At 31.2% G+C, this 72,089-nt stretch overlaps 1 protein-coding gene across 1 annotated transcript; it reads left to right on the top strand.

Annotated features, from left to right (window-relative positions):
* Nucleotides 1–36,341: 36,341 nt before the first annotated feature.
* Nucleotides 36,342–37,490, top strand: LOC129607705 (uncharacterized). The gene has a single exon (XM_055518871.1). It carries the CDS (start codon nt 36,342–36,344, stop codon nt 37,488–37,490), a length of 1,149 nt encoding a protein of 382 aa, XP_055374846.1.
* The last annotated feature ends 34,599 nt before the right edge of the window (nt 37,491–72,089 follow it).

The following is a 72,089-nucleotide window of genomic DNA, read 5'->3' as shown; positions in this document are numbered from 1 at the left end:
TACATGTACATGTAAATGTTATTATTTTATAGTAAATAATATACATATAGCGTACCGGGTACAATTATTAACACTCTTAAGCAGTATTTCTCATTGAACTTTTCTATACAGAATTATGAAAATTTGAGTATCGGTAAAATATAAATATTTCTCTTTCATTATCATAAGCTAAAATTTATTAAATATTAAAATAAAATATTAAAAATTAAATTTGTTTGCGTGAATACTAAAAAGTACAATTATTGACACCTTGGTACAACTATTGACATAGCTCGGTACAATTATTGACAACCATATACAGCTATTGACATGGTCTTAATATACAATTATTAACAAACTTATATGAGAAAATAAAAAATAACCAAATTTGAAAACTGATTCGTACGTTTTTATTAGTTTTATTTGTTACATTTTGTGTGACCCTTTTACAAGTGCCAAGTTTAACCAGACTTCACAAGTCTGAATCTAGAAAAAAAATGTATTTTAAGCGTTCTGAATCAAATTTTTCCCTTGTTTTATTTTTTTAATTTTTTCTATCTAAATAATTTCGTAATAGAGAAATTTCTTATAGAATTTTGCCCAGCTGCTTAAGCTTTAATTTAAGGCCTCAAACATAAAAATTTTATGGTACAGAAGATATAGCACTAAAACCATTTCTAAGTGAAGATTTTAAAGGCCTTATTTTTCACTATTTTTCACTTTTACAGATTTTAAGTGCCGTACTTATCAACTATCATTAATTTTCGATGACAAGAGTCACTCGAAAAAAAAAAAGTTAGCATTTTTAAGAACCATTATTTTGATAAAAAATCCGAATTTTAATATTTTTATTGAAATGTAACAAATAAGAACAAAATTGAAACGAAATCTTGTACAAATTTTTAGTTTGAAAAACAAAAATTGATTTTAAAAAATTTGAAATTTTTGAAAAGAAAATATAGAATTTTATATTTGGAAAAATAAAAAAAAAATCTAGAAATCAAAAAATTTTTTTCGAAACATTTCTTGGTAAAGAAAACTGGTAGGTTTTTAATTTTTGCCAGTTTTTATAAGAAATGGTACCTATATGGTTTGAAATTTTTAAATGCTTTTTTCTCACATTGGATACAATTTTAGAATTTGAAAAAAATATTTTCGAAATCTAGACATCATTTGGCATCTGAAGTTATTAAAATTATCCAGCTGAAACGAATTTTTAAAGGCATGCTATATAAATTTTGACATTTATTCTAATAGAAAAGAATTCTTTTTAATAGGAAAATTTAATTTTTTTCACAAAATGGAGTTTGTAAATGATATGGTATTAAAATTATTAAAATAATAAATAATTAACAAATAATTTAAGGGAATTAATAAATTTTCAAAGAATTTTTCAAAAACTAAAGTTGGTATACGGTTAATGCAAAAAGGGGAATTCCAATAAAGCAATTAATTTGAAATACGCGCTTGAATAAAGAAAAACATAAATTTTTTCCGAATTAGGTGTATTTCATAGGAAAATTTGGTGTTTGTTTCGAGAAATTTGTAAAGTTTTTAATTAAGGAATTCTTATTTTTCCAAATTTTTTGATAAAGGAATATTAAATTGAATTAATTTTTAGTTTTAGAAACATCTGGTTTGATTTTAATTAAATTTTTGGCAATTGTGAGCCAAAAATTTGAGTGAGTTTGATTTGTGGTTTTTGTGCTATATCTTCTGTACCATAAAAATTTTTTTAAATTCTATAAAAAAAAATTTAAGGATTTAAAACATTTCTTACGAAATTATCTAGTTAGAAAAAACAGAAAAAATAAAACAAGGGATAAATTTGATTTTGCCTAACGTTCGAATGCTTTGTATTCCGAAGATACATAAAATACAGAATCAAGCAACATGTTTATTTAAAGCCCTTTACTAGGCCTTTCAGAAACTGTTTGTTTGAAGTCCCCATCTTTTTCAGAACGGAAGTTATAATCAAAAATTATAACTTGGATAATTAAAAATACAAACTTGGATAATTAAAAATTTCGTGAAAATTCGTTAAAATCCCTGGAACTCGGAAGCCCTTGAGATTGCGCACCCAGTCCGGAACAAATGTTTTACCCATTTTCGATCCTCTAATCAATGGAATATGTTGTTGTATTCCTTTCAGAATCAACCTGTATAAACTCTGTCGTCTTGCTAAGTAGTTGTCAAACCTTTGTTTAGGAAATCGATTTCCATAAAATAAAATTCTTCTAAAATTCGAATTAACCTTTTTCTTCATAAGTATATAAATGTAATAAATAAAACAACGGTGGCCAAATTAAGCTCATCGCAATCATATTCCCTCCCAAAAAAACAAAAAAATATTTTTACAAATTTGTAAAACACAAGGCTAAACATTTTTTAGTATCTAATTTTCAAATTAAATCAATTTATAATCTTAAGGCAGGTAATAAAGTACGAGTTTCATGCAATTTACAAAATTGAATCCAAATTTAAAACAAAATGCTGCGAAATTTATACAGGATGTTTGAGATGAGATGTTGAAAAAAAAATACCAGACTTTTCCTGTACATAAATAAATGCTTATATCTTCGGATTACACACAAATATTTACTAAAAACAAATATCAAAATGGATTAACATTACTAAAAATAAGAATTTGTATAATCAATTGCGAAACACAAAATCTAAAATTATATTTGATATGAGAATTGAAACTATTTCTCAACTTGCTTGTATAAATTATCTTAGCGATCAACTTTGAGAAATCACCCTCCTCGATTTTACATCTTTTACTACATCTAAGCAACCAATTGCGGGAATTTCTTAAAATCCAATATTTCAGTTCTGTTTGCCACCGAAACTAACTATCGAACGAAACTAACTTTTCAGGGAATTCTAATGGCATAAAGTGAACCTAAAGGTCAAATTCACTCCTAAGAAAAATGTAAATTTGACTCCTAAGAGAAAGAGTTATACGGTTTTTGGATGCAAATTTCAGTTAAATTTTCGAGAAAATGCAGATTACCAACTTTATTTGGACAGCAACTGGGCATAAAATTATAAAAAAATTTTTTGTTGAAATTTGTTTAAAATAAAATTATTGTTCGAAAATTTTTCTGACAACATTAATTGACTGATTCATATTTACATACATAATAAAGTTTAAGAAACAATAAAAATAGTTGACGGTGTCAACTCTGTGATTCTCGTATGAATTTGATATCCTATGTGCGAATAAAAATGCCATAGCTGACTATGGAACAGACTATGACTTTAAGTTGCCATATTACCATATTAATTTATGCAAAATTTCAGTACTGTGTTTTCCAAACTACTATGTGTGCCAAACTACTATTGATGGCAGCTACAAGAAAAAGCAAAACAATTGCAACGAATTTTATTAAACACATTGGCCCTACTAATATATTCGCTTGTGTGAAATTTCAACATCACAGTTTTTATAGTTTCTGAGATATAGCCAAATAAATGTGGAAGTTGTATGGCAGGTACCCGAACCAGTACCACTATCGTAACCAATTTAAATAAGGTTCTGGCATTTACTATAACAAATTATTTGTGAAAATTTAGTGAACTTAGCTCAATTAGTTTTTGAGTTAACGTACGATCGGACAAACGATCGATTCGCTAAATCAGCTCAGAATTCGACGCTGATCAAAAACATATACTTGAGTCTATATCTCAACGTTGAAATTGCTTTGAACGTTGAACTTATGTCTTCGAACATACGTTAGTACGGGTACGGTATAATGAGGGATTGGTTCAGATGACCATGAAAAATTATGGTAAAATGCTGAATGTTGCGAGATTGGGGAAGAAAGATTCTTTCAAATTCTCAAAACAAAATCTATAAAAAATGGTTCGAAATGATGCACTTATTAAATGAAGTACTAATGCTATATTTTATTTCTCATTTACCATAGAGAAAGTGTTCCAATTCGTAAAAATATCATTTAACATATGGTAGCAAATCAACTGGTTTCTGCAACTTTCTATTCAATGCGTCTTGCCAATTTTTGTACCACGTAAAACGATCAATCGCCAACTTGTTATTTCCGAAACTCGGTTTTTAATTATGTAGCTTTATTTTTTATAATATTTACAAATATATTGAATATATTATTAGCAAGTAGCCATTGCTACATCATTTTTTCTTTCTCATTTCAACTATTTACGAATGACCAGATTAATTTAACGATTAACAAATTAATTGCATTTATCTCTTTGATTATTTTTAATGGTGAATTTGAAATTGTAAAATATTTGGAACTAATACTATTATATGTGTTACGTATATAAATATAATATATAAAAACAAAAAAAAATGAGACAAAATGAATAAATTAAAAATACGGTGTTCTTTTTACGTATTTTAACAAAGAATAATAAATAAGCTATAAAATGGGGGGATGAGTTCTGAAGTTAATTTCATAACAAAATTTTTGGTTTTTGCGAATGAATAAAATTTTATGTTTATAATTTTAACATAAAAATTAAATTTTCTAATTAAATTACGAGTTACTTCAGCCTCTAGCCTCTGCTACCCAACGCCAAAACTCACCTTCACGAGGTCCTCCCTGTTAAGCTGAGCAACCCTTACGAAAGAACTGGTACCCAACCCAGTTGGTGTAGTATGGGTCAGTGAACAAACGAGTGCGGCGATTTAAATCCAGAAGCGTCTGACCCAGAATGGGCGGCTCCCTGGTCTGCGTCTGATCCCAGAGGGACGGCAGTTAATGTACCTGGTAGTAGGTATAAAATACTGGACATAGGGTTGACAACTCTATTCCATATTTCTTTAGTCATGGAACCTCAAACCTGGCCTCGGATACACGATCGATCAACTAGGAAACGACCACGGCAATGTATTAAGGACTCTGATTTGAATATCGGCTCATGGAATATTAGAACGATGCTACTCCCGGGAAAAATGGCAGAAGTAGTTGATGAAATTATGAATTATAACTTTGAAATTGTAGCGCTTCAGGAGTTAAGATGGAAAGGACAAGGTGAATTACGCAAAAGAGATTATTCTATTTTTTACAGTGGCAATACCAAACCTGGCTTGAACGGAACCGGTTTCTACGTAAGCAAGAAAATACGTAACAGTGTGTTATATTTTGAACCCATAAATGATAGAGTCTGTGTCTTGAAGTTAAGGGGGAAGTTTCAAAACATTACGCTATTATCAGTGTATTCTCCTACAGAAACTACCGAAGACGAACTAAAAGAAGCTTTTTATGATGATATATTTAGAGTATGTAATAAAATATCCAGACACGATCTAATAATAATAATGGGAGATTTCAACGCCAAAATAGGCAAAGAAAATTTTATTAAAAATGTAGCGGGACTACAATCACTCCATTCTAAAACTAGTGAAAATGGAACACGTCTGGTTAACTTCGCCTCAGAGAATAACTTGTGGATAAGTAGCGTTTCATTTCAACATAAGAGAATACATAAGCAAACGTGGAAGATACCAGGTGAAAGAGGCGCAAATCAAATTGATCACGTTCTGGTAGACAAAAGACATGCAAAATCGATTTTAGACGTCAAAACATGCAGAGGAGCTAATTGTGATTCAGATCACTATATGATTAAAATAAAAATTAGACAACGTTTATCTACAATAAACTCTAATAAAAACAAATTTAAAAGAATAAAATGGGACACAGAAAAGATAGTTGCCAATGAAGATTTAAAATTAGTTTATCAACAAAATCTATCGCACAGAATTGACAACGTTTATATAAACAATAATCCATCACAAAACTGGGCTAACATTTGTGAAGCTATCAAAGACGCTGCTAAAGAGGTTATTGGCTCTGAACCTCGAAACAACAATAACTGGTATGACTCTGAATGTAAACGAATCAACGAAGTAAAAAATGAAGCATGGAAGAAACAGTTATCATGTAACACAAGAAGTAATCGGTTAGATTACGAAAATAAAAGAAGGGAAGCGAAAAATATAATGAAGAGAAAGAAAAAGGAACATCTAAGAAATAAAATTTTAGCTTTAGAAGAAAATTCCAAGCGACATGCTAGAAGATTTTATCAGGGAGTAAAATATCAAACTACCGCTTTTCAACCAAGACTGAATATCTGTAAAAATAAAGAAGGAGAAATATTAAAGGAAGAAGACAAAATATTAGAAAGATGGTATGAACATTTCCAGGAAACTTTGAATAAACCTGATACGGGAATACACAGTATGCCACTTTTGCAAACGGTAGAAAACACCATAAACCAACCAACAATGGAAGAAACTCAAATTGCAATTGAAAAGCTAAAAAATGGAAAGGCTAGCGGTGAAGATTCCATTATAGCGGAATTAATTAAATACGGAGGCAATAACTTACATTACAAGATTCATGATTTAATTATTAGCATATGGAATACTGAGATTATTCCTGAATCTTGGCTAAATAGTATAATTTTCCCGGTGCATAAAAAAGGAGACAAGAAAATTTGTAGCAACTATAGAGGCATATCCTTACTTAATGTATCCTACAAAATATTTACCAATATATTATATGACAGGATAAACGAAATAGCGGAAAAGGTTATAGGTGAATATCAATGTGGATTCAGAAGAGGTAAATCTACAATAGACCAATGTTTTGCATTAAGTCAAATCTTTGAAAAATCACAAGAGTATTCAAGAGATATTCACTGCCTATTCATAGACTTTGAACAGGCGTTTGACCGAATCAATAGGAAAAAAGTATTTGGAGTAATGCAAAGGCTAGGAGTACCAGAAAAACTTATAAGACTCGCATGCGCTACGTTACGAAATACAAAAGCGAAAGTACTTGTACAAGGAAAACTTACCAACTCGTTCAACATTGATTCTGGTGTAAAACAGGGAGATGCATTAATCATCAATTCAAATATTTGGGAGTAGTTTTCTCGAATTCAGAGGATTCATCAATCGCAATTAAAGAGCGAATTAGTGCTGCTAATAAGAGTTACTTCGCCCATGCAAAACTTTTGAAGTCCAAACTTTTAACGAGGTCTACGAAATTCAAAATATATAAAACACTTATAAGACCTATTCTTACTTACGGATGCGAAGTATGGAACCTAAAGGTTGCAGACTGCAAAATGCTATCAATTTTTGAAAGGAAAATACTAAGAAGATTATACGGACCAGTGAGAATGAATGGCAATATTTATAGAGCAAGATATAATCATGAACTTGAAGCATTAATACGAAATCGAACCATTATTCGATTTATAAAATCCAAACGAATAAGTTGGCTGGGCCACATGGTTCGTATGTCAGGCGAAACAACACTAAAAAGAATTTTCATGCATCGCGAGCAGGGGACGAGAGCGAGAGGAAGACCCAAAAGTAGATGGCTGGACATGGTTGAAGTGGATCTAAGTACCATGAATATTAGAAATTATAGCACGTTGGCTCAAGATCGAAGTGAATGGAAGAGAATAGCTGAGGAAGCTTTGGCTCACAGAGGGCTGTAATGCTAAGAAAGAAGAAGAATTAAATTATGTAGGTACAGGTTGTTTAAAATTTATCAAAAAGATTAAAAGATCAAATTTAAAGATTGTAACTTTTTTAAAATTTTTTCAATTTTAATAATTTGTTATAAATAAATTTCAAGTTATTGTGAAAACATAACACAAATACAATCATAAAATTAAACATTTCCAAATATGTATTAAACTAGGTTTGATGTATTGAAACTATCCCTGATATTGAAAAATATTGTTAAAATTTCTGACAAAATCATTTTTATTATTATCATACTAAGTTATTAATTAAACTTCTTTTAAAGTTAGATGAAAAAATTCAAGCCAAAGTAGCAACATTTTTTTTATAAACACCATAATTATATTGAAAATAATCAACTAAAGCCAGTTATCCCACTCGGTTAGCACATAAAAAATTCGCAACTAATATTTTATTATTGTTGTTATTTTTATTATCATTATTATAAACTGATAAAGAAACATTGTACAAATAACTAAGATTTTATCCACGTATGTACATTTATTATGTATACTTATCGATCTTTGCATAGAATTTAGACTTTTTTTTAAATTGAATTCAGTGTGCTTCGATTTATTTTAAAATTAAAGAAACAAAGAAAAATGGTAATATTTCATATTGTCTAAAATAAAAGTCTTTTAAACCGTATTTAAATGCAACAAAACTTGTCAAACAAAAGCAAAGTTGCTTTTTAATTTCGGAATACAAATTTCTAAGTTTCCATCTTTTAACATTTTTTTTAAAACCCTTACCCTGGAACTAATTATGAAAGGGTCCTATTTTGCAAAAATGTTTTTCATAATAAATGAATTCTATAATTGGCATATAAGGTGGTATATACCAATTATAGAACGAAAATAATTCTAAAAACTTATCAGCCAAAACTTTTTAAAAGTCTGTCTTTGGATTTCGACACTCATTGTTATATAAATTAATATGTATAGCTATATATGTACATATTCTTACTTCTTATTTTTATTACAATAAAACTACTTATAAGTAAAAATTTTTCGTAGAAAGAAAAACACATATGTAATTAAATTTATTAGGTATTCAAAACAATGGTTGATAATTTTTCCGAAATATAAGTTTTTTTTATTGGTATGAAAAGAAAACTCCCTTTTATTCGGAATAAAATATTTTGTTATTTTTGCTAATATATTTTGTGCGCTACATACGCACTTTGTCAAAGCTGATTTTCTTCGCCTTATTTGATATCATTAGCATATGCAATTATTTGATAGGACTTTGTAAAAATATTTCCACCTTTATCTATTTCTCCTATGCTATTTAATATTATCATATTAAATAGCATAGCTGATAATGCATCACCCTATCGTACTCCTGATTGAATTTCAAAATTATCTGACACTAAATTCTGAATCATTACCTTCGCTTTTGACCCAACCATAGTTGCCATAGCAAGATTTACTAATTTTTTGGGTATGTAAAGTCCTAATAGTGATTGTATAATTTTGTTTATTTTATACTGTCAAAAGCTTGTAAAATATAAATCAATAAATAGTATGCGTAGATCTTGATCAAATTCAGGTTTAGTAATTTGGTTATGTACCTTATTCTGTATCGGCAACCTTAACTTACGAGCTAGGAGCCAATACATTTATTTATATTTTTTTTCTATTCTTTCTTTATATTTTATTTATATATAATTCTTTATATATAAAAAGTTTTATATTTATAGTTTTTTTCTTCTTAATTTGTTCCTTCTATTTCAGCTTGATATTCAGTGTCATTCCTAGATATTTCGCCGCATTTTTCTAACACGTTAGCATTTAAATTAACACGTGGGAGGTTTACAAGAACCTTATTTGTAAAATTTACTTGTGCAGACTTAGTTTCATTTACTTTTATTTTCCATTTCTTGGTCCAAGCATCAAAACTATTGCTTGCCGGCTGCAACTTTCGTCGTCAATATTTGATGCTACTGCCATAATTGCAGTGTCGTCAGCATATGTAGCCACAATTGTGTTTTCTATTTGAGGCACATCTCTTGTAAAGAGTAGATATAATATTGGACCCAAAAAACTGCCCTGAGGCACACCTGCTCTTATTTCTCCGAGTGTGGAATAGTCCCCCTCATGTCTGACTCTAAATAATCTATCGGTTAAATAAGAAGAAAGAATATCTACATATTGCTTTGGTAATATTTTTTCTAATTTGTATATTAATCCTTTGTGCCAAATCTTGTCAAAAGCCTGTGCCACGTCTGCCAAAATTGTTGCACCAATTTGCTTTTCCTCTAGGGCTTGCTCAATAACATTTGTAATTCTATTTATTTGATCAGTAGTTGAATGTTCAGCTCTAAACCCAAATTGATGGTTCGGAATTAATGACCTCTTCTCAATTATAGAAACAAAAGTTTCGGCGAAATTGGTAGCAGGTTTCCCAGGTTTTAGTATCATTATAACTTCTGCCACCTTCCAAGCATTAGGCACATATTTTAACTTTAATGCAGAATTCATTAAAAAAGTCGACATCGTTAATCCTTTTTTGGTAATTGCTTCAGTATCTCAGAGGTAATTAAATCAAAATCCGGTGCTTTCCTTGACTTTAAACTTTTTATTTCTTCCACTATTTCTCTTTGTAAAAATAGAGCGATAACGTTTTTTGCTCTCACATTTTTTGCAACCCTCCATAAGGAATAATTATTTTCTTGTTCGGCTGCCAAATTTTTAATGCAATTATCAATTGAATCTTCTTTGATTTTTCTTATTTTTCGTTTTAGATTCTGAGTGAGTCGATTGAGTGCTGTTTTATCTGCCGGATCTCGTGAAATTGGCCATCTGCCTCTAGCTCTTCTCTTTTCGCTTATCATATTCAGAATTTCTCTCGGGTAAGTCATACTCACGAATTTATACTCACATTGTTCTGTATTATTCCAGGCAACACTTTGTATGATTTTATTAAAATTCTCTACTTCATAATCTAAATCATCTTGGGATCGTATTTTAATTCTTAAGTTTGTTTTATTCTCTATCCCTTCTTCAAAACTAGTCCAGTCAGTGAATTTATTAATCAACATGACTTATTTTGTTTCTTGGCAACTGTTTCAGTTAAAATCATAGTTATCTTCTAAACTAATGAAATTTGGCGAGATTTTCTTGACAATAAAGAAGTCTATCAGAACCGGTACTTTATTTCTATCACTTGGCTAATATGTTGGTCTACCAGTGGATTGGTAGTGACAACCAGTCTTTTTAATAGCTTTTTTAGCTCTCTTCCTCTTGTTGAGGTCAATCTAGAATAAACCTTTCTTTCAGGAGATTCCAACATCGAAATTTTGTTTATAAGACTCTATTCGTACATAAACAAATTGGCTATCGTCTCTTTCTACATTACTTATTTCATCATGTTTCATATTATTCCTTATCAAAAGTGCGCAACCATCTTTTGATTCATTATTAGGATGCGCCGCTTTATATTCTATGTACCCATTTATTTTTATATCTGTTTCCTGTTTTAAATGTGTCTCCGTTACTAAACATATATCAATTTTTGGGTAGGAATATTTCTAATATACGCATTTTATTCAGAACGCCATTTGCTTTCCACGTCGCAATTCTTCTAGCTCACTTTTTCTTATATTTAAGTGGCACTTATCAGTTTTCTGGTCTTTTATTTCATTAACTGCACTCATATTGCTATTTTTCTGTTTGTCGCTTTTGGACATATTTTCTTTGCTTTTACCACATGATCGCGTCCGCATGACTCGAGATGTTCTTTTAAAAGTGTCAGTAGTAGTAGTTTGATGCAATAAGTGGTCTCCCCCAGAATCCGTGAGACCAGCCTCCAAAGAGTGTGGATTTTTCAGATTTACTGGATTACCACCTGAGGTATAAAATCCTTTTGTTTTATTTTTGAATAAATAAGTACCTCTCGTGCAAGGCAGCACGCCCAATTTCTGCCGCCCCTAGTGATCAGTCGCAGACCAAACAGCCGTCCATTCTGGATCAGACGCTTCTGGAGTTGTACAGGATTTTAGGGGACTCTTACCAGTAATGAGAGAATTCAATATTCCTGCAAAGCTTATACGTTTGGTAAAGTGCACCATGGCCAAAGTAGGGAATAGAATCAAGATACAAAAGGACATATCTCAAGAATTTGAAACAATAAATGGCTTAAGGCAAGGAGATGGTCTATCCTGCATGCTCTTTAAGCTTGCCTTGGAAAAAGTTATACGAGATTCAAAAATAAATGTGAAAGGGACAATTCTTTACAAATCGACATAGGTCCTAGCATACGCTGAAGATTTTAACATAGGAACAAAATCTATTGCACAGTTAAAAAGCATCTTCATTAACATCGAGAGGGCGGCTAAAGATATGAGTATAATTATTAATGAAAGCAAAACGAAAATTTCGATATCAACATGCAGAGAAAGTGGATTTCGGGGTCTAGATCAGAATCTTACCATTGGGGAATGTAATTTCGAAATTGTCACTAGTGAAAATAATTGTCATTGAAATAGTGAAAATATCATTAGCATCGAAATCATGTAAAGGATTCTGGCAGCAAATAAGTATTATTATGGTGTACGGAAACTCTTGAAAAGCAATGTTATCGATCGAAGAACAAAAATACAGATTTATCAAACACTTATAATACCAATGCTGACGTACGCCAGTGAGACATTGACAGAGTAAAGCGAATGAAATCAAACTTGGAGTTTTTGAAAGAAAGATTCTCAGAAAAATGTTTGGAGCGCTAAAGAGAACGGTATATGGAAAATACGCTACAATAAAGAACTGTACGATATGTATAACCATAGCGATATAATCCAATAATAAAAATCGATAGATTACGATGAGCGGGCCACATAGAACGAGCTACCAATGAGTACCCACAAAAACAAATAGTATACGGGAAATGCGATTTAAAGAAAAAAGGGGGCCATGCCAAATTAAAATGGACAGGCGGTATATAAAAAAAACGCAGAAACAATCGGTGTGCGAAACTGGCGAATCTTAGCGAAGGACAGATCGGTATGGAGCCAAAAGTTGCAGCAGGCGAAGACACAAACAGAGTTGTCCAATCATTGATGATGATGATGATGAAGACTGTTCAATTCACTTTGTATCGTTAAGTAAAAAAGAAAGTAGGGTCAATCCAATGGTTTGTATTGTAGCATTTTTTCCCTTCAACAAGTAAAAATACCGCTTTTAAATACAGTCTATGTATTTACACTACGATACTATTGAAATTATTTTCATTCATATACGAAACTATTTCTGGGATTGCATATATTTAGGATGAACAATTTACGCAGTCTTTGAAATAAAGCAAAAATTAATTTCAAGGGCGTTAACATAATGCTCGATTTTAATGGTTAATTGCGTGAGTTAAGAAAAAAATATATATTTTTTAATATCATGGAACTTACCGTTAGCTTTTTGCGTTTATAGAAATTTGAAAAAGCTTGTGGTTTCGGAAATATAAGACGTCGAAAATTCAAACTTCACAAAATTTCAAGAGGCGATAACTTGAGAGGGGGTGAAGATGGAAAAAATTTTCTAACGAAATAAACTATTTATTATTCTCTAAAAGCTGCTAAAATTTCAGGCACCTACAACCTGGGGTTTAGAAGAAAAACGACATCAAAAATTTGGAAAAAATGTATTTTAGATAACGGTAAATTTGAACGTATGCCACGATAGGAGAAGCAAGCCACTGCCTTTCTGCGTTTGCAAAATTTGAAAAATGTTGATGGTTTCATTGCAACAAATAGTTACAAAAGGCAATTTTTTAGGTTTTGGGGGGTATAACTTCTAGAGGGGGTGAGATAGGTAAAAACTTTTTTCTACGGAAATAAGTTTCTAGCAAAGATCTATGAACATATTAAATTTCAGCTTTCCATCTTCAAGTGTGTAAAAGTGTTGTAAACATGTCCACGGACGGGCGGACGGACGGACAGAGGAAAACTAATAAGCACTTTTTTCAAAAATTTTTTGGAAAAGTGCTAACAAGCGAAATTGACGCCAACTTCACATATTTTTGTAGACAAAAATTTCAATGCATTTTGAAAAATTTCTTTTTGAAAAAAGAATCACCAAAATATAAGTGGAAAAATTTTTTTTTCTAATTAAAGGTACACAGTTGACTTAAGTAGAATTTCCAGTCTACATTATATAGTTGTTTACCAAAATGTTTAACAAAAAGTAGAATTAAAAGTTCAATTTTTGGGATATATCAGGCCTTAGGAACTGAACTTTTTAGTGGGCCTGTTTTAAATTTTTGATCATTTTGAAGAAAGTATTCAACAGAACAGGCACAAAATGAAACTCTCCTAAGAGTCAAATTCACATTTTTCTAGGTATGTGAATTAAAAGCTTATTACTGTCCTTAAAATTGTAAAGAGGTGCTTAAAACGCATTTTCATAATTTTCCTGAATTTTTTTACTAATCTAAACAATATACACTGCAATCAGTTATGTGCTGGCCACATCAGATTTTTTTCAAATATTTTGCATATCTTTATTTTTGTTTTTACTGTTACAGTTATTTAAATAGATCAAGTTTAAGTGGATTTCATCTTTAATTGCACCAAATTCTCGTAATTCTTGTATTATGTACGATTTTTCCATATAAAAAGATTTGTTTAAATGAAATGCAGATAAGCAGCTAACTTGGTTATCCGCAAAAATTTTTTCACTTCATTCGAGTACGCTTCACAAGTTTGGTCCTCGTATTACAATTTTCATATTAACAAAAACAGGATTCAGTCAATTCAAAAAAACTTTTTACGACCTGCACTAAGTCAACTTTTTGTGGATTTAAATTGTTTTTATATTAATTATGCTTGACAACTGACAACTGTTTTTTAAATTAGTTTTTTTCTAAGTTAAATGTAAGCTACATGCAGTTTCAAAATTTTATTGCAAAACTAAAATAAATTAAGAAATAAATACATAATACTGTATGAAATATTAAAAAACAATAATTTGATATTATAGGCTATCAAACAGAATTCTTATAAGTGGAAAATACGCTTTAGAGGACAAAGTTTTCTTGGATAGACAGTTAACCCTGTTTTAATATATTTTACATTAAATAATTACTTTGTATAATTAATAATTATATACGGTAACATAACATATTAATATATATTAAATTAAATTTAAAAGAAGTCATATCATAATACTATTTGTTAGTAATCTGTTAGCTAAGATAAGCCCTTATATTTTTTAATGGCATAACATTAAGCTTTTATAGTTAGCTTTTTACTTTGTAGAAATTTCGAAAAGTTTATGATTTTGTAAAAACAATGTTATAACAGATGATCACTTCGAAAAACAAGGAGATAAAAAAAAATTTTTATGTCGTCAGCACACAACCGACCGCAATGTGTATTGCCTGGCTTAGCGAAAGTATAATAGAAGGTTAGGAAATCGCATTTTGAACACTTTCTTCAGTTTTAAGGAAGTTGGCAAGCTTTTAGCTAACATACCTAGAAAAATGTTAATTTGGATTTTAACAGACTTTCGTTTTGTCCCACCCAAATTCCATGAAAAGTTCACCAGTTAGTTTGGATAACAACCAGAACTCAAATATAAAATTTCAAAAAATTTCATCAATCCATTCCGTAGATTTAGAACAAAAATATAAAATTGGCCCCAGTTCGGTTTTTGAGACCTTTCCAAAAAAATTTGCATTTTTTGTCTATGCTGTTTTGTAGTTGTAAAAGCATGTCGTTGAAAACTGTTGTATTTTTAAATACAATCAATTTTTAAAAAAAATTCCATTTTATGAACTTTAAGGAGACATAATTTTAAGAGAACGGCATAACTAATTAATTAGTTTTTTAATTTCTTTTAATTTTGTTACGTGTTATCTGCTAGGCGTAGATACGTGTAAGGAAATATACATTTTTTATATATCTATACAATTATCACTTGCTATATATACCTGAACTATAGTCTTTAAAAAAACGTACACATATGAATATAATCGTGTATAAATGTTTTTCTTTTTATGTTAATTTGTAAGATATCGAAGATAGTCATGACGATAATAATGATAATTATCGAACTCACGAGTTTAATGATGTTTGTAGTAATCAAAGTCATAAACAGTAGAAAAAATTTTTTTTTTTGGTTTTTGTATTTTCTGAAATATGGCATATTGAATATTCCATTATATGAATATTCAAAAGCGACAAATGAACCAATCAACTAACTTTCATATATTTATTTTTTAAAATGATTTTTAATATAAATAATGTATTAATATTGAAATGCATATACATATTATAGGTATATCATATATATATTCATATCATACATTTGCACTTTTCCAAAAAAATTTTGAAAAAAAGTGCTTATTAGTTTCACTCTGTCCGTCCGTGGGTGTGTTTACAAAACTTCTAGATAGAAAGGTGAAATTTTATATGTACATGGATCTGTACTAGAAACTTATTTCTGTAGAAGAAAATTTTCACCTATGTCCCCCCTCTAAAAGTTATACCCCTCTTAAACCATAAAAATTGCATTTTTTAACTATTTATTGCAGTTAAACCATAGGTTGTGAAAGTCTGAAATTTTATGAGTTTTTAGGCTCTTAAAGGGTTCATTTCGCTAAAAGACAATTTTTGCCCACCTCCACCCCCTCTCAAGTTATCGCCTCTTGAAATTTGTAAAATTTTAATTTTGGCACCTTACATTTCACAAACCACAAACTTTTTAAACTTCTACAAAGGCAGAAAGCTAACGTCATTAAAAAAAAAATTACTTTTGTTAACTCATGCATTAAAACTCATCATTATGTTAATGCATCTTTAAATTTTTTTCTTTATTTCAAAGACTGCATAAATTGTTCATCCTAAAAGTATACAATTATTTAAATATATTCGTATATGAATGAAAGTAAATTTAATAATTTAATATATGGCTAGATTCTTTTTAAAGGCAGTATTTTCACTTGTTGAATAAAAAGTGCTACAATACAAACCATTGGTTTGAACCCAACATTATTTAAATACCAGTGTTAACATTAATGCAAAGAATGATTATTTAATTAATATAGTGGTAAGTTATGTATGCAGAAATAAAATCGCGTGTAAATAAAATGCAAACACGCTCGTACGTATTAAATATGAATGTAGATATTGAGTATAATATATTTTACTTAAACTAAATTGAAATAAAACTATAACTTTTTTTCGTTTTGAAATTACTTAAAACGTTACACTTTAAAAAGTATTCAAGTTCTGTAAAAATTGCATTAAAATTTATGAGAATTGACTGGATTACCTAATGAAATTACCTAAAATTTACGGCAACAGGGAATTCATGGCTAGAAGGAAAAATTGAGAGTTTTATAAGGAATTTAGAGTGTTCCAAAAAAAATTGACATACTCGTATTAGTTTTGCTGCTATTTCTTTAATTCTAGCCTTACGCTGCTACTGAACCAAAGTCAAGGATTTCTTTAAAAAAAAATTTAAGTTAATTTAAAGTCGTTTTCTAAATTTGCTGAAAGTTTAAAATCTAAACTGCACATGTATTTTAGGTGCTAAAGGTTAGACACCGACAAATATATTTCCTCACACCAGTTTATAAATTAAGATATAAAAGGTACGAGTAGTGTGTTGCATTTTGCATATAAAATTTATTTCAAGGAGAACTAATATATTGTTAAGCACACACATCACGTTTGTGTACAAAAATAAAAATAAAGTTGGGTTAGTTGGGTTACACTACGCCACTATCAAAATTCCGACACTATTAAAATTTTCATTCATATATGAGACTATTTCTAGGATTGCATACATTTAGGATAAAAAATTTTGCAGTTTTTGAAATGAAGCAAAAATTAATTTAAAGAGGGGCTAACATAACGCTTGATTTTAAGGGTTAATTGCACTATTTGTTAGTCTCACAACCTGGGGTATAGAAGAAAACAACATCAAAAATTTGGGAAAAACGGATTTTAGATAACGGCGAATTTGATAGGAGAAGCAAGCCATTGCCTTTCTGCGTTTGCAAAATTTTAAAAATGCTTTAAAAACAGTTAAAAACAGTTAAAAAATTGCTTTTTTAGGGTTTTGTGGTGTATAATTCTATAGTAAAATTTTAGCCAGCGGATATCTAAATGTAAAGTGGAATAGATGCAAAGTTTACGAGTCAATAAATATGCTAAGATTTTAAAAGTGTATGGGATTTGGTCACAAATCAGAGCAGTGTAAAATTGGCAATTGCTGTTACAAATGTGGCAGAAAAGCTTGTATCGCACGAGAATGCCAGGTGGAAACCGAAAAATGTTCGAACTTTTTAAGAGCAAAAGAAAAACTTGGTCTAAAAGATTTGGCAGTAGAACCTAATACAAAAAGTATTGGTTTTCCAATAAGTCAGAGAAAGCTGAAGTTGGAAAGAAGTAAAATAGTATATTAGCAATCACAGATAAGTTGTGAATATCTTAACGTGCAGAGTATAATAAATAATTGGAACGAATTAGAAACAAGTATCTTTATCGAAAATTTTGATATTACTCGTATATCGGAAACTCATTTAATTAATGAAGATGATGATAACTTAGTAGAGTTAAAAAATTATTACTTGCAAAGATGTGATTCAGTTTTAAGACATACTGGTTGTTTCATAATTTATATTAAAAAATGTTTAGGTTGTGATGTAATAAAAAAAGTATAAACTGGAATGGTGTTTTGGTGGTTAACGGTGAAAATTTCTAACAACACTGATAGTGTCCTTATTATATGTATATACAGAGCACCAAATTATCTAACAATCAATTCAGAATTTTTGAAATATTTTTCATATATGGTCGAGGAATTTCAAGCGGACAATGTCAAAAACTTAATTGTTCGATTTCAATGTGAACTAGTTAAATAACGATATGCCTAAGAAGCTTGTTAATGAGCAAGTAATAGATAATGAATTCAAGCAAATGTTGAATGAATACTCAAGAATAACATAGGAATCAAAAACATTAATCGATTGTTTTAATGAATGATCTTCTAAATTTAAGGCTAAGACCAATAAGAATATGAAAGTTAGCGATCACGAGACCATTGTTGTTTTAATTAAGTAAAAATTTGATACTGTGAAAGTATGCAGTAAAACAGTTTTTTTGAAATATAATAAGCAGAGATTTAGAGAAGTTATAAACATAAGTACTTTACCATCAACTTACTTCTATGATTGTGACACAAAAGCTAATCTGTTTAGTTCTCAGATGACATCAGTTTTAAAAAATTTTGTTGCGGAAAAGAATTTGAAATGTGTAAATGATACTAGGTGGTTTGCTAATTGAATTGAAGCTGTTAAAAGAAAAAAAAGGTTAAGCGATACAAGAGGGTTATATTACTGAGTAATGAAATCCAATTTGGAAAATGGAAAAGATTAAGAAACTCGTGTAAAAAACAAATAGATATAGCAAAAAATATTTATAACGCATTAGCTTTAAAATAGAAAACTCGAGAGACCAGAAGACTATGTGGAAAAATAGAAAGATCTTCGTTTTGAATAGTGCTTATTAAAAATAGAAAGAAAATGTTATTTTCAATAATGAAAATATCTCAACCAACAAAATGCTGGCCAATAACAAATTTTTTATACAAAGTAGTATTTTGTCCTAGTATCAGCCGGGTTTTAGAAAATCCCACAGCTGCAAAGGTTTAATAAATTTGGTAGTAACTAACTGGGAAATTGCATTAGATGTTAGAAAAGTGATCATGGCAGTTTTTCTAGACTTACAAAGAGCATTTGAAACGATCGATCTCAATATTTTAATAGAAAAATAGAGCAACTATGGCATTAATGGTGTAGAAATCAACTGTTTGAATCTTACTTAACTAATAGAAAACAAAAAAACGAAGGTTCAAATTCAACAATTCGAAACAAATTCAATGGATATAAAGTTGGGAGTATTACAAGGGTCAATCCTGGGTAAGCTACTATTTAGTTTATTTTCAAATGACATCGAAAAAACCACTGTTGCAGATGATACACTTTTATATATAATCGGCGATGATGTACGATCTTGTGAAAGAAAGCTAAACTATGATTTAAATAAACTAAATAATTAGTTAAAAAGTAACATGCTTAAATATAATATTGGAAAAACAAAAGGTATGTTAATCAATAAAAAAGTTTAAATTGAGTTAGTAATAGATGGTGAGAAAATTGAAATGGTTGATCATATTAAATATTTAAGTATTATTTTCGACAGCAATCTTAAATTCGTTAAGAATATTGATTATATTTGCGAAAAAATTTCGGAAAAGCTAAATTATTTTAGAATTATTAGAAAAAGACTGACAATAACAATTATTAGAAAAAGACTGGCCACATTTTTAATTTTCAATTTAAATTTTCATGAACTTTCTCGACTAAAGGATATATTTTTAATTACGTTGCAAAATTATTACATTATTTTTAAATAAAAATCAAAAATTAGTTTTTAAGTTTTTATTTATTTTTTAATGTCACTTTAACAGAAAAAAGGTGTGTCACAAGAATTATTCAAATGCGTTACTTCAACTATGTTACATCATAAAACTTTTTAAAAGGAACGGTTTTTTTAAATATTTTGACGTCATTATTTGTTTTAAAAAATACGCAATAAGTCTATTCGGGCTTGTGGTGAATGTTGTTCCAAACACATCGCTGAAGCAAGTTTAAATTTTTTTTTTGCCGTGAATGTAAAACGCTTTTTTCAACTATATTATGTGATTTCTTTTTAAATAATTTTTTTAAAAATTTAAAAAGTGGCATATTAGTAAGAAAACCAAGTAAACTAACCAACTGCATACTTTACTATGCAAAAATATGTTGCAGTTTTATATTAATATACTTCTTATTTTAAAATATTCTACTGCGTTACTGTTCAATTGTGTTACTAAATTTTAGTAACGCTACTGAAGACATGGTAACAAAGTTGATTTTTAAGGCAGTTTACTCTAATTTGGTCAATAAATTCTTAATAATTTTAAATACAAATACGCGCTAACATGTTTGATTATTAGACAAAATGCCGCTATCTACTTTATATTTTAAATATGTATATTGTTAAAAATGCAAATGAAAAAATTAACCAAATATAGACAACTTTATCCAAAGAAAAAAAGATAATGCCGCAGCATATTCCACAACAGCAGGTTGTCAAATTATCAATATCATTTTTTTAACTGTTATACTTACTAAGCTAATCAATAAAAAATAAATATGTTTATAAATTCCAGAAAAATTGTGAAAAAAAGGAGAATTAAAAATCTTTTTTCCAAAAAAAATATTAAAACAATATAGGCTTTGGAGATCAACTTTTACTGATTTTCTTAAATTAAAACCTGTAATTATATTATACTCTTTTGTATAAATTGCAAAAGAGTATAATATAATTATCTGACCATTGGTGCAGTGTTTATGGCACCGGTCCTTTAACCGAAGGACCCCGGTCAGGTCGCTATAAATATTATATTCATATTATAACTTAATATACAATACTAATGATTATTACACAAATATTTTTCATATATTCATAATATTCAACATTAAAAAACTAAGAAAAATAAAACAGTAAATATTAATAAACTTTAAATACTTTTTTAATATAAAGAAAAAACTACGGCAGGCTAGTCACCTGCCTAGTTAAACTCTATCACGCTATGAAGCATGATATCATGCACTAGCCCTATGCTCCTTCTAGAAATGAACAAAAAAAAAAGAATAATATAATTAAATATGCGAAAAGGTGCTTACAATTCTTTCTTCGTGATAAAGTTAAGCTATATAGGGGGAAAAAACAACAACTGGGTACTTTAAATAAAAATAAAATACAAAGATACTTGCTGGACAGAAAAAAATCACTCCATAAAATATTCGTGGAAAAGTTGGAAACCGTTTTTATATATTTTTTTGACAAATTGCCCCTTTAATGCAAAATACGTATTCAAAATGCATATTAGTTTGAAACTTAGGTAGATGCATTATTAAAAGTGGATGTGTTTTACATAATTATGATATAAAAATATTAATTCCGGACATATGTAGTATCACATATAATACGTATCACATATAATGAACATTGTAATTATAACACATATGTAAAATTTGCAGGATAAAAATGTAGCTTTATCAGATTTTCAAATCAATAACATCGGATGGTTCGAATAGATAATGTGTACATTGTATATGTGTATATTGTGTGCATTGAAAATATTACTGAAAATGTAGTTGTATCGCACATCGATTTTAGAGAAATTTACAATTTTAAGTTTGCTGAAGAAGTACAGGCTTATCATTTTGATCAAGTTCATCAGAGTTATCATTTGAATCAAGAAATCAAATCACCTTAAACTTAGCTGTTGCTTATATTTTGTACAATTTCAGCTAATATGAATTGTGGCGCATCACCAATTTGAACACGTTTATCTCAAAATTGAAATTTCATAAAAATTTATGTTTTCTAAGTTTTAAAAATTAACTGTTTTTGCTTTAATTTTCTTTGTTAATAAATTGAAGGCTGACCAAAATTTTTCAACAGTGGTACTATATTTTCCACAGCGTTCCTGTTTTGTCACAAAAACAAATATTGTTGTAAACTTTTTTCTCCTAATTTAAGCTTTTAATTTTTTTGTTATGGACATTTTTAGAATAAAAAATTAATTTTTAAAGCATTTATGTAAAAATTCCTGCAAAAAACTATTAAATAGGTTTTTTTTAAATAAAAACTTTAAATTTAAAATTAGTAACAAAGTTGAAATAACTTATAATTTATTTTTTTATAAAAATGATTTTTTAATATTACAAAACAAATTTATTTATAATTATAATTACAAATAAGAGTGAAATATGAAAATAATAATTTAAAAAAAGATAGAAAAATTTAAGCTATTTTTTATCGGTAACGAATTTGAATTAAATTCAAACCTGAGCTTAATTTTTGGTTATAATTTCCAAAATATTTGCAAAACCTCCGGACCACTTAAGGGGGTTGTACATTATATAGTAGGCAACTGTAAAAAAATGATTTTGATGAAAAATTCCAAAATATAATTTGGAAAAAAAAAATTCATTTGTGCCAACTTTTAAATTTTGACCCAGATATATATACAATATAATGATCTTGAATATTGCTCGCCAATTCTTTTTATGGTCACAAAACAATTGAAGAGTATACTTCAATGAATGCGGAACAAAGCGATGCGGACGTGCTTGAAACGCTCAAGTGGCTAACGGTGAAGCAGAAAATTAAAATAAATGTGCTCGTTAATGTTTTTAAAATTAAACGTAAAATATATCCCAATTATTTGTGTGAAAAAATAAATAATACGGACGGGCATCACAGCTACAGTTTAAGGAGCAACGACAGATTCCGTCTTAGCCTTCTACGGAGCAGCCCAGAATATGTTAATGTACAAATGGTACAACAGCTTAAAATGTATAACGATCTTCCAATAACTTTGAAGCAGAAAACAAACATAAACGAATTTAAGAGTTATTATTTTATCTTTCTTACAATATTTATATATCAAAATTGGATTATTTATGAAATTTCTATGTATAAAAGAAATATACCTTTCAGCTTTATTTTATCCATATAATAATTATAGCTTGTTTGACTATAAGAAGTATTAAAATATGTTTAAATCATATAAAGATAAAAATTATTTCTACTTTGAGTAAAAATATTACGAGTTATAAAATATTTTATTTTCAAAGCAGTAGTATGATCTTCGAAATGGTTTATAGCCACTTTACTTTAAATATGCGTTTTTTTTTTCGGTGTATGATTATATACAAAACACTATTTTTAAAATAAAATATCCTGAAATTTTAATTATAAAAATGTAAGTGAAATATTTTCTCTCTTCAACAAAAAATTATGTATGTAAACAAATTCAATATATGTCCACCAAACTACTTCACTGTTAAAAATTTGTATTGTTTTTGGAAAAATATATTCAAGAAAAATCTTCCACTTTTATAAACCTTCACTTTTATATGAACTTCTTTTACTTCAAAATTAAATATTTACCAAATAATTTTTTAGTTCTTGTTAATTTTATTTTTTTTAAATTTATTCTTAAAAACCTATTGTGTTATCAAATTAACAAAGGCAAGAAAAATGTGGACTTATTTTTGTTGGGAATATGGAATTAACTTTTTGATACGAGAAGATCACGATACCTTTTGCGTTTCTTTGAGAGAGTAATAAGAGATTTAATAATTCTAGCAAGTCCTATAATACTTCTGTACACACAATATAAGTACACAATTATTTTATAAATTTTTAATTATTTTATCCTTTCTTTTATTGATCATGCAAAAAAAAATACATAGTGTTATGAATGAAAGGATTTTTTTGTATATTTACATTTTAACAGCATACATAAAATGTATGAAATTATATAAGTATATCCTATTATTATAAGTAAACTATTTTTATATGGCGTGTGAATGAAAAAAATTATAAAATCAAGCGCATTATTTCCTAAAATATTTCGTATTTTTATTGTTTTTATCAAAAACATACAACAAATGACAACTTTCACTGTAAGTCGACATAAAACTTCGAAATATATAACATTTTTAGTGCACGTAACATATTTACACTTACAATAAAAAACATTCCACAAACTGTGTACAATTTTAGTTTATGTCGATTTCCAAAATTTATTGTAAAATATTAGAGTATGCATATTGTACGTATGAATACCATATCATAAAAAGAAATTTTATCATAAATTTTGAAATAGCGAAATATTTTGTTCAAGTTATCGCAAGACATTTGCATAGACCATAATTATTTCAGAAACTACAGTAAAATAAACGGAGTAGTGACTTCACCCTGAAAAACAAAGGTATTTGAATTATAGTAAATCTATACTACTAGCCATTTATTTTACAGACCGCATTACATACCATAAGGGAGTTTGTGTGATGGCAACAAATTTTGCACATCGAGTTTTCTGTGGGAACGCACTTCTCCATGGTAGAAGAGTATAAATAAACTACTTACTTTTAGCAACCTGTCGGTCTGTCTATCTGTGTTTACGTGTGTATCTCAAATTCGACTGAAACCATTTTCATGAAATTTTATATGTGAGTTTATTTATTTATATGTGAGAAATAATCAACCAATTTCTATGAAATTTAATATTTAAATTATTTATTATATTTAAATTCGGTGTGTTAAAACAATGAATATATAAATTTTTTGAAACGATCACGGCTTGCAAACCGAATTATGTGGCGAATTTACATTTTTTATCATATCTATGGAATTAATTGAGGGATATTCTTGAAATTTGATATTTGAGTTCTGGTTGCTACCGAAACTAACTGGCGAACATTTCAGGGAATTCGAATGGCACACAGCGAAACTCTATTAAGAGCCAAATTTAAATTTTTCTAGGTATGTTAACTAAAAGCTTATTAGTGTCCTTAAAATTATAAAGAAGTTTTTGAAAAGCATTTTTATAATCTTCTATAACACTTTCACTTAACTAGACAATACACATAGCGGCCGATTATGTGCTGACCACACCAATTTTTTCTCGCATCATTTGCAACTTTCTTTGATCATATTCTGTCTTTTTTATAACCTGCACCTTCGTGATGGTATGGAGTTTATAACCACTTAAAGGAGCCATTTGCGGTATAAACATATATATTTATATTCTTGTTCAGCGTAAAATTCTGCGTTGATTTGGACATGTCCCTCCGTACGATCTCAAGATAACTCAAAAAGATAACTAACGACCTAAAAATTGGAAAGAATTATTTGAAAGCCATTTTTATAATATTCTATAACATTTTAACTAAAGGTTATGTGCAGACCACATCAGAATTTTTTAATTTGTGTTTACAAAATTAAATTCCTATTTTCCTATGTTTTGCAAAATTATAGTTTTCATTATAACTGTCTTTGTATTGTTATTCAAAACTGTATTAAATTTTAGTTTGTTAGTTTTGAATCTGCTACAGTCACAAGCAAATTTAATCAAAATGGTTTATGATAATTTCAACCAGTCTGAGATTTAGGACACGAGTAAGACGTTTTGAAGTTGTATGGTTGATAAAAATTTATTTAGAATTAAATCAATACGTTTTTGAATTCTCAAGACGTGTCGCCAGATGAGATCTGAATAAATCTAACCCCGATGAGATCTAACTAAAATATAATCGGCATCTTTTAGAACGCATCCTTACTTAATGATGGGATTCATTATGAGTCCCAATTTTCCTGGGTTGGATTTAGTGGCCATCATCGGCTTGGTTGGCGGCCCAGACAAATAGCCCAAGTGCGAACGGAGTATCCTGGCCGGAGTATGGCGCGTTCCAGATTATTTAACTTTATCTGAGTATAGCGGATATCTGCTTAGATGAACATCCATTCTCCGCAACCGTCTGGAGAAGAAAAATTTTAAATAACAAAATCAGTCTGGTACTCATTAAAAACCAGAAAAGTATGTGACTATGTCAGTTCCGAAAATCACGCAGGAGCATTGAGCTAGTACGAAATAGTAGGCAAGCACTACACATGCAGTAAACATGGGTGCGAAACCGAAGGTGGCACAAGAACCGCAACCTGGGCCAAGGTGGCAAACACACAGCTATAACAAAGTCAGGCAGAGTGATTGCAAAGGCGAGTTCTTTATACAAAATCTGCTTTGTATACAAATTCTTTATACAAGATTTTGTATAAAGAACTGAAAAAATAAAATGGTAATTAAAATTTAAACTTTCTTCTAATTAATTCATTCTTTATAAAATTTATATTTAAAATTTGAATATATTTTTTATTTGAATTAGTTTTTTTCAAAACAATATGTATCATATTCGGTCAGAAATATTTTAGTTGCGAATATTAGTAAAAGGATTTCCCTTCTTTAAATTTTTATAATACTTAAATAAGATTACAGCTTATAACAATGATAAAATGAAAATATTTGTAACATTTAGATTAAAGGCGAATATATTATAAATAAAAATTAGATTAAAGGCGAATAAGATTATAAATTAAAATTTATCTGAATATACGAATATATTATAAATGTTATAAAACTTCGCAACAAAAATTCATTTGTATGAAAAATTTGCTATTTTATGTTATACTGAAAATGACGTACTCATATGCAACTTCGTCAATGTTAAGCGTCCTTAAATACTTATTTCACTTCATTGTACTTAAATAGATTTACCTTTTTTTAAAAGAATTTAAAGAAAATTTATTATCCTTAAAGGTTACATTAAGCTCCCAATCCAGTTAGATAAAAATTGGTGCTTTAGAAATTTATCAATTTTATCATTACAAGAATATTAAACACAGGCTTAATGCTTGTATAGGAAAATATAAAGTTGATAAATGGATGTACAAATGTAAGCAATTGAGATACATATAAAAAATTTTTGTAATGTATCAATATTTTGATGTAGAATATATGTATACACATAAAGTTCGTTTGAAATGGAAAATATAAACATTTTTAAGAGCCAGTTTCTTTTCCTTTTTTGAACCATTTTTTAGCATTTTTCCAAAAATATTTTGAAAAAAAAGCGCTTATTAGTTTCACTCTGTCTGCCCGTCTATCCGTCCGGGGGCATGTTTACAAATTTTTTACACCCTTGAAGATAGAAAGCTGAAATTTAATATGTACATATATCTTTACTAGAAACTTATTTCCGTGAAACAAAATTTTTACTATCTCCCCCCTCTAGAAGTTTTACCCTTTTAAAACCATAAAAATGCCATTTTTTAACTATTTATTGCAATGAAACCATCAACATTTTTCAAATTTTGCAAACGCAGACAGGCAGTGGCTTGCTTCTCCTATCGCAGCATACTATAGTAAAACTTTAAAAAAACAAAATGGCCGTTCAAAATTACCGTTATCTAAAATCCGTTTTTCCAAATTTTTGATGTCGTTTTTCTTCTAAACCCCAGGTTCTAGGAGCCTGACATTTTTTAGACACTGACAAATAATTTATTTCGTTAGAGGAAAATTTTTTTCCCATCTCCAACCCCTCCAAACTTATCGCCTCTTGAAATTTGTAAAATTGGAATTTTTCACGCTTTATATTTCCGAAACCGCAAGCTTTTTCAAATTTCTATAAAAGCAAAAAGCTAACGGTAAATTCCATGACATTAAAATGTATAATTATTTTTCTTAACCCACACAATTAACCCTTAAAATCGAACATTATGTTAACCCCTCTTTATATTAATATTTGCTTTATTTCAAAGACTGCATAAATCGTTCATCCTAAATATATGCAATCCTAGAACTAGTTTCGTTTATAAGTGAAAATAATTTTAAGAGTGTGGTCAGTGTACATAAACTGTATTTAAAAGCAGTATTCTCACTTGTTGAAGGGAAAAGTGCTACAATGCAAACCAACTTTATTTGATTTTAATCTAGAGATGTGGTCAACACATAACCAACCGCAATGTATACTGCCTAGTTTAGGAAAAGTGTTACAGAAGAACACTTTTTATGAAAATGCACTATGAACGCTTCCTTTCAGTTTTAAGGAAGTATGCAAACTTTTAGTGAACGTACGTAGAAAAATGTAAATTTGGGTTTTAGTAGAATATCGTTTTGTGCCACCCGAATTTCCTCAGAAATTCACCAGTTAATTTCGGTAACAACTCAAATACAAATTTCAAGATTTTCCATCAATCCGTTCCGTAGATATGATAAAAAATGTAAAATCGACCCTTAGTCCAGTTTAAGAGTCCTTGTCTTTCCAAACAAATTATAGATGCATTATTTTAACACCCCGAATTTAAATATTAATAAACTTATATATTGCTGAAAAATGGTTTCAACCAAGTTTTGTATCTGAAAATTAGTACTTTTTCTCTTAAATCGCTCTTATTGATAAAAACGAAAATTTTTTAAGAATGGACACAAGTTATTAAAGTTTAAGATTTAAGATTTAAAGTTTAAGAGTATTTTGATGGACAAGAAAGATCGATGGGTAGATCAATCCACCGAAATTTTTTGTAACTTTGTCATATCCAGATCTACTAAATTTAAAAATGAAAATGTTTCAAGAAGAGATTTGGTAAAACAAAAAGCAACAAAATTGAAGCTGGAGACCTTTCCAACGAACTCTGTCTTAGTTCTTTAGGTGATCTGAGAGCTCGGTTATTAGAGTTTCAAAATTTTGAATTTAAAACATGGAATTCCGAAACATAGTTTTAGAAACACAGACAAAGACATATATTTATAAATATTAATGTACAGCTTTCATATTGAACTGTTAATAAACGCCTTCCGCAGTCTTGATCCCATAACTTTTTAAATTTTCCAAAGTAAACATAAAATTAAAGTTTCTGCACTTTATGGTGCAGTCTGCAATTTATATGTCCAAATTTTACAAATTTTTCTACAATATATATATCAAAGTTTCATGAATCTAACTTTATTATTTTTTCAAATATTTAAAATTTGCTTTTGGAAATGTATGGCAGCTACCCGAACAAGAACAGCCATATCATTAAAATTTTTAGAACATACTGTAAAATGCAATTGGTCTTTGCCAAATTTAATATTAATATTTCTATTAGTTTTTGAAATATTTAAAAAATTTATTATTTAAATATATTATTTACCCGTTGGCCGAATTGCCCTAACTAAAATGAGCCATCGTTGAAAAGAAACAACTTGTGAAATTTTGGTATCGGTTGCATTTTTCGTTTTAGAGTTATTTTGCGATCGGACGGACGGACGGACATGGCTAAATCAACACAGAATTTTACGCTGAGTAAAATCATTTGTCTGAACTTGTTTAAAAATGGAAAGATTCCTTCTAAAACAGGCGTGCAAAACACGCGGCGGCCTGTCCTAGACAGGCAGACCCATACAATTTTGAAATTTAATTCTTATAATTTTGTTACAAATATTGATTTAGATCAGCAATAAAGTGTTGAAACAAAAACCAAACTTATGCATATGCGAAAATTACACAATCTCGAGAAGTGGAGAGCGACTGTTTTATAAATCAAAAACTTATGTTTGATTATCTTATATTTGTAAACAGTAGAACAATTAAGTATATTCGAAATTTTCCGAATATTCTAATTAGAATAAATGATTAAAATCCGAATTTGATAGAAGATTTCTAGATTTTAATAGAGATTTCAAAATGAATTTAACCTATTTACTTTTCCATTTTCTATTGATATTAAACCACTTGACTTAAATTTACAATTTAAATCGAAATGTTGTGCGCTTCTGTATTAAAACAAAAATTTAGAGGAGTTCAAATTATTAAATTTTATAATTATCTACTTATAAATAAATTAAGGGTGTTTTTGCCATATTCGGAAGCACATTTTTCTGTGAACAATTATTTTCGATACTAAAAAATAATAAAACGGCTGAAAAATCAGGATTAACAGATCAACATGTTCAATCAATATTGAAAATGTTTTAATATTGATATAAATTAAAATAGTTGTAATTTTTAACAACTGCGAATTAAATTCAACAAAATTTCGAAGATTTAGTAACAGAAAAACATTGCTAAATTCCTTTAAAAAAATAATTTTATACTTTTTTCTATGACTGTATTATTGTTTGTTTTGTATTTTGTTATGTTGATAATAAAGATCAAAATTTGAGTATAATTTAGTAGTTTAAGTTTTTTTATGATGCGGCACGAAGCAGTGTGCGGAAACCCTAACATGGCCCGTGATGATAAATGAGGTTGACATGCCTGTTCTAAGATGATGTTTTATAATTTTTTACTGAGTAATTTTACACAAATTTGTAATGAGTATGCATTGTTTCTAGATTACGTAAGTAGAAAAATTTATTTAACTATAAACAATTTTTTTTTACTTTTATTAATAGAAAAAACATTTATTTTATTTAAGCAAAATTAAGGCCCCAGGTTTTGATCTCATTACTGCTAAGATATTGAGAAAATTGCCCAGAAAGGCTATGCTATTTTTAAAAAAATTGATAAATGCGGCAGTTAACCGAGATATGATTCCAATGCTTGGTAAATAGCGGAAGTTATTATGATAGGAAAATCGGAGAAACCCTTGAGTGAGGCAAAGTCATATAAATTGATTTCTCTGCTTCCAAGGATATCAAAACTTTTTAAAAAATTGTTTTTGATAAGGCTGATGTCGATAATAGAAAATAAGAAATTGGCTCCAAACCATCAGCTTGGCTTTCAAACAAAGCATCAAACAATTGAGCAAGTACACAGAATAACAAACGTTGTGGAAAATTCGTTAGAAGAAAGGTTGATATTTTCGACAATATTTCTAGATGTGACCCAGGCGTTCGATAAAGTTTGCCACGACGGTTTGCTATTTAAACTTAGGAAATTGATACCTTTGCAATTCGTGGAGTTACTTGAGTCGTATATATCTGACAGGCTCTTCCGAATCAAACAGGACGAGGAGTACTCTACGCTTAGGAAAATTAGGGTTGGTATGCCTCAAGGAAGTATTCTGGGTCCATGTTATACGTGCTTTATATAAGCGATTTTCCGGATTTAGAAAGTGTAACTTTGGCTATATTTGCCGACGATACAGCAATATTGGCTGTGAGATCTAATGTTGAAGAATCGACAAAAATATTACGGGAAGCAGGTAACAATATAAGTAAATGAACAAATACATCGAAAATAAGGCTAAATGACAGTAAATCTGTTCATGAAAACTTCACAAACAAGAATTTAGTAAACCCACCACAATTGATTTTAGATGTCAAGCTCAGATGGAAAGAACCTTTAAAGAAGAAAAGAATAGAATAAGAGAACAAATATATATAGAAAACTATTGGCCTAGGGGCCAATATCTAAGTCGTTTATCTATCAAGGGTCGTTTATCTGGATTGTCAACATATAATAAACTGTTGATATATAACCAAATGATAAAGCCTATATGGACATATGGAGTGCAACTATGGGGTTGTGCCAAGCAAACGCACATCAAACAAATACAAACTTTCCAGAACAAGGTCCTTCGTGATCTGCTGGGTGCTCCCTGGTATGTTTGCAATAGTGACATTCATAGGGGTCTGGGTATACCACAGGTAAATAAGAAAATGAGAAACTGTACAAAGCCTCTCGTCTTATATGGGAGAAGACTTGCACAAAAAGATTGAAACGAACAAAAGGAAAGGCTGCGACAGCACTTCCGTACCTTCCTTCACAGAATAACATGATAGAGCCAAACTAATGGTTAGTCAGCTTAACTAGTTTTAGGAGTTTATGACAATTCAGGTGCATCTTAGGTTGTTTTAAAGTCCCATTACTGATAGGTCTGATGACAGTTTGGTCAGCCTATCTTTGCTTTTCGATGATTTTTAACACCTGTACTAAAAAAAAAAGATTAAAAAAGCATTATAAAAGTTCTGTAATCTGTTTATCAAAGTATGTGCTTCGAAATTTTTTGGCTTTGGACTGAAGAGAATTTTTAAAAAATCCAAATTGTTCTCTTGTATTATTATTATTCTCTAAGGAAATTAAATAGGATTCCGATAAAATTTATTATAGGTACCCACTTATGCATAATAGATGTACAATATGTACATATAAATACATACATATATATATACATATAAAATAAATTAAAAAGAGAAATACGTTAACTAAAACTACAAAATACACTTAATACGGTTATTATCGGATTTAATTTAGTTGAATATAAATATAAATTAAATAGTATGCAACTACGAGTATATATGAACCTACATGTAGAGAAGAAATATAAAACTTACTACGATGTTCTAAAAGTGATAAATTCTGCTTAAAAAATAACTTTCCTCTGTAACTGTAATTGGGCTACTTTAATTTATTATAAATACACAAATACAGTCAGCGACATAATTAATCGTACAGATGATAAAAATCACCCGATTTTGCAATTCTAAAACGTATAGAAAAAAAATTTTGTAGGAACACTCGTTTGAATATATGTTTGTGTTCAACTACAAAAATTGTTAGAAATGCAAATGAGTCATCCTCAAATTTGCACATTAGTTTTTTTCCTTCTTATTTTTGCGACCTTTTTAATCGTACGATAAATTTACTGTCATTTTTCTGATTAAATTTTTAGAGTTTTATAACAATTTTGAGTTGTAATTATTCTTAGAGGCAATTTTGAATGCGATGCGTTTATTTTTGTAGAAATTTTAATGGTCAGTATTTAATATTAGTTCAATATGTTTAACAATAAAGAATCCAGTATTGAGTTCAGAGAACTCGCAATAAAATACACCTTGGAAGGGTTTTTTTAGGGTGAAATAGCTGAAATTCTAAAAAGAAGTAAATCTACTGTGCAACATATAGTTAAAAATTTTAAAGAAATCGGTTCTGTTCAATACAGGAAAAAAACTGGGAGGCCTAGAAAATTAGTCGAACGTGAAGAAAAACAAAAAATAGCTAAATCAATTTCAGAAAGCCATAAGAAAGATGTTTCTAGTCGTACAATTCAAAGAATATTAAACAGAAATGGTTTTCATGCCTATATTCCAAGAAAAATACCGTTTATATCAGATACTAATAAGAAAAAGCGAATGGAATTTGCTAAAAGTCATATTAATTCAGGTTTATCTTATTGGAAAAGGGTAATTTTTTCTGAGAGTAAATTTAATCTTTTTGGACATGATAGGCCATTTAAAATTTGGAAAAAACAAGGAAAGGCACTCAATCCAAAAAATTTAGTACCCACTGTAACATGGTGGAGGCAATGTTATGGTTTTTGGGATGTATATCTTGGTACGGAGTTGGAAATCTTGAATTTATTGATTGCAAAATGAATAAATTTCATTATTTAAATATTCTTATGGGTAATTTAAGAATCGGCTCGAAAAATGTGTTATGAAAATTAATGGATTTTTCAACAGGACAATAATCCTAATCATACCTCAGGTATTGTAAAGGAGTGACTTCTCTTTAATGTACCAAAACAACTTCATTCCCTTCCACAATCACCGGAACTCAACCCTATAGAGCATGTTTGGAGTTTTTTAGAAACTCAACTTGGCAAACACAATATCATTTCCAAGGATACCCTCAAAGCTGCCATTAAACGAGAATGGGAGAATATACCACTTAAATATTCACAAACTTTGATTGAATCAATGCCAAATAGATTGCAAGAAGTCCAAAAATGGCGTGGTGGCTAAATACTAAAAAACCCTAAATACTAAAAAACGAATTAGAATTGAAAGCCATTATATGTAAGTTTGTTAAAATTGTAAGACAAAATAAAAGAAAAGTGTAAGATTAAATATGTCGCGTTTTTAAATGAATTTTTTTTTCTTATAATTCAAACTTTTTACAAAAATTTAAATTGAATTAATAAATTTATTTGTTTTAATTTTGTTTCTATTTGAAAATTGGATTTGTTTATTTAATTTCGTTGTTTATTAAGGTTTTTGCATTCGTACGGTTAATTATGTCGCTGACTGTATATTACACATACAGTCGTATATTTTATATCAAAATATATTTCAAGTACATATAAAAATGATAAGATGTCAACCACTTCTTTACAACAATGAGAAAACTTCTAACAGAACAATGAGAAAAGTGAAAAAAATCACAATAATAATAAAAATAAAAAATAATAAATTCAATTTTCTTATCATATATAAGAAAATACCAATACAACCATCACCATCACCATTGAACGACACTAACAATAACAACAACTATCCCAATTGACTCCAGATGTTCAACTCACACACTATTTTCCTTACACGAATTTCTTCTAAAACGTTTTTTTTTTCTATTTTTTCCTACTTTAGCACTTTTCCAAAAGAAAAAATTTAAAAAAATGCTTATTAGTTTCACTCTGTCCGTCCGTCCGTGGACATGTTTACAAAATTTCTACAAGTTTTAAAGATAAAAACTAAAATTTCATATGTACATAGATCTTTACTAGAAACCTTTTTTCCATAGAAAAAAATTTTTAACTATCTCCGTCCCTCTAAAGTTAAATTCTCCGTCCCTCCTGCTCTACAAAACTCTAAAAATGCCATTCTTTGACTATTTATTTTAACAAAACCACAAAGATATTTTAAATTATTTAAAAGCAATGGCTGGCTGTCTTCTCCTACCGCGGCATACCAAAAAACTAAATGGCCGTTAAAATTTACCAGTATCAAAAATCCGTTTTTTTTTCGAATTTTTGATATCGTTTTTTTGCAAAATCGCAAGTTATAGAAGTCTGAAATTTTTACAGTCATATATTATATTAATAAATATTAATTACAGCTTATTTTAACAGAAGAAAATTTTTTGGCTACCTCCACCTTCCCAAGTTATCTCCTCTCGAAATTTGTAAAATTCAAATTTTATTTACCTGATATTTCTGAAACTGCAAGCTTTTTCAAATTCCTTTAAATGCTGAAAACTAACGGTAAATACAATCCCATCAAAAAATATAATTATTTCCCTTAACTCACGCAATTAACCTTTAAATTTAAGCAATTTTTTAACGCCTCCTTCAATTTTTCCTCATTCTAAATGTATGTAATCTTTCAATTAATTTGGTACATAAATGAAAGTAACTTGTTAATAGTATAGTTGATTGTTTTTAAAAGCAGTATTTTCATTTGTTGAAGGGAAAATGACTGCTTTACAAACTGTTGGTTTAATCAAACTTTATTTTGTTACTTTTCATATTGAACTTCTTTGTTAAAGGCAATTTAAATACCATGAGAAAAAGTTAATTGCAAAATATAAAAAATTTCAACTACCCTCATGGAATGTACTTGTCATTTTTATTCATAGTTTTTATTTATGCGTTCAGAAAATACAATTTCATCCATTCTTGCTTGGACAAAATGCATACATAGCTCCGTTAATAATTTAATTTTAAATGTTCAAATTTGTGAGCATAATAAATTCCAAAATAAAATTCATTCGCAGAAGGATTGTTTTGTCAATTAGTTTGTGGTGTTTCGAATTTTCTAAAGAAATATCTATATAAGTTTTCTCATCTCTCCTATAGCGCACTTGTAATGATTTACAATTATTTTCCCAACGACTCTTTTCACTAGAAGAATCATATTTACACTTCATTTTCAATTTCTTTTTACAAAGATATAACATACACATGTTGTAGTGTTTTTCTACATATTAAAATACTAATTTTCGGATACGTCCACATATATTCTTGTATATTTATTTAAGATTTTCTGCATTATAATACATTTTTCTATACATACATTTCTCTTATTAAATTTATGTCAAAACAATGGTTTCAAATACTTTTAGTTCTACATAAAAAGCAATTTATCTTTTATTATATTAAGAAAGATTACAAATCGTGCATGTACAGTCATCCCAAACAAAAAAGAAGCAATTCATATATAACATTCATAAAATTCACGAATAACTTGTAAATAGCTTGCAAAAAATTATATTCCATTTTATATTCCACTTTCTCTTTCGATGGGATTCCACCTTGCCGTGGTGAAGGAGCTTAAGTAGGGTCAATGATCTTGAGAGCGATGTCGGCGGGTACTACAATTCTGTGGTATCTGGAAGGTGCAACCATGCCGATAAGGTCGAAAGTGAGACCAGAAAAACCAAGAGAATCTCACGGGCTTGAAGTAACGGCGCAAGCCAATCTTCAGCAAGTCCCACGGGCATGAAGTAACAGCGTAAGCTAATCTTCAACAAGTCCCACCCCCCCCCCCCCAATCCAATGGTGTTATACGACCCGTGCCTAGTGGACTAGTTGGTAGCCGGGGGGTATACTGGCTACCGCGAACGGAGTCTCTCTGATACCGGGTCGCCTCAGAGAGTAACGATGACCTTATCCTGGTAAGTCGGCTCTGGCAGGATGGACTGTTTTTCCGGACACACTCGTGGGATCAAAATGGAAGATTCGATTAAAAAAATTTTAAAAAAACAAGAGCCAATTGGCACCTCGTCAGAGGACGAGATACTAGCTTCCAGTCAGGAAGCAGGTGTATCGATTGGTGGTGATGAAACCAGTAAGGTAGCAAAACCACCAAAACAATCTACACAAGAAGCTAAAGGAACCAGCCATAGTTCCAAAAGCAGAAAATCAAAAGGACCCGCCTTCGTACTCAAGAAGAGATATTCGAAGGCCATCTTCATTTTAGGCAAGATTGCCCAGAATGAAGCAGAAGGTAAAACTTCTGAAAAAGACGCGGAGGACAAAGTCAAATACCAGAAGGTAATTGACGAGTACAATGCGTATAAGAGCACGAAGCCTCAGGAGACCACAAAAAGAGTAAGGTCTCAAGATGAAGACAGAAATGCTCAAGAGAGCAAAAGGTCGAAGGTCGTCAAGCCAGGGACAACCAGACCTTCAACATCAAGTGGAAATCATGCACAGGGGAGAACAATGAGCGAGGTGGTCCGTGATCATCTCCAGTTTGGGGTGGTGGACAGAAAGTCTACCAACCTGAAGTTGTCCTCCGAATTATGGTGCAAGGTCGAAGCAAAATTATCGGAGATGGTAGTTGAACATCTCCTAACGACCGATGGCAACGAAGTCCTGAGCTTCGATTCATCTGAGGTAGTCAGGGGCTACAGGGTGATCAAATGCGAGGACCGGCTTTCCGGGGATTTTCTTAGTTCGTGTGTTGCTAAGATTAGCGATACATGGGATGGGTCCAAGATTGACCTCATCCCAGCTAAGGAAATTCCTAGGAGACCCCGGGCTCGTATTTGGATCCCTAAGATGAATATTGCGGGGGACAAGTTGCTAAAGGTCCTAAAGATTGCCAATCCTGAGGTGCCGATGGATGATTGGCAAATTATCAAGAAGGAGGAACCTCAGAAAAACAGTGAGTCCTTCCTACTTCTCATTAATGAGGAGAGTCTACAGCCGTTGGACAGGAGGGACAACAGACTGCGGTTTGGCATACGGCATGCCAAGCTCAAAATATTTCGAAATGCGGACCCAGAAGGGGACGCCATAGAAGAAGCGAGCCAGCTCCTTGAACAGATGGAGGTGGCTGATAAGAGCAAGAGCGATGAGGGTAATCCAGGTTAATCTCAAGCATTCGAGATTAGCCTCGGATAACCTATTGATCTTCCTAGAAGAGGAAGACATCGACATCGCTCTAATTCAGGAGCCTTGGGTGAACGGTAACAGGATAAAGGGACTGGGCACCCAGAAATACAACCTATTCTACAGGATTGTAGATCCAGCTGAAGGTAAGATCAGAACTTGTGTCTTAACTAAAAAACATATAAAAGCCTTTCTTTGCTCTAATTTCAGTACCGCAGACATGACGGTGGTGAGGATTGAAGGAAACGGCGGGAACCTATTAATGAGCTCAGTCTACATGGCTCATGATAGGCCTGCTCCACCTCCGGAAGTTCAAAACCTAGCAGAGGTTGGCGCAGCCGAAGGAGCAAGTCTGCTTATGGGTTGCGACGCCAATGCCAGACATACCCTCTGGGGCAGCACAGAGATCAACGAACGAGGTGAGTCTTTATTTAATTTTGTCTTAGATAGTAATCTAGAGATAGCAAATAGAGGCAACACCCCTACCTTCACTTTTCCTAGCACAGACAGGTTTGCTGGCTGGGAAGATGTGATAGATATAACACTCAAAACTAACAACTGTATAATCGAGGACTGGAGGGTATCTAGCAAAAGGTCGTATTCTGACCATGCCTGGATAGTCTTCACGGTGGGATTCGAAGTTGGGAATCCCAAACCTTTTAGGAACCCTAAAAGAACAGATTGGGTTAAATTCAGAGCCATCGTGCGGGCCAAGCTCATGGTCATGCCCGATATTAACAACTATATTAAGGAAGTCGAAGAACTTGATGCGCAAATCAGTAGATTTGAGAAAGTCATGGGCGTGGCTTTCAGAGCATCCTGTCCTTTGAAATATTCAAAAAAAAAGTATCCCCCGTGGTGGAACGAAGATTTGAGTAATCTCCGGAAGATTACCAGGGATGTCTTCAATATCTGCTACAAGAATGGGTTCTGGCAACCTTATAAGGATGCCTGAGAGAGTATAAAAGGGCTATCCGTTCCGCAAAAAGCCAGGGTTGGAGGGATTTTTGCGGAACTGTAGAATGTACCAGGGATTCTGCCAGATTGAGCAGAGTGCTTTCCAAGGACCATACCAGTCCTTCTTTTCTGAAGGATGAGGGTGGGACATGGACAAAAACATCTATGGAAACTCTCAATTTACTAGTGGACACGCATTTCCCGGGTAATACCGGGTCGGCTCGGGAGGCTATCCAGTTGGATTCCCTTCCGGGGCAGCCTGTGTCGAGTGAAATGGTTGAAGCTATTATAACGGTGGAGAAGGTTAGCTGGGCGATAGATAACTTCTCTCCATACAAAACGGCGGGGATAGATGAGATATTTCCAGTTATGTTACAGAAGACGAAGGAACTAATAGTTCCGTGGCTTCTAAAAGTTTTTAGAAGTTGTCTTATCCTTGGATACGTGCCCAAGTCGTGGAGACGTGTAAAAGTTGTTTTCATTCCCAAACCGGGAAGAAGGGGCCATGAGGGCGCCAAAGATTTTCGACCAATTAGTTTGACTTCCTTCGTTCTAAAAGCGCTGGAGCGCGTTCTGGAGCTAGGGCTCAGGAACAGAATGAAGGAAGTTCGACTTTCGCCTTCCCAGCATGCATATTGCGGGGGAAGGTCCACAGACACCGCACTACACGAGGTAGTGAGGACTATCGAACAATCTATCCATTATAAGCAATACACGTTGGCGGCCTTTCTAGACGTGGAAGGGGCTTTCAACAATATTGGTTCGTGGGCCATAGAAAATTCTCTGACTCAGTTGGGGTTGGAAGATGCTTTGGTACGCTGGATATTATCCATGCTGCGGACCAGGATCCTGTATTCGGATCTTGGTGATAGTAGTGTCGCAAGGTACATTAGTAGGGGAACGCCCCAAGGTGGGGTGATTTCGCCACTTTTGTGGCTTGTTGTTATGAACGAGGTTCTACTGCAACTTGAAGAAAGGCGAGTGAAGGCAGTGGCATACGCTGACGACCTAGTAATCCTGGTTTCCGGCTTTGACCTTCCAACAATCAGTGGGGTTTTGGAAGGATCTCTAAATGTGGTGAGCTCTTGGGCTAAAAGATGTGGCCTTGGAGTGAACCCAGCCAAGACGGAACTTGTACTTTTTACGACTAAGACAAAAATCCCGAGCTTTGGACTGCCCCGATTGGGTGGTTTGCGGCTCAGTTTGAGTCCGGCAGTTAAGTATTTGGGAGTCATACTCGACTCTAAACTTAACTGGAAGCTTAACGTGCAAGAGAGGGTGAACAGGGCCTGTACGGCACTTTACACCTGCAAAAAGATGGTCGGCAGGAGGTGGGGGCTGAAACCTAGAATGGTTTTATGGTTATACACGGCCATTGTACGACCTATATTAACTTACGGTTCACTCGTGTGGTGGCCGGCGTTGGGGAGAGCTTACAACTGTACCAAGATCGGTAGGGTACAGAGGGCTGCATGCATAAGCATTACGGGGGCATTGAGATCGACGCCCACGGACGCTATGGATGTACTCCTCCATTTGCTTCCACCAGACATCCATATTAAGAATCTGGCCGCGGCAAGCGCCGTTAGACTCAGAGAAGCTGAGTGCTGGCACGAAAGGCCGTATGGCCACGGCAATGTCCTTCAGTCACTACCGGACGGAGTGGTTGCGGATGCTACAGACTATTGCATCCCTAGACTTGAGCTTGACAAGAAGTTTCGGGTTGAGCTTCCGTCTCGCGGGCAGTGGAAAAGAAATCTTCCACTGCAAGGCTTTGATGTTGCTCTCTTCACTGACGGTTCCAAGGATGGGAATGGGGTCGGTGCTGGAGTATTTTCAGGGACTCAGAACATATAGGAGTCATATCGCCTTCCCAACGGATCAAGCGTGTTCCAGGCGGAAGTATTCGCCATATGGAAGGCATGCGAAATCCTGGGAAGGGATTTGGTTGTGGCCCGGGAGGTCGCAATTGTGACGGATAGTCAGGCTGCGATTCTGGCTCTAAATTCGCCAAAGATATTCTCAAAGTTGGTAGGGCTTTGCTACGATGAGCTGACGAGATTGTGCAGTCATCATAGTATCACCTTACTCTGGGTTCCGGGACATAGGAACATACCAGGAAACGAGCGGGCTGACGAGCTGGCCAGATGTGGGTCGGCATTGGACGGCTCCAGGGCCGAGCGAGTTCTTGTCCCTATAAACACCATCAAAACTGATATATACCGCTTCCAAGTGGCATGTGCGGACCGCAGGTGGAGGGGCCTGAGCACATGTGCAACGGCTAGGAAGACGTGGCCGAAATACGACCATAAGAAATCAATGAGCCTCCTGGCGATGCCTCGACCGGACATAGCTAAGTTAGTGGCTGTGTACACGGGGCATTGGCCTGTGGGGGATCATGCAGCTAGGCTGGGAATTCCCTTTAATACGTCATGCCGCAGTTGTCGGGAGATAGACAAAAAAGAGACGCTTTTTCACTATCTCTGCGAGTGTCCGGCTCTTCAAAGGGCCAGGTTGTTGTCATTTGGGGAAACAGACATAATGGAACTGGGGAGCATTTCTAGTAAAAGTATCGGGGACGTAAATAAGTTCCTTAAAAGAACGGGGTGGCTCTGATCGCTGGCCCTGGACCAACGTACTTTGACAACCGGGTTTCACGAGGCGGTGGTAGCAAAACGGCACGTCAGTGCTAATTGGGGTGTTGGCCAGTCGGGTCGCACCGGCCACTCTAACCAACCAACCAACCAACCATATTCCACTTTTTTTGTAATTAAATAGGATGGATTTGTTAAGGCATGCAAAGGATTTCTTGATTACAGGAATTGGATTAAACTATGGTTTATAAAATATATTTTATATACAATAAATATAATTTTATTTTTAAAACTAAATAAAAACAAGTAAAAACGTTTTAATCGGTGTAAACCGATGGAATTTTTCCCTGCATCTAGACAATCTGAGTTTAAAAATTTGCTTTTGAAATATCTAGAATTAGCTTTCAATGTTGTATACCAATTACTCGAACCTGTCAAACCACTCTATAGAAATTCCACGTGACTTTTAATTGGACACACAACCGCCAAGTTTCATGAATCTAGCTTTATTATTTTTCCAAATATTTAAAATTAGCTTTTCGAGTTGCATGGCAGCTACTCGAACCAGTGCAGCCATTCCATTAAAATTTTCAGAGCATATGTAAAATATAATTGGACATATTCTTGCACAATTTGATATTGATATCTCTATTAATTCTTGAAATATTTGAAAAAACCTCTTTGAATTGTATGGCAGCTACCCGAACCCGTGGTCCGAATTAGGCCAATTATAATAGCAGCCGTCCTTGGCAAAAAAGTAGCAACTTGTAAAAGTTTGGTATCAATCGCATTATTGGTTTTTGAGTTATCAGACAACGGACATGGTTAAATCAACGTAGAATTTTACGCTAAGCAAGAATATATATGTATGTCAATAACGGGGGCGACTTCTTCAGGTGGTTACAAACTCCTGACCAAAGTGAGTATAGCCTTCATGAACGTGCAGGTTATAATAAAGTGGCTTCTTTGAGGACTTAATTTATTTATTTATTTATTTATGTTTAGCTCAAACATTTTACATAACTTAAAATTAAAGAATGCATATACATATACATATTTTTTAGACAGAACATATTTTCGACTTAAAAATTAAATTTTAACTTATTAGTATCAATACTCCATTAAATATGAATATAAACAATGAAAAACTAAAACAAGAATTTGTTAAAATAAAAAAAAGGGTTATACTTAACTATAAGTAAATAGAAGCTTTTTCATCGCGTCTTTCTTCAGTGAAAAGTCAAGTCTGTCGTTGTGTTCATTGCATAAACGCAGCATTCTGCTGACAGGTTCATGTTTACCATAATTGGTTCTATAAAAAGGAACCATGAAAAGGTCAGAGGAACGAGACCTAATGTTAGAGTTAATCACAATTTTATTTAAAATGTCGGTAGAGATTTTTCATAAGCTGAAAAATGAATGACAAATCCGCAACATCACGTCTTTTGCCCAGTGTGGGTAGGTCAATTAATTTGAGCCTGTGTTTATAAGGTGGAAGAATTATGGGATCTTTCCAAGAAAGAAGGCGCATTGCGAACCTCAAAAAATTTTTTTTAATAGACTCAATCCTCTGAATATGTATATCGTAATAAGTTGTGTATACTTGCGAAGCATATTCAAAATGAGAATGGACCAAGCATGTGTAGAGCGATTTTAAGACATAAGGACCATTAAACTCCATTGACCAGTGTTTAATGAAACCTAACATCGAGCTTGATCTGCATATGATATGATTGTAGTGGTTTATGAATGATGACTTACTATCGAAGCAAACACCTTGGCCATTCAAAGTACAGTTTGTAAAAGGTGGCCGTCTTTGCCTAGAGTAGCACATTTGTGCACATTTACTTACATTGATTTTTAGGTTATTACTTGAACACCACCCGCAGAAGCGGTTAAGATCATTCTGAAGATACATCGCATCATTTGCAGAGCTTATTTTTTTGAAAATTTTCATGTCATCAGCATGTATTAATACCTCACTGTGCGTTAACATGGATCTAGCATCATTAATTTAAAATTATGAATAGCTGTGGACCTAAGTGACTACCCTGGGGTACACCAAAATTAGACCAAAAAGACGCAAAAATTGCTGAACGAAAGAGAAATCTGCAAGTCCTACCAAAGAGATATGATTTTATCCAGGCTAAGAGGTTTTCAGGAAATCCTAAGAGTTGCAATTTTAAAGTAACAACGTCATGTTACCTCCGTCTGATACCCATTTTCAATATTATTTGAGAAAACTGTTGTGGCTTCCACTAGGTTTGTCACCGTGGATTTCTTTTTCAAGAAGCCATGCTGACGCCCGCTAATGAATGGCATACAATGGAAATAAATTTCATCATATACCATCGAACTCAAAAACCTTAGGAGTTGCAGTTTAGCTATAGGACAGTAGTTTGACACGTCATTTTTATTGTTTTTCTTTAGGATTGGCCTAATGAAAGCTTCCTTCCACAGGGAAGGAAAAATACCCGAAGAATAAGACTTATTACGAATTACGGTTAAGATGGGCGCAAGAGAAGAACAGCACCTGCTTAAAATAACCTCAGGAACACCATCTGGTCCAGGAGAAGAACTAGAACCCAAATTGGAAAGATATTTTTCAACCGCAAAAATTTGTAAAGGTAGTTTTAGGATAGTTACGAGTATCAATGTGCCGAAAGTCGTCAACATCTAATTGAAAAGATGAAAAAGAGTAAGATTCGTCGAAAAAGTTATGAAAAAATTCGGAAATAGTTTGGGAATTATTACTTGTATTCCTGCCGAATTTCAAGAAGTTTGAATAACTATCACTTTTCCTCTTATGATTTATTAACTTCCAAAAAACTTTGGGATTACGTATTAAGTTATCCGAAATTTTCTAGATATAATAGTCGTAACGTTCTTTTGCTGCTAATATAAATTGATCATACGACAATCGAAAATTATCATATCATCCACTTTAGTGGAGATCTTTAGTGGAGAAAATTATCATCCACTTTAGTGGAGAGATATTTCGCCACAGTTTATTCTTTTTGTTTATCCTCATCTCTTGTGACAACCATGGAGAGCCAGAGCCAGTATCTTAAATTTCAACACTGGAATAAACAATTCAAATGCAGCAAAAATTACTTCATAAATAAGTAAAATGACAGGTCATATAAGATTCTATATGAACACATTATATAAAATCAAATACATATTTTTAATATTAAATTAAATTAACAGTACTAAATTTCCAAGAGAATTCCAAGCGATCATCATTGATCATTGAGCTTCCGAGATACATTCAATCAATTTAACATTTTTGAATGTTTAATGAAATTCGAATGACAATTGAAGCAGTTGCCAATCCAAAATATATTAAAAAGTATGTCCAGATAAATCTTTTTAGAAGCGTGAATTATGACATTTTGACATTTTTTGAAGATAAAAACATTATTAAAAAAAAAATTGACTGTTCCTTCTAGAGTGAAAAGCAAAATATTTAATTTATTATAATATAATAATATTTGAAAAAAATATACTTTTTTCCAAAAAAAAGATGTTTTTTCGACAGAAATATTCCACTGCAGAATAAAATATTTTACTTTGGTAACACTGGTCCGAAGTGGCTGTAGTTACTGAAGATAACTTATGCATCTTAACTTTATATTATAGAATGATAACAATACAGAAAGACTGTACAATTAAAACATATTTAAATAACGTTTCAAACCTAATTGGACTAATTCGGACAACGGGTTCGGGTAGCTGCCATACAACTTAAAGAGTTTATTTTAAATATTTCAAAAACTAATAAAGCTATAAATATAAAATTTTGTATACATGTGTCCAATTATATTCTACACATGGTCTAAAAATTATAATGGGATAGCTGCACCGGTTCGGGTGGCTGCCATACAACTCCAACAGCAAATTTTTTATATTCGGCAAAATAATAAAGTCAGATTCATGAAACTTGGCAGTCATGTGTCCAATTATGGATGAAATATATTTCTGAAGTTTTAGAGGAATTGCTTGACAGGTTCGGGTACCTGCCATACAACTCCAGAAGCTAATTTGAAATATTTGGAAAAATAATAAAGTCAGATTCATGAAAATTGGCAGTTGTTTGTCGAATTATATGTCAGATATATTTCTGAGATTTTGGTGGAATTGCTTGACAGGTTCGAGTAGCTCCCATACAAGTCTAAAAGCTAACTTTAAATATTTGGAAAAATAATAAAGTCAGATTCATGAAACTTGGCAGTCGGATGTCCAATTATAGGTCAGACATATCCGTGAAGTTTCTATAGAATGATTTCACAGGTTCGAGTAATTGTTACACAATAACGAAAGGTGCAGGGTATAATTTAATCGGTTTCTACCGACTGAAACGTTTTTACTTGTTTTTACAAAATTTCAGCTGCTTTTTAAAGCTATAAAGAAAAATTTATATATACACACATAATTTTTAGGATGACTGTATATAGTTTCCCTTTTTTGTGAAAAGAAACAAATTTTGTACCCCTAAACGTAAACATTAGGTATAAATTACAAAAGAAGGAAAACGTTTGATTTGTTATAAAAATTACTGCGATTAAAAGTTTGAGATGTTAAATTATAATTATTGACTAAACAACTCTCGACTATGTAATTTCAAAAAATAAAAAATTCGATTCAAAGACTAATTAGAACAAAAAGCGAAAAATTGTTCAATCTGTCAAAATTCATATAGAATACAAATATTTAATTGGAACTGCCCAGAATGGAACGAAATTATTGCCATTAATTTAATCGACTGCGATAAATTAACCCAAAATCCTCATTTAAATCGTTCGTCGTTGCTGTTTACCGCATTGGCTCGATTTTAACATTGAGCCAATAGATTCAAAAATAATTCTCATTTATTATAAGAGTACTACTTAGTCAGAGTCAAGCTGAAAAATATTCTTTGTTAAAAGTAATAAAAAATTAAAAATATGTATGATCAAAGTTTTTACCATAGTTAAGTATTGTGTTATAAAAAGTATTAGAAAAAAATTAAAATTTAGTGATAATATGACAACTGGTGTGAAAACTTCGAAATTTATAGGCGTTCTATAAACAAAGGTGGTGTTTCTGGAGGTGCCAGATAAAAATTCGAACATGATACATACATTGTACATCTTATACAAGTTTTTGATAGTATGTATAAATGTACAGAAGATACAATTTCCTTACAGATTATATCCAATTATTCAACATGAAAAATCACAATATTCATCGCAATTGTTTTTCATTTCTTTAGTTCTTTCATTTCCTAGCTCCTTTTAGCGATTTTCCAAAAGCAATTGAAATAAGAGCTTTTTACTTTCATTCTGTACATCTGTACGTCCTTGTGTCTGTTTACAAAAATAGATTGAAAGCTAAAATTTTATAAATAAATAGATCTTTAATAGAAACTTATTTCCGGAAAGATTAGAAATTTTACTCATACCTTTTATCATTTTTATCATATCTTTCACAGTTCTCCTCTATTACCTTCTCATAGTTTAGCATTAAAATGGCCGTTGAAAATAACCGTTATAAAAAAATTCGTTTTTTTTTGAAGTTTTAATATCGTAAAATGTGAAGTCTAATAAAAGTAAAATGAGAGTAATTTTAGATATTTTTAGATACTAATAAATGTTTATTTCGTTAGAAGAAAAATTTCTTTTTCTCCATCCACTCTCAAAATATTATCTTTTGAAATTTGTAAAAACTTCATAAACCTCGTATTCCAGAAAGTGCAAGCTTTTGCAAATTTCTATAAATGCAAAAAGCTAACAATAAATACCGTGCCTTGAAAAAATATAATTATTTATCTTAACTCACACAATTAACCATCGAATTCTTCATACTCGTATTATGTTAAACTCTCTTTCTGCATTTGTTATATTAAAGCGAAAAACATTTTGGTATATGTAGTGTATTATTTTCAAAAGAAGTATTTTTACTTTTTTAAGGGAAAAGTGCTACAATATAAACCATTAGTTTGACCTAACCTTTTATTATCATGTAAGCTAGTAATTTAGGGAACTAAACCATTTACGTATGTAAGTATACGACCAAATAAAAATAAAGCATAAATCAATGACATATCACCAATAAAATGCAACATTTTTGTTATCACATCAACAACAAAAAAAAATCCTAAATTATGTCAAATTAATAGCAAAATTGCGAAAATTTGACAATTCAAATAATAATAATAAAAATTTTTATTATTATTATTGTAGTGTAATTCGATATAAAATTATATTGAAAGAAATTTCGAAAAATTTAGATATTGCAATATTCATTATATAACATTAAAAATTTAGTGAAAATATATTCTAAATATGGCGCATATATAGTTATCTATTATTATTATTGCATATCGTAAATATTTATTTTTCTTCAAAAAGAGTTTTATCATCTAAATGAGCTCAACCAAAACTTGATTTTGTTTTTTTTTTTAAATAGCGCCAAAAGAAAACTTATCTGTTTAATTGTAAAATGATTTTTTCAAACAATCATAAAAATCACCTAGCTCTATATATTTTTTTCTTTTTCAAAATGACCAAAACAATGTTATTCAATATGAAATTGTTATTCAATGAAAAATTTCGTAAATAACATTATTGGCAGTTTGAGTGAAATGACTATGCTTTAGGAATTATGTGTCAACAAAAATATAAATTTTAAAGCGATCAAATTACATTAATCACGCAGAAATAATTTCATATAAAATTTTTTTATTTCTGAAAATTTAAGCGTAGACAAGTTAATTTTGTCACTTAACAAATTTTCATTGTTTTGACATAACTAAAATTAAATTTTAATAAGAAATGTGTGATCAGTGTACATTAAATTTTTGTGATCTAGAGTAGAATAGAATTTAGTATTACAATTTAAAGTGCAACATATCTCTATAAATTGAAATTATATGTTACGTACAGTTTACAAAAAATTTGTCTTAACTGTTTTGACATATTAGAAAATAACAGAAATTACAACCAAAAATGATTCGATTTTATATATACAAACATTTATTAATACAAAATTTAGTGAAATATATGTAATGAAAGTGCATAAAAACCAGGGAAATTAAAGAAATTTATACAAGTTCATGGAATTTTAAAACATGTGATATTTCTTTAAAGTTGTTAAACTTCAATTTAAAAATTCCGATCACTCTTCGATATTTGGAAAATTTTGACGTTCAATATAAAACCATAGATTTGCTAGAACTGATTTTTATGATAATTGGACAGTTTCAATTTTCATGACTTTAATTATGTGATGGGACCGAATTTTGCATATTAGGAGCTTTAACAAAGTATTTCAGAAGGATGTCGGTCTGTTGTGCATCTTGATTTCGACTGAACCGATTTTGAAAAAACTTTATATATGAGTTGACTTTAACTATGTCAATTTCAGATTTTGGATGATAATTACGTGATGACAGCACGAGAAGATCTATAATATTTAAATATTATTGTGTTAAACAATAAATTTATAAATATTTTTATATTTATAAATTTATGTGAAAACCCTTTCACATACCCAGAACGGAATTTACATTTTTGTAGGCACATTAAATGAAGGCTATTTACTATCTTTTTACCGACCGTATTGTGTAAACAATAGGTAGGTTATGTGATGGCAACAAATTTTGCATATCGAGTTTTCGGTGGGAATGTACTTCTCCATAGTAGGGAAGTATAAATAAACTATTTGTAGCAACCTGTCGGTCTGTCGGTCTGTGTGTGCACGCGTGTATCTCAAGTTTGGCTGAACCGATTTTGATGAAATTTTATATGTAAGTTTATTTCCACCATGGCACGGATTGATCAACTTTTGGTATATATCAGGCCTCGCGAACTGCACTTTTTAGCGGGCCTGTTTTACATTTTTGAACATTTTGAAGACAATATTCAACCGATTTACTTGAAATTTTATATATAAGCTCAGCTCGACCGTCCGCGGAAATTCCTATGTTTTGGAAGAAATCAGGCATCGGCAACTAGACGTTTACTACGGGTCAAATATATATTTTTGTGTATATAAAAAGCAAAAATCAACCAATTTCATTGAAATTTAATATATGAATTCCTCGTACTAAAACAATGAACATGTAAATTTTTTGGAAAGATCAGGGCTCGAAAACTGATCTGCCGGCCGATTTTACATATTTCACCATATCTACGGAACGAATTGATGGAATTTCTTGAAATTTGATATTTGAGTTCTAGTTGTTACCGAAACTAACTGGCGAGCATTTCAGGGAATTCGGGTAGCACAAAGCGAAACTCTACTAAGAGCCAAATTTACATTTTTCTAGGTATGTTAACTATAAGCTTACTAATGTCCTAAAAATTGGAAAGAAGTATTTAATATTCTGTAACACTTTCATTTAACTAGACAATACACAATGCGGTCGGTTATGTGCTGACCACATCAGATTTTTTAGTTTTTGAAATAGAATTTAATTTTTGAATGTTTAAACGAGAGTTTTATAATTCTACACAGTTACTTATCAATGCGGTTAGTTATGTGCTGACCACATCCGATTTTTTCAATGATTTTTACTAGACCAATAATACGGTACGAAGTTCGTAATCACTTGAAAGAGTTTTCTGCTGTATAGACGTTTAAACATATATTCCCGCTAAGCGTAAGATCTGTGTTGATTTTGATAAGTGCCTTTGTTGCTTTGCACAATTATTCAAGAAAGAGAAAACCCCACCAAACTTTCAAAAATTGTTTTCTTATTTCTGCCAGGGACTGTTGTTAATTTTAGGGAAAATTTTCAAACCATGGATTCGGTTAGCTGCTATGCCACTCAAGAAGATTCTTTAAATATTTCAAAAACTAATAAAACTAATGAAAGTCATGTGTTCTATCACAGCTCACATATGTCTCGGAAGTTTCTATGAAATAGCTTGGCAGGTTTGGATAACTGCCATACTTAATATTAATTTTAAACATTTGAAGTACTAAAGCTCTTCAAAGTGCATTGTTTAGTTAAGTATGTGTAAAAACAAATAAAGTGAATAAATTAAAAAATAATTTATTGGATAAAAAAATTTTGATCCTGTGTAAATAGCCAAATTGGATTGTTTCATTATGTTTTACAGTTTATGTGCTATAATGATCCATGTCATGCAAAAAATTTTCTCGCTCCAACTGTAAAATATACCGGTTTACTTTTCTGTACACTCTTGCTGGAATGATGCGTATGGTGGCCTTACTATGTACGTGCATGAATCTATAATATATGAAATCATGGTCAAAATTAGCCCTGAATTTTGTAATATTATTTCTATTAGGTTATTGGATGCATTTTTCAATAATAAAGTTTTCTGTTTGACATCTTATTACCAATAACCCAAGTGCAAAATTGCATCTTTTTCAAATATTATTGATTCAATAATATTCAAATATTATTGATGATGTATTATTAGGATCTCCACTCTCCTTGTTTGTTGACAGGCGATACTAATATTGATCTTTTTGCTGATATCTATAGTTATGCGCACACAATTAATTTACAAGACCTCGAACTGTGATTTGCATTGATCATATTTGCAGTAATGATTCAAATTTTGAAACTCATGTGGCAGCAATCAAACATAGCTTTAGTGACCATAATATGATATTGATTTTGTTGGAAAAAATTGTTAATAACTCTTTTGCTTTTCAGGTAACTAAACTTAAAGTGGACGGACGCTCAATAAAAAATGTAATTGATCCTAATATTTTACCGGACAATTATATTGAATTAGATGTCAATAATTTTAGTGAGAAGTTAATATCTGATGTAAAACAAAATATTATAAGTAACAAGTAAAAACGTTTCAGTCGGTATAAACCGATTGAATTATACCCTGCACCTTTCGTTATTGTGTAGCAATCACTTGAACCTGTGAAATCATTCTATAGAAACTTCTCGAACATGTCTGACCTGGACATCCTGGCTATAATTGGACATCCGACTGCCAAGTTTCATGAATCTGACCTTATAATTTTTCCAAATATTTAAAATTAGCTTTTGGAGTTATGGCAATTAGCTTTTGGAGTATGGCAAGTACCTTAATCAGTCAAGCAATTCCATCAAAACTTCACAAATATATCTGATCTATAATCGGACACATAACTGCCAAGTTTCATGAATCTGACTTAATTATTTTTCCAAATATGTAAAATAAGCTTTTGGGATTGTATGGCAAGTATCCGAACCTATCAAGCAATTCCACTAAAACTTCACAAATATATCTTATCTATAATCGGACACACAACTGCCAAGTTTCATGGATCTGACTTTATTATTTTTCCAAATATTAAGAATAAGCTTTTAGACTTGTATGGGAGCTACTCGAACCTGTCAAGCAATCGCATCAAAACTTTAGAAATATGTCTGACCTATAATTGGGCACACGACTGCCAAGTCTCATGAATTTGACTTTATTATTTTTCCAAATATTTAAAATAAGCATTTAGACTTGTATGGGAGCTACTCGAACCTGTCAAGCAATCCCACCAAAACTTTAGAAATATGTCTGACCTATAATTGGACACACCACTGCCAAGTCTCATGAATTTGACTTTATTATTTTTCCAAATATTTAAAATAAGCTTTTAGACTTGTATGAGAGCTACTCGAACCTGTCAAGCAATTCCACCAAAACTTCAGAAATATATTTGACCTATAATTGGACACATGAGTGCCAAGTTTCATGAATCTGACTTTATTATTTTGCCGAATATAAAAAATTTGCTGTTGGAGTTGTATGGCAGCCACCCGAACCGGTGCAGCTATCCCATTATAATTTTTAGAGCATGTGTAGAATATAATTGGACACATGAGTGCCAAGTTTCATGAATCTGACTTTATTATTTTGCCGAATATAAAAAATTTGCTGTTGGAGTTGTATGGCAGCCACCCGAACCGGTGCAGCTATCCCATTATAATTTTTAGACCATGTGTAGAATATAATTGGACACATGTATACAAAATTTTATATTTATAGCTTTATTAGTTTTTGAACCTTCACGAAGTGCAGGGTATAAAAACCGTGTCCGTATGTATATATGGTTGATAGAAAACTTTTGTTAGAATGAAAAAAACAGATCGTGGAAAAAAATTGAAGCGTAGTAATAATCATTTTCACTTACGTGATAATTTTTGAGATTAAATAAAATTGTAAAAAAATCAATACGTTTTTTAAGAATTATTATTATTATAAACATTTGAAGGTGTGTAGTTCTGATCGCAAAAAAATATGGAGTGTTTTGAATTACATCACGGGTTGTTCTACGGGCACGGCAAACTAAATTCTTAGTAGTGGATAACGTAACAATAACTGAAAAATGTCAGACAGCTGAAAAATTTAATAATTGCTTTGTAAATATTGCTTAATGTTACTACGGATAGAGTGGCATACAATCGAATATTTATAAAACTTTATCTAATTCTCTTTCGTTAATTAATTCTTCTTTATTTAATAAAATTTTCCCATCCATACACAAAATTCAAAAAGTTACACCAATATAAAAGTAGTAATATGCCTGGTGTTGATAATGTCAGATCTATTTCATTTTCTCATGTATTTGCAAAATCGACAGAAAAAATTATGAACAGTCAAATTTTAAAACATTTTGAATCTTTTGATTTTGTGTTTTATCGTCAGCATCGTTTCAGGACGGGCGTCCGCCCTCAGGTAGCTCTTATTGATATTGTAGACGTGTTTTGTAATGATCTATTTTCGTTTAATATGGTAGCAGGTGCTTTTATTGAAAAAAGCCTTTGATGCCTTCGATCATGAGTTATTGTTGCAGATGTTTTGATTCTATGGTTTTTCAGTTTCTTCACTCAACTTAATGAGAAATTATTTGGACACTAGGAAACAATGCGTAAAATATAGGGGTACTGAACGTTCTTTGCGTGATTAACTATTCTTTCTGAGTGTTTTAGAATAAACAAGATTATTATGAATGTGAATACATCGAAAATAATCAATTTTATAACGCGGTTTTGAAACTTGAACAAGATTTTGTATAAAATACAATGATTTTATAAAAGAAGAACGTGGTTCTCATATTCATATGTTGAATAGCAAATTAAGTACTTTTAATGGAATAATGTTAAAATTCAAAAACTATATTCCAAATAGAATTAAACTTAATATGTATTATGCTATGATACATTCTATTTTATCTTATGCGACTGCTGTATGGGGTTCTAGTAATGTTCGAAAGTTACAGATTTCGTAAAATAAAATTTTGAAAAATATTTTTGACCCAACTCTTTTGTTTTCTATACACATAATTTATATTTTAACAATAAAATTTTACTTGTTAAAGGAATTTTAACTTTCAACAAATGATTTATGTTTAGAAAATTTTAAAAAATTTAGGTTATAGCAACATTTCTGCAATTACCTGACATAATAATGCCCTCAATACAAGATTCAATGATAATATTAGAATAGCGAGAGCAACTAATGTTTAATTTTAAAATGTTAACAATTTTAATTCGTTTAAAGTAGAGTTAAGGCAATTTTTGTTAAAATCTGATATTTTTAACACTATTTAATTGATGAGAGATAGAAAACTATGAGAGATAAAGCAAAATATTATATGAGTTAGCTTTAAGATCACATTGTAGTGCATCGAACACTACATTTAGCATTGCCATGTCACAATTAATTACGTCTTCCAATCGTTCATCTGACTTCTCTTTCAACATTTCCCCTTATTCCATGCTTAATTAAAATTTTCAACAAAATGAGAATAACAGTTGATAGAGATACTGTACCAAGCGCCTTTAGTATATCGAAAAACGCTGTTGCTTCTTTGTTGTTTTTATCAATATCAGCATCATGAACTTTGGATACCACATCAATTACAGCAGCTGGTGTTTTGAAACCGCATTGTAGTTTATTGGTCAAATTTTTTTTCCTACCACTTTTGTAAATTGGAATTATTTTACTTGTTTTATTGTTATGTTGTCGACTAACTTTATTTTACATTTGTTATTATCTGCTCCAACTGAATTAGAATTGGATAAACTTGATATGAATTTGAAACATTCTTGTCGATCAATTTTAAATTCAAATTGTAAAATTGTTCACATTTTTCGTAAATCTCCAATATTTGCATATAACTTGTTCAGAAATTATTTAGTTTTTCCAATTTTTCATTATTTTCTAATCTTTTATTACCAAAAAATTTATTTTCTTTTATATTATCTACTGTTATTAATTACATTGTATATACAATAAGGTAGGTAATGTGATGGCAACAAATTTTGAATATCGAATTTCCAATGGAAACGCATTCCTCCATGGTAGGGAAGTGTAAATAAACTATTTTTAGCAACCTATCGGCCCGTTGGTCTGTGTGTTCGGCAGAACCGATTTTGATGAAATTTTACATGTAAGTTTATTTCGATTATGGACTGCGCTTTTAACGGGCCTATTTTATGCCGATTTACTTCAAATTTCATATATAAACTTTGTTCAGCCGTACGCAAAATCTCATAAATTTTGGAAGAAATCAGGTGTCAGCAACTGGACGTTTACTAAGGGCCAAATATACATTCTTGCGTATATAACGAAAAATAAGCAACCGATTTGATTGAAATTTAATATTCAAATTCGAGGTGTTGAAACAATGAACCTATATATTTTTTGGAAAGATCAGGGCTCGGAAACTGAGCTGGAGGCCGATTTTATATTTTTTACCATATCTACGGAACGAATTGATAGAATTTCTTGAAATTTGATATTTGAGTTCTGTTTGTTACCGAAAGTAACTGGCGAGCATTTTAGGGAATTCGGGTAACACAAAATGAAACTCTACTAAGAACCAAGTTCACATTTTTTTGGTATGTTATATAAAAGCTTATTAGTGTCCTTAAAATTATAAAGAAGTTTTTGAAAAGCATTTTCATAATCTTCTATAACACTTTCACTTAACTAGACAATATACATAGCGGTTGATTATGTGCTGACCAAACCACTTTTTTATGTAGCACCAATTTTTTCTCGCATCATTTGCAGCTTCTGGAAACTTTCTTTGATCATATTCTGTCTGCACCTTCGTGATGCTATGGAGTTTGTAACCACTTAAAGGAGCCATTTGCGGTATAAACATATATATTTATATTCTTGTTCAGCGTAAAATTGTGCGTTGATTTGGACATGTCCGTCCGTCCGATCACAAGATAACTCAAAAACAAACAATGCAATCGACACCAAACTTTTGCAATGACAGCTGTTATTGTAATTGGACCATTTTGGTAATTGGACAACGGATTCGGGTAGCTGCCATACAACTCCAAAATTAAATTTTTTATATTCGGAAAAATAATAAAGTCAGATTCATGAAACTTGGCAGTTGTGTGTCCAATTATAGGTAAGATATATTTCTGAAGTCTTAGTGGAATTGCTTGGAAGGTTCGGTACGTGCCATAAAACTTCAAAAGGTAATTTTATATATTTGGAAAAATAATATTTATGAAACTTGGCAGTTGTATGTCCAATTCTGGGTAAGAAATATTTCTGAAGTTTTGGTGTAATTGCTTGGGAGGTTCGGCTAGCTGCCATATAAGTCTAAAAGCTAACTTTAAATATTTAAAAAAATTATAAAGTGAGATTCATGACTTGGCAGTTGTGTGTCCAATTAATTGCTATACAACAATGAATTTGCTATACAACAAAGTGGGTGTAATTCAATCGGTTCAAGCCGACTGAAACGTTTTTACTTGTTTTCTTTTCGTTTTTGTTGTTTTTTTAAATCAAAATTTATACTTATTTTTGGTCTTGCTATTTCAGAATTATACATCAATTTTTTGTACCTACAATTTTTGTGAATGATCTGAACATTCCTCCCTCATCAACCAGGGTGTCGAATATTTTTGTCTACTACATTTCTTTCTCGACGATAGCAATTTGTATTGCATCAACACATTTCGATATTAAATCTATTGTGAATTGATTGAAATTGTTGTAATTTATATCAATACTTTTAGAAATAGATGGTAATAAAAGTTGTGTAGGCAAGAAAGCAACAAAATATTGTAAACAAACGAGTGTATCAAAAACATCGAACTGAAATAAAATTAAATTAATTTAGGTAAAATTTTGTTATTTTTATTTTGATAACAACAAAATGTATTTTTCATTTCACAAAAGTTAGGTAGAAACATTCGAATGTATGAAAGTAATAGTTATAAATTCAAAATTTCATACATACTTTGTTATACAGTACATACCTATTCAAGGTAGACACACAATATGATGTAGTATTATGTATGTACCCCGTTTATATGGCTGCTTCAATAAGCTGGTATATATAAACGTAACTTGACCTGAAGGCTTCTCTCAAATCGCTTACTTGACTTGAAATGTTAATAATGATTAAAAAGAGTACATGAGTAGTGTGAAAGTATTCTTTCACACTACTCAAGTACTCTTTCACGTCAAGCCGCTATGTAGAAGAGGCATAGAAATTAAGCAATTTATAAAAAAATGTGTATTACCGATACGTGATGAATGTACTTATGTATATTCATAAGAAATATTTGTTTTAAATTTTTAAAGACAAAATTGAAATAAAAATAAAAAAATCATAGTTTATAATGTTACAATAAATTTAATGACAATTACTTATTACAAATTTTAAGTTTTTTTAATATTATTTGTCTTTTTCAAATTATATACATATAATATGTAAATAATATTTTTTTTTATTTTAATAGTCAAATTTTGTTTTTAAATCGCTTCGCTTTTATAATATGGATACTCCATTTCTGCCACCTTGTAGTAATAAATTACACAAATGAAACTCCCGCTTTTAAAATTTTTAATATTTTTTCCTATACTTTATATACGAAACAATAAATAACTCCCGCTTTTAAAAATACATTATATATTAGACATCTATTGTGTACTCTGTCTCTCTCCAAAAATTCCTATGTGTATAAAAATGAAAGTAAGAAGGTATACTGCTTAACTCTTTTAGCTTAGGGAATTTTTTGTATGCAAAAACTGGTGAGTGATTGCATTAGTGTGATGTAAACGGAGAGTCGAACTACTTCTTGATAGATATACTTTGGTTAAAATTTTCTAATTCAATAATCATACCTAAATGGTTCAACAAATGATGGCTAAATAGTAATAAATTCGTACGATCAATAATATTGTTTGTTAGAATATTATCAAGAGAATTCCTCCAGGATGGCCAGGTAATTTCATCGTGACAGATAAAAAATTCATTGGATTCAATTATTGTTATTATTATTATACAATTATTGTTCTATAGGAAGTACACTTGAATCTATCATATTTCTTAAATTGAAATTGATATCACGAATTACAATATTATTTTTAACTCTTAGATTTGCTAAATGCACTTTCAAAATTAAAAAAAACTGTTCTCGTGATTCAGTGCATCTTCTGATGGTCGATATAAAACAGATATTTCATATACAGGGTGTCTCATTACAAAGTTCAAACACTAGAGTAGGCAAAACTTTTGTATGGAGACGTGTATTGTAAGCCCCTGTAACTCTGAGCCTGTTGAGCTGTGAACATCGTTTTTATACAAAAGTTTTGTCTACTCATGAGGGCCTACATAATGACATATAGCAGTGCATTTTGCTACGAGACACCCTGTGTATTACTTTTTGGGTGTAATTTTAAACTAATAAGGCTATTTTATCATCACAATATTTTATTAGTTGTGCGCATTAAGTCTTCACGAATAAAGACGGCGATACCCCCATCACATTTGGGTGTAATTTTAAATTAATAAGGCTATTCTATCATCACAATATTTTATTAGTTGTGTGTATTAAGTCTTCAAGAATAAAGACGGGGATACCCCTGCTTTTCCTTCCATAAATTATTGGGTTCATGTGTTTTTTGATTTGAAAATAATTTCCTTCAGAGTTCATTATCCATGATTCAGTTATCACAATTATTATGATATTGAGTTTATTCAACATACGTGTGACGTCATCAATTTAATTTTTTATACTTCTTGCATTAAAATACATATAGTAATTTTGTTTTTTTTTTACTTTTGCTTCAAAAATTCTTGAGCAATTAGGTTTTTAAATTGGTGTTGATAAAATAAAATAATCCGTGACTTCAATAACGCTTTAAAAAAGATTTAAGTACGGTATTAATACGGTTGTAGTACCGTATCAGAGCTTTCAATACCTTTACATTGTAAGAAAAATTACTAAAGTTTTTCGTACATTTCGGAATACAATTTTTACAATATTATTACATACTTTGACGTTTGTTTGAAAAGTTCATTTTGGTTAAATTTCTCATTAAAACTTTTAATACTTATTTTTATTTTTTCTTATTTTAATTTTTTAATCGCTATTTTTATAATAATATGTTTAAGTTTAAGAAAATAATTATAATATCTAAGATACATTAAAAAAAACTTTTAAAAATAACTACAAAATGCCTTGAAATTACTTATTACTGAAATTAGAAAATAAATCTGCTATAACTGCGGCCCGGGAAACGAATGCTTTTTTTCATTTGGTCCAATTTAAAAAAAGGTTGCTCATCACTGGTAAAGGATCTAAGTAAAGGACTTAAAATAGAAATGCTGCTTAATTCTGTATTTTGTGCATCTTCGGAATACCAAGCATTTTAACTTTAAAGAAAATAAAATTTTTCCCTTGATTTCTCAGTTTTTTTTAGCTAAATAATTTCGTAAGAAATTTTTTCTTATAAAACCTTGAAATTTTTTCTTATAGAATTTTTGTTCTTATAGAATTTTCTTATAGAATTCACAATGTTTACATTTTTCTAGGTTAGCTAAAAGCTTGATAACTTCATTAAAATTGAAGGAAGTGTTCAAAATGCATTTTCGTAATCTTCTGTAACACTTTCATTAAGCTAGGCTATATACCTTGCGGTCGGTTATGTGCTGACCACATCAGATTTTTTATATTATTTTATTTTCTTTGATAATTGAGCTAAGTTCACCAAATTTTCACAAATGATTTATTGTAGTAAGTGCCAGAACCCTATTTAAATTGCGCGTGATCGGGCTACCGGTTCGGGTAGCTGCCATACAACTTCAAAATTTATTTGGCTATATCTCAGAAACTGTAAAAGCTGTGGTATTGAAATTTCACAGAAACGAATATATTGGTAGGGCCAACGTGTCTCATTAAAGTCATTGAAATTGCTTGCCTCCTTCTGGTAGCTGTCCTACAACTTCAAAAGTTATTTGGCTATATCTCATAAACTATAAAAGCTATGGTATTGAAATCTCACACAAGCGAATATATTAGTAGGGCCAATGTATTTATAAAAGTAGCTGAAATTAATTGGCAGTTATGGCATATTTATACGCGCATAGGATAACAAATTCGTACGGGTATCACAGAGTTGACAAGGTCAACTCTATTTTTTCTCGTTTACAAATAAACTTTTTCAAGGGTGCATAAGAATTGTATCAAATTTTAGGTAAGTTTTACCTTTAATAAGTAAAAAGTTTTTTTGGTTGCAGAACAAAAATCTCTCACCGATCGTCTTTTCCGAATAAAGTAAATGATTAGTATGCTCAAAGAAATGTAAAGCGAATACAGTACCTTTTAAACAAAATTTTGACTTTCAGTTTTGATAGCTTAATATTTTTCTCGGCAATTATTTTATAAAATTTGAAATAACTTAAACAAACACAAAAGCGTAACTAAATTTACTAAAATTTGAGAGTATTGTGATAGAAGTGTAAAATAGAAATTATATTATTTTCAAAATTTATTGCAAGCCCTTGTTATACTCGTAACTATATAAGCTCTGGATTACAAAATTTAGAAAACAAAAAATTAATATATACGTAATATGTACAGTAAAATGATAGAGTCCTCGAGGCACGACATTGTTGGAACCAAAACTTTAAGTGGTATGTCGAAAAATAATATATGAAATCAAATTCTGTTTTTCAGTCCTAATTAATCAAAAATTTAAAAAAACTAAACATAAAAACGATAATTTATACAAATATAATATAATTTATACAAATAAAACAAATAATAAAGAAACAAAAATCTATAAAATTTTGACACAAGATAAATTAAATAAAAACAGAAACTAATTTTAATTTTAATGAAATTCGATTGAAAGGTAATTTTCATAATTGTCAACGAATTGACGATTGATGATTTTTGTCACTTTAATGATGAATGACATTTGACTTGCCATTGATCATTATGAAAATTAAAGAAAGCTGTTTGATATAAAAGAAACAGTTTTAAAGTATTGGCACTCCACACCAGATTTTCGCCACTAAGATATATAAAACAACACGTTTTAATTAAAAACTTTAGTTAATTAATACGAGTATATAATTAATTAAATACCTTGATTCCGCCTCAAACATCTTGCAAACACAAAAATTTTTAGCACTATAAAATATTTTGAAATATTGCAGTTACAAAAAAATTGCAGCGTTGCGTTGATTATTGCAACTTTTTGCGTTAGCAAAAGGTTATAAAATCATAATTGACCGGTCAAATGACCATAAAAAATTAATCTTTTGCAAGCGTCAAATTGATGACAATTATGAAAAAAAAATTGTAGAAAGTAGATGAATGTCATCAGCGTGGACTTGGCTTCAAAATTGAAGGATACTATCAAAAACCAGGATCAAAAACAAGGGAGATAACATAACTCCCTGGGGGCATCTTCCCGGTAACTGTCCCATTGGCTTGCATGTTGGATATTCATAGCGATGATATTACCATCGACGCACTTGCTCGCTAAAGTTTTATTCACCGCATCATACGGTGTGTTATCAAATAAATGAACATATCGTAGCTTCCTTTTCTTCTAACGTCTTCCTCAGGATGTTAAGATTAACCGTCTCTTAGATTTACCACTAGAAGGTTCCGTTCATTTAGCCGCCTGGTACGCTTATCATTTGGTCAGTAAATATAAAAACTGGAAAATCCTCATAATTTTGCGTGTAATCCTGCAATTGAGACAACCCAACACGCCGCTAGGAAAATGAGTCTCCAAAAGAAATGGTGACATTCATCAATCTCTGAGTCTACCAGGGGGCGCCGACATGATATATTCGACATTATACTTATAAGTTTTCCGTTTTATGTTACTCGTGCATGAAATATCAATATGAAATATTACATGAATAAAACATGAAAATAGTAAATGAATTATAATAGGCCTTTTCATAAACACAGTATATTGCGATATATAGTAAAAACTACGCTATATTTATTAGCATCTTATTATATATTCCATAAATCTTTATTTCAATTTATAAAACTCCAAAATTATTACAAACTAAACTTATATGAAAACTATCAAATTTATATTAATGAAATAGTAAATATCTTTCTATTGTTAAAATAACAAGTGGCGAAAGGCTAAAACAAGACTATCTAAATAAAATTGTAACAATAATAATTATTAGTGGGAAAATGTGTTTATTCAAAAAATATAAAATAATTTATTTCTACTTTTCTCTTTTTTATGATTCATCATGCAAAATAAAATAATTACGAAAAAACAAATGTTTTGTGAACGATTTATTAGAAAGTGTGAGAGATAACTTTTGACTCATAAGAAAACTATAAGAGTAACCAACACTTTATTATATTAAATTTAGGAAATTGTTTTAACAAAATCTTCTTGTACATTAAAGTTCAAGTTCCGTAACCAGATTCTAATCTTATTAAGAAAAACCGGGAAAATACAAAAACTTCTAACATCAAGATGCAACCTCTTATAAATTCGTGGCGCTATTACATTATAAAAATTACAAAAATGTGATCTTCAGGAGGAGGAATATTGAAAAATCGATAGAATTAACTCTAAAATTATATGAATCAGAGAATTCCACATTAAGGTAATCAGACCTCAAAAAAAAATGCAAAACTCTGAAATAATATAAGCTTCTCAGTTGTAATACACGCCTCTCAATAAATAAATCAAAGCCACGAATTCCTACAAAGCTCACGTTTTTTGACACATTAGAAGCGGCACATTTTAGAGACATTACTGTAAGAATACAAAATAATGTGGTAAAGTTGCTTTATAGCAAAATTGAAGTACTTCTTCAAGTAGTTAATATGATGAAACCAATTAAATTTCGAGTCAATTAGCAAGCCTTAACATTTGAAAGAATCGATAGTCTCAATTTTGAAACCATTCGAATCGTAAGAAGGAACTGAAAAAGTAGATTTACCAACGCAACTACCAGAAGGGAAACTAGATGATAACCACAAGCTGGTGGAAAGCAAGTATTGGAGTTCATATACTTAGTTTTTGCGCTTATAATCAATTTATGCCTGGAAAACCAGTTCCCTAATATTTTTAAATCAATTCAATGCACTCAGTAATAGAATAACTGCTACTACCTTCATAACTAAAAGCTGTAGGCTAATTACCCTAAATTGCTGACGAAATAAAAAATTAATATAAATCAAGAAACGAATTGACAAAAGAACTGAACTCTGAGACGATTGTCAAGAAGGACAATTTACTTTAAAACTTATTTTTTAATTTTATTCTATCAACAGACCAAAGAACAAAGAAAATTTGTATAAGAATAAAGAGTAAAGTAATTTTTTTTTAGATTTCGTGAAAGTATTCTCACGCCTGCTTAATTGCAAAAATAATCTAATCGGCCACTAATAAGAGCGTATCTAAAATATAAAATTATTTTCAGTTTTGAAATAGCAATTCTGGAATTCTAATTCTTATAATTAAAAATAAATTACCTTAACTAAGTAAATGAATTAAATTTAAAATAAAATAAAAAAAAAACGAAAATTATGAACCATATTGCGCATATTCGCCGTACATATTACATTAAAAATATTTATGTATTGCAAAATTTTTTACTAAAATTCACAATACAAATAAAAAACAAATACAACTTTTAAAGTAAAAAGAAACCAAAAATAGAAAACTAGTTAAAACCATTAAGCCTTACTATTTTTTCAAAAAAACAACTAATTTTTTATTTTTTTTTTTCTTCAAATAATCAAAACATAACTGCTCTTGCTTACATAAGAACAAGTTCTTGCCCCACGATCCTTATTCGGAACCTGTATATAGAAGTATCTATATATATATAAATTTTTTTTATTTATATTTTTAAAACCCAATAACTTTGAATTGAAACTAAAAGCAAAAATAAATTTCTATAATATATCGATCATTTGCAATGCAATATAATATATCATATTGCTGTTGCAACAGTGATACCTTGTAACCCACAAAAACAAAATTTTACAGGGCGATGAAAAAACCGAATAGCTCTTTTGTTTCAAATGATAGGTCTAGGGTGTGAAAGGCAATTTTTTTAATTTTTGATTTTCAGTTTCAAGGAATAAAATATTAATACATCAAACTTCCAAAAATTATTATTAGGGGGAGAAAATGTTCTTACGAGGTATCACTATCTAATGTTCTGTTATATGAATTGTTGATACGTAGTTCCGCAGTACAAAGTATAAAAAACTGTTGATTTCCTACCAGAAAATGTGTGATTATTTGTAATATTTTAAAACAAAATTTTAATAAAAAAAAAATTATCAAATAATTACAAATATATTTCTTATTAATGCATAATAAAACAAAAACACCTAATTCATTGTGTATTATTAAGGACGAACAACTAATTCTTTATGTATTAATAAAAAAATATTTTTTGTTTATTTATGAAACATTTTATTTAATTATTTGTAAGGAAGGTTATCGTAAAAGGAGTGATAGTCCTTTGGAACTACTGCTTTTAATTCTTATAAGTGAAGCCATTTACGAGAATTAAAATCATTTTTATTTTATTTCTAATTCATTTGGAAGAAAAGTTTCTACGCTAGATTCTGTATTTAGAACTGAATGATCGTCTTCATTCTCATTTTCAAACATATCAGTTGAAATATTTCTATATTGGACCAACTTCTGTTTCTAATTCGTTTGGAACAGCTTCTGTATTTGATACTAAGAGGAATTAAAAAAATAAAATTGGTTTTTCTCATTTTTAAGAACATTGCTTTATTAATTCCTGGCATTAACTATTTACTATTTTCATTGTTGCTCTCAGAAATTTTCTCTATTTTAACATTTCTCTCTAACAAATCTTGACTTTGCGAATTTAACGAAGTCAATCTATTGTTTCTATATTATTTTCTATACATATACATTCTTCATCACTTTCACCAAACAGTTTTTTTAAGATATACTCACAACTCATTTTTCAATTATTGTATATTTAACGCTTAAGTTATTGCACCTTTAATAGAATCTTTTTATATTGTATTTAAAATAACACAATTGTTTTTCAGATATTTTGTCATTTTGAATTTTATTATATAAAATTAAAATGCAGTCATGGCAACTACAATATAATATTCGCAATATAGAATTTTAAATATAAAAATTCCGTTCCGCAGTTTTAATTTATGTGGATTACGAGGTTTCACTGTACAACAAAGATTCAGAACATAAAATTTAAAATTGCGTGGTAACAAAGTGATAACTCGTAAAGGCTGAAACGAGGTTGCACAAAAAATTTTATTTCTTTTTTTTGATACGAGGTTTCACTTAACTTCGTTTCTAGTAACAATTACTAAAAATTTTTAGAATTTTCATGAACTAGAAGATATATTTTATTGATTTAAACAGGAAAATGAAAAAAAAAAAGGATTTTTGAAAAATTTGTTGATACGAGGTCTCACTGTTGCAACAGCGATATTCTTAACTTTGACATTACCGAAGATTTGACAATTTTCATAATGTGGATAGTAATGGCGGAGGATAGAAAGGTAATTGAAATGAGCAAAGTTACATTCGTGTCGTGGTCATTCTCGCGGCGAATAACAGCAACAAAAACAACAACGATAACAGGAACAACAACGACAATAACTTCAACAAGGACGAAAGAGAGAACAAAAACGGCAAGGACAACAAGGACATGGCCGGTAATGCCATGATCGGTGCTCCAGGGTCGTCGGAACCAGAGCTCGTTTCGACCGATGCAGAGGAGAAGATTCTTATGTCGCCCGTGGAAGATGAAACAACTACACCGATGCAAGATGCTCCGGCGGAGAAGGATAAGCAGGATCCTATGGGACCTCTTATCCAGGAAGCCGAAAAGGAAATGAAGAAATTGGAGGTCAAGGAAAGAAACATCATTTCTCTGGTGCCTCCAAAAGACTTATCGTAAGGATGGTATGTCTCCAGAAGAAGCCAGCGAATGCGAAAAGAAAAGGCTTGAAAATCTGAGGGCCTGCGAAACGGTTGTTACAACCAACCATCCTCAGAAGAATGAAAGGTCAGAGAGTAACACTCCTGACGCAGGACCTTCAAAGAAGCAGGTTAAATCAAAGTAGCTTTTGCTCACGGTTTGCACCCCAATGAGAGGGTATCTGACGTCTAGATGGGGAAAATAAAAGTAGCCATCAAGGACGAAATGGACAAGGTTCCTGACTCGCATCCCCAGTTTATTGCGTCGTCGCAAAGGGACGGATGGATATCAGTCACATGCAACAACAGGGACATCAGGGATTGGATTGCCAGTATCGGCAGCAGAGTTAAACCTTAGGACGGCTGTGACATAGCTGTGCTAGATGGCGACAACGTTCCCAGACAGCACATCTTTGTTATGTATGTCCCAAAGGACGAAACAACCGTCGGTCTCTCCAGGGAGAAGTTCATCGATAGGATAGGGAAGCAAAATCCCAGCCTGAAGATGAGCTCTCGAAGGGTGCTCCGTATGGATAAAAAAAAGAACGGGGGGTGCAGCATCACCTTCTCCGTAAACGATTCCGGTTTGGAGGATCTACGGATTCCGTCTTTTTCCTAATCTCTCCCGAATAACCGTCAGAATGAAAGAAAGAAAGTCAGCGTGCTGGCGTCAGAGCAGGCCCTGAGGAGCCGACAAGACCAACTCTTGGCGCAGAAATGGCGAGCTGTTCGGGGGAACCAAAAGGGCCTAACCCCACTGGAGAACCTGAAACGGCTCAAAAGGCTGCAGCTGGAGCGGATGGGGCCTTCACCTCGAAGGAGAGTGCCGGGCCCGCAAAGAGAAAAAAGGAGGGCGGGCCGGAAAAGGAGAAGAGAATCCCATGTGGAGCCTTTGTCTAAAGGTCTAAAGTCAATAGACAATAGCCGAATGAAATGATATAGCTGTGAGGTGGATCCAAATAAATCTACAGCATGCCATTGCATCTACGAATGTTCTGGCTCATAGATTTATGAAGGATCATCTCGACATCGCCCTTATCGAAGGGCCTTACATAAAGAAGGATCACGTTAAGGGCCTGACAGGTGAGCTATTGTATGATAATACAATTGGGGGTAGGCCTAGGACCTGCATTTTCTTTAATAAAAGACTAACATATCTTCCCATCCCAGATTACCGCCCCAAGGATCAGGTAGCTGCGTTGGTGAAGGTAAGATCCCCCGGGTGTTGGACAGAGTTTGTTGTATGCTCATCCTATCTTCCGGGTGACTGTGCCCAGTTGAAGGACCTAGTGAATTTCTGTGGTTGGAGAAACTTCAAACTGATAATAGGAAATGATGCCAACGCCCACCACATCGTCCGGGGAAGCAATGATATAAATATAAGAGAGGTGAGTGCCTACTTGAATTTATATTTAGTAATAAATTAACGATTATGAATGAGGGCGATATGCCGACATTATATTTAGTTATAAATTAACGATTATGAATGAGGGCGATATGCCGACATTCATAAATGCAATTAGGGAAGAGGTTCTTGACATCTCATCCTTTGCACTGAGTTTATCAGTAATAGAATTGATGGATTGTCTCAAATGAGACATCCATGTCTGAACATAGACAGATTTAGTTTGGTATCCTGATCTCCGGAGCCTGGCAGTAAAATGTATCGGGTGCCTCAGTCCACGAATTGGAGTCAATTCGAAATGCTCTTCATGGAGGGGGTTAGCTCTATTCCTGCTTCTGTCAGAACAACGGTGGATATTGAGCTGGCCGTCGAGGCCCTGACGACAACTATCACTAATGCCTATCATGGCAGCTGCTCCGCCAAGCCGAGGCGGAATAATAGGAGGTGCCTTGAACATTCAAGGCTTAGACAAAGGACCAGAAAGCTCTTCAATAGGGCCAAGGCGTCGGGTGCGTGGGGGGAGTATAAAGACTCACACACGATATACAATAAGGAAAACGAAAAGCTCATGGAGGGCGTTCGGCAAGGGCATAGATGAACTACCCAGCTTTCACAGGGTGCTTTCCAAAAAGTATGCTGGCGGGCTGGGCCTGATGAAACGGCCTGATGGCTCAACAACCGAGGACGGAGAGCAGACATTGGAGCTGATGGTCTCAACGCACTTTCCTGACTCGGAAGTTCTTCCGAATTCTTCGGATGCGGTCATTGAACCAGGAGCATCTTGGCCGAGGAGAGATGACTAGCAACGGTCCCGTACGGTCTTCACAATGGGCAGGATTAAATGGGCTGTGCTTTCATTCAAGCCCTTCAAATCTCTAGGTGATGACGGGATATGTCCTGTGTTTTTGCAAAGGGGTTTCCAATATATCTCTGAGGCGTTGTTGGAAAATTTTCGTGCCAGCTATGCATAAGATTACATCCCCCAGGCATTAAGGGTGACCAAGGTGACGTATATTCCGAAGGCAGATAAGCGACCAAGCAACCATCCAAAGCAATGGAAAAGATGGTTCATAGGTTTATAAGGGACGACGCACTGGAAACCAGACCGACATCTTTCTAAAAGTAGTTTATCTACGCTTCCTTAGTACGGAGAAATGCGTTCCCACCGAAAACTTAACATAAAAAATTTGGTGCTATCACATAACCTACCATTGTATATGAGGTAATAATGCGCTCGGTAAATTCTTCAATGAAAATTTTGAAGAAAATAGTGTATAAATTAAAATTTTAAATGAGTTTAATAATACTCCGTTTATAATTCACAGAAATAATAATCTGAAACATAGACGCAAGCAGATGTTTATTCAGTGGCGATTTAACGACGTCTGGAAGTCTGTGCGTCCCCGAGCTAAGTAAAAAATTAATTGAGTAAAGTTTACCAAATTTGGCAAATGATTTGTTAGAAATGCCAAAACCCTATTTATATTGAATGTGATCGAAGCACTGTTTCAGGTAGCTGCCACACAACTTCAAAACTAATTAGAACATATCTCAGAAATGATAAGAGCTAGAATACTTAAATTTTGCACGAGCAAATATATTATTAAGGTTGTTATGCTTTATAAAACTCATCAAAATTTAAGGCTCTCTAGCTTTAAAAGTAACTTAGGCATAGCTTAGAAACTGTTTAAACTGCATTTCTGACATCTAATACAAACAAATATGGAATAAAGACTGTTATTTTCAGTAAAAGCTGTTGATGAAAGTCTTTGAAATGATATGAGTTAACGTTATATATATATACCATATATTTCTAATATGACACTGTACGTATAAAAAACACAAGAGATCGTGCGAAAAAATGTGACAATTACCGTTCAAATCTTAAAATCATTCATTCGTACGTGTATAACGCAGTTGGCTCCGTCAACCCTACCTATTTTTGTTTTTAACTGAAATGAAATCTGAAATAAGGATTTTAGTATGAAACATAATTTTAATTTTAAAACTACAATTTAAATGTTACTTATAAGCAGTGGTGTAATGGTAGAATTCGATGTGCCGGTACCACGATAAAAAAAAATAAAAATATTTATACAAAAAATAAATATTTGTAGAAAAAGAAAACTTACAAGTTAATTTTTGATCCTTAATTTAATTTTAATAAAAATAAAATAAAAAATACAAAAAAAAATTCAATTTATACATAAAAGACAACAAAAAACGAAAAAAATGACTTCATGAATAAGTTAATAACAAAAACTATTTCTATAAATATTTCCAAATTGGGTCTATTTCTCCCACAATTTCTTTGGCAATTCTCGTACGCTCGTCAGTTGCTGATCGATGGTGAATTAGAAAGTATTTAACGTATTCATCAGGGTTAAAACGGCGTAGAGGAGTTTCGCTTACCTGAAACTTCTTTCATATATTAAATATTTTTTATAGCTCTACGAATCAATCGATCTGCATATACAATAGTTGTATTGCGATTTTGCAAAGACTCTGATAATATAATAAAATAAAAAAATAATACAATATAATAAAATCAGTTTGAGGTCCCGGAGTCATGGTACCGGCACCTAAAACACAACCGGAGTCGGACTCCGGGAGACACCGGCTCCACTACACTACTGCTTATAAGTATTATTGCATTGTTGTTATGGAACTTTAGCTAAATTCAAATTTCTAAACATGTGATAAATAATCTTATCAACCATATTATGTTACCTTCATTTGACGTGATAAGTCGTTATTCAAAAATTCTCAGTTTTTCATGAAAAAGCCAATTTGAAAACTTGAAATTCTATACTGAAAAATGCCTTTCGCCTAGAAAAGTCGCGCCTAGATGTTATATCAAAATGACATATATAAATCTTAAGACTTAATTTTTCACTATTACCGACCGTATTGTGTAAACAATAGGTAGGTTATGTGATGGCAACAAATTTTGCATATCGAGTTTTTGGTGGGAACGTACTTCTCCATAGTAGGGAAGTGTAAATAAACTATTTTTAGCAACCTGTCGGTCTGTCGGTCTGTCCGTCTGTCGGTCTGTCGGTCTGTGTGTGCACGCGTGTATCTCAAGTTCGGCTGAACCGATTTTGATGAAATTTTATATGTAAGTTTGTTTCCACCATGGCACGGATCGATCAACTTTTGATATATATCAGGCCTCGGGAACTGCACTTTTTAGCGGGCCTGTTTTACATTTTTGAACATTTTGAAGAAAATATTCAACCGATTTACTTGAAATTTTATATATAAGCTCAGCTCGACCGTCCGCAAAAATTTCAATGCCACTAGACGTTTACTACGGGCCAAATATACATTTTTGTGTATATAAAGAGAAATAATCAACCGATTTCATTGAAATTTAATATATGAGTTCCTCATATTAAAGCAATGAACATATAACTTTTTTGGAAAGATCAGGGCTTGGGAAAGGATTTGCGGGCCGATTTTACATTTTTCACCATATCCACAGAACAAATTGATGGAATTTCTTGAATTTTGATATTTGAGTTCTGGTTGTTACGGAAACTAACTGGCGAGCATTTCAGGGAATTCGGGTAGCACAAAACGAAACTCTACTAAGAGCCAAATTTACATTTTTCTAAGTAGGTTAACTATAAGCTTACTAATATCCTAAAAATTGGAAAGAAGTATTTAACAGACATTTTTATAATATTCTGTAACACTTTCATTTAACTAGACAATACACAATGCGGTCGGTTATGTGCTGACCACATCAGATTTTTTTTTTTTTTGGTCCTGCTTTACTACCCTTGAGAACATAGGGCTTGCATAAAGCTTCTCCAGTGAACTCTGTTAGGGGCCATTCTTTTCACGTGGCGATTTCTTTCTTTATTGTTCTTTGTCACGTATTCTTTTGTGACAAATTTTTTTTATTTTTTTAAGTATTGTATATACAAGCTGTAATAATATTGATTATAATTTTTTTTTTGATAATACTTGGGCCGCTCGCAGTTTGAACCCGAAACACCGAAAGGATTTTTTGGTTTTGACCTTCGGTTAAAGGATCGGCGCCACAACCACTGAACAAATGGTCAAGTAACTTGAAATTCCTTGTTTCTTTTAATTTCCATTTTTTCGAAGCTTTAAAAAAAAATTAAGAAAAATGTAATTTTTAATTTAATTTCTGCTTGAAATTAAAATTCGAATTCATCACAAATTTGAACACGTAACATAATATGAACATATGAAGAACCAACAATATAATAAAACGCGTATAGTATGTAATCGTACCTATCGTATACGTAGTATGCCTTAAATGTATACATAATATGTATATATAAGTTATACACATAGATTATATGCATTAACATTTGTTTATTTTTATACAAGCATAAAATTTATTTTTAAAACTACTGACATTTAAAAGAGTCAAAAAAAGCACAGTAGTTATGAACTGATTCATTTTCTAACACTTATTAAGATTTTCGTTATATTTCTCCTTGCATCCCAACTTTCTTTTTTCCGTTCTTATTACGATAAAGTAAATATTTGTAAATAAAATATTACATAATAAACAATAAATATTCTCAATGGAGCAATAACTTCTGAATACGATTCCAAACTAAAAATGGAACTATGAAAGTTAAGGAGGAAAGCATTTTACATAGAATAAACAGAAAAAAAATGAAAATCTTGATGGCACTTTAAATCCAGCAAATTTCAATCTATTCAGGATATAAAATCATATACTGTCGCATTTAATTTTTTCTTTTTCAATTTTACTTGAAAATATTTTTAATTTAACAAGTTGACGACAGGTACAATGCAGGATAATCCCATTTCCAAAATTATAAATAATAATTTCGAATTCATTGATAAATAGGTACGCACAAAAATAAGTAGATTTATAAACGAATCGACGCATAAAATTGATTGCTTATATGTATGGTAGAATGTATGTTTAGTGATGTCTATGATGTGAAGTTATATAAATATATGTTATTTGTTATGTTAAGTTTTGCGCAAGCATGATAGTTACAAATATTTCAAGAAAAGAATGACTGTTATCTTTCAAAAACTTAATATTTCTATACTTAGATAAATGTACATATACACATGCATAACGAACCTACATATTATGAATTACATAAATATATACTATATAGCTGGTCATTTATTTTTTATGTCATGAGTACATAAGAATCCCACATTGATTTAATGTGCAAAATTGGTTTTCAAACTAAATGAAAAAGTTTGCTAAATAAAACAGAACGAAAAAGCTCAATTCAAAGAGAAAAGAAAAAAAATACACTTACACAACTAAGTATAGTTTCGATTATGTTCAGAGATACCTTTACACAACATAAAAATTTAAATCTCATATTTCTCATATCAATTTTATATGTACACATACGTATGTCGT

Source organism: Condylostylus longicornis, unplaced genomic scaffold, assembly GCF_029603195.1.
Source record: "Condylostylus longicornis isolate FDR11 unplaced genomic scaffold, ASM2960319v2 ptg000004l, whole genome shotgun sequence".
Taxonomy (NCBI): Eukaryota; Metazoa; Arthropoda; class Insecta; order Diptera; family Dolichopodidae; genus Condylostylus; species Condylostylus longicornis.
Note: the sequence above shows the minus strand (reverse complement) of the source record. Positions and strands in the feature narration are given on the sequence as shown.

Bases quoted from the DNA above. Each gene is read 5' to 3' on its own strand.
- LOC129607705 (XM_055518871.1), top strand. From the start codon at position 36,342: ATGGAAGATTCGATTAAAAAAATTTTAAAAAAACAAGAGCCAATTGGC.